Raw genomic sequence first — 65,876 nt, forward strand, 5'->3', positions numbered from 1 at the left:
GTTTCTGCATTGTGTGGGGATTTAGCCCTGACTATATACACTCTGTGCTGCTTGGTGTAACGCGTCAGGTTGCTGAGCGTTGGTTGTCGGACACTGAGGCAAGCTTTTATGTAGGCATGCCAGCAACAGTTGCGCTCATTAACGCAAGGTTGTGCAGCATACAGCCGCCTAGGACATTTACGCGACTGCCTCGCTCGCTTAAAGTTAGAAAATATTGGAAAGCTTCTGAATGGGAGCATTGGTTACTCTATTTATCTGTTCCCTGTCTGACTGGCATCCTCCCAAACAAGTATTTAGAGCATTTCTGCCTGCTTGTGTCTGCGATCTACCTGTTCTTGCAGAGTGAAATTACACATTTAGACATTGATAATGGCACAGAAGCCCTAGTCAAATTTGTTGCTCTCGCCCAGTTCCTTTATGGAAAACCTCAAATGACATCTAATATGCACTCCCTGTTGCATGTCCCAAAATCTGTTGTCTTGATGGGCCCCTTTGGTCACACTCGTGCTTCGGCTTTGAAAACAACATTAGGAAGCTGCTGTTGCTCGTCAAATCATCAAAAGGTGTACCAGTACAAATACTGTCACGTCTCATGCTGCACCAGAGTCTCCCAGCAATGAAGAGCACGGTGAGCCAGAAGGCACAAGAATATTTTGATACCAGTTGAAACACCGGTGATGTGAGTGTTCCTGTGCCCGTTGGGAACGGAAAACATGCAGATGATGTGCTAGAAAGATTTGTTAAGGAGCATGCCGTGGAGACTGCCACTTTAGGGGAGTATTTCAGAGTGCAGATTGGAGGCACGGCGTTTCGTAGTGTAAAGTATGATGTTCCTATAAAAACTGACTCAAGCTAACGGAGTGTACGCAAAAATTGAAAGCATAGTCTCTGTTAAAGAGTATGACGAAAAAACATTTTACATAGTCTCCCACAAGTATGTCGTCCGACCTATTCCTGGTGTTCCCCACTTGAAACAAGCCCAAAGATCACCACAGCAAGCACTTCACATGTTGAGCAGTAGTGTTGCGCAGTGCTGGTGTATGCACGTTGATTATACATTTGTGTTTGCCGGTTTATGTAAAACATTCAAGCGGTCATAATTTATATGTATGGGGTGACATTTTTGTGAACATGTGGTATGGCGGCTGGCCCCTCCACAGTGTTGTATTCTTGCGTTGCATTCCACCTTGCAATGGCGTAACACAAAAACCAAACGCTGATGCCTCCTGAGGGAAACAAATGCAATTGGGCACTTGTGGGTTGTCGCGACGAGAGATAATGAAGGGACAACCACACAGGCTGACGGTTGGCATGAGGATGGTTTAATGGCACTGGAGCGAAGCTTGGGTGCGAGTGGAGCGTGCGCACTTGGCATCCCTCATCTTTCTTGGAATGCCGTGCCACTACAGCTACTCCCCCCTCCCCCCGTTCGAGATGGGTGAAGCGTGAAGGATGAGCAGGTGAAGGAAACGGTGGGTCTCCAAGACTCGGCCCAGGTGACTGTCTTTGCCAGCCGACGCTCTGGCTCAGGGGGGACGTCTTGCGGAAGAAGGGTGGGATTACAAAAGGCAGATCTGGTTGTTTCCACTTAAGCCGGTTTAAGCCTGTCGATTGACACGACTACCTCGCGACCGTTGACGTCGATGGCAAAGGCTTCGCACCCCGGCGCATGACCTTGTGGGGGCCGGTGTAAGGGGGCTGGAGAGAGCGACGGGTAGAGTCGGTGGGCAGGAATACGTGGGACGAGCTGGTCAGGTCCAAGGGCAATTTATCCGAACGTCTTGGAGCAGGCGCCCGGGTTTACGTCGCAGCCGTGCACAAATTCCTGGCTTCTGACGTGCTCCGGTCGGCAGGCAACACCGCTGCCTATAATGAGACGAGGATCATCCCCCATCGCGGCCTCGGGCTGGCCGTTCTCTCCTGGCAGTTTATCGTTAACCTCTCCAGCGTCAACATATGAAGTCGTGGAAAAGCTAGAAATAGGAAGTGAAAGAAGAAGATCCATGAAAGGAGTGCTCGCGTTCGCCTTCGGTCGTGCTTATCCGTCCTACCTAGAGTCCTACCCAAGGGCAATTTATCCGAACGTCTGGGAGCAGGCGCCCGGGTTTACGTCGCAGCCGTGCACAAATTCCTGGCTTCTGACGTGCTCCGGTCGGCAGGCAACACCGCTGCCTATAATGAGACGAGGATCATCCCCCATCGCGGCCTCGGGCTGGCCGTTCTCTCCTGGCAGTTTATCGTTAACCTCTCCAGCGTCAACATATGAAGTCGTGGAAAAGCTAGAAATAGGAAGTGAAAGAAGAAGATCCATGAAAGGAGTGCTCGCGTTCGCCTTCGGTCGTGCTTATCCGTCCTACCTAGAGTCCTACCCAAGGGCAATTTATCCGAACGTCTGGGAGCAGGCGCCCGGGTTTACGTCGCAGCCGTGCACAAGTTCCTGGCTTCTGACGTGCTCCGGTCGGCGGGCAACACCGCTGCCTATAATGAGGATAGGATCATCCTCCATCGCGGCCTCGGGCTGGCCGTTCTCTCCTGGCAGTTTATCGTTAACCTCTCCAGCGTCACCATATGAAGTCGTGGAAAAGCTAGAAATAGCAAGTGAAAGAAGAACATCCATGAAAGGAGTGCTTGAGTTCGCCCTCGGTCGTGCTTATCCGTCCTACCCAAGGGCAATTTAGCCGAACGTCGAGGAGCAGGCGCCCGGATTTACGTCGCAGCCGTGCACAAATTCCTGGCTTCTGACGTGCTCCGGTCGGCGGGCAACACCGCTGCCTATAATGAGACGAGGAACATCCCCCATCGCGGCCTCGGGCTGGCCGTTCTCTCCTGGCAGTTTATCGTTAACCTCTCCAGCGTCAACATATGAAGTCGTGGAAAAGCTAGAAATAGCAAGTGAAAGAAGAAGATCCATGAAAGGAGTGCTCGAGTTCGCCCTCGGTCGTGCTTATCCGTCCTACCTAGAGTCCTACCCAAGGGCAATTTATCCGAACGTCTTGGAGCAGGCGCCCGTGTTTACGTCGCAGCCGTGCACAAATTCCTGGCTTCTGACGTGCTCCGGTCGGCAGGCAACACCGCTGCCTATAATGAGACGAGGATCATCCCCCATCGCGGCCTCGGGCTGGCCGTTCTCTCCTGGCAGTTTATCGTTAAAGGGAGAATCCGCATAAGGTCCCTTCCGAGATTTTCGAATATTCGTCACCTTTAGCCATCAACGACCATGCCTGTAAAATATCTCCTTCGAAAACTGAGTCAAACTTGATAAAAATGATTTTCTTCTATGACGCGCTCGGTGACAGGGTAGTGCGAGCCACGAGCGCTTTTCTGCAAGCAACACCGAGCGTGATGTAAGTCGCGAGATATCCCGCGCCGTCCGCCTTGCTTTGCTGTGTGTTTTGGCAGTTTTGACGAAGGAAATTTTCCGTAGCAATTGTGTTCGTTACGTCGCACACTGATCTTACACCCACCACGATGGCCGGTAAGACATGCTGTATAATCAGTTGTGGCAACAGGTCGGATACAACAAGGGACGTAGCATACGTAGGACTGACAAAGATTGCGCTGAAAAATTCATCGTGCGCTATTCTGTGCGACCTCCGTAGAGTATGATGTTAGACTATTTTCTCCGATGGGATAGCTCGTGAATATCCCTGTCAATTATCATTAATTTGACTAAATTAGACACGCTCCTCACATTGGTGGGGTAACAAAGTTACCTTTACTAGGCAAATTTTCGACTTAAGCTCGCAAAAATTTACATAATTAAACTTACGTTACACGACATTCATATGAGGAGGTGGCAAAAACCCAGTAAGAACAAATGCCATTGACCGCATGACTCCAGTTGGTGTAGTTCTTTTATTATAATTCAATGACACGTTTTCTGGGACACCCTGTATAAGAATGTGCGACAACCTATTAGAAACTCATCATTAGTTACTCCGAGTTCGACAGTCTTCAGTGTATGGGCCCGAGGCCTCGGTTTCAAGCGACGCGCGCACTAGTACAGGGTCCGTCGAATACGGCGAGTCGTTGTGGTTTATGGTGATGGTCAAGTCATTCTCCTCATTAGAATACACGTCTGAATCGGGCTGAAGTCCCGTGGAGTTCTATTCTGATGCGGAGTCGGTTTCCATGATTGCACGTTGAGCGTAACTTGCTTCCTTGCGTCTTCAATGCAATACAACACATGGGAATCACGGCAGACGAATCTCGCGACTGACGTCACGGCGTGGCGCTCCTCAATTCCGATGCCACCGCCTGCTCTCATAGTTTCGGTTTCGCTTTATCGTTTTCGCTGTTTATAAATTATACGCACACGTTTATACGAAACGGAGGCTGTTGTCAGCATCTGGGGGGTGGTCTCTGCTGAAATCAACTTTCACTTAATTTTGGGCACAACCGTTGCGGATCCTCCCTTTAACCTCTCCAGCGTCAACATATGAAGTCGTGGAAAAGCTAGAAATAGGAAGTGAAAGAAGAAGATCCATGAAAGGAGTGCTCGCGTTCGCCCTCGGTCGTGCTTATCCGTCCTACCTAGAGTCCTACCCAAGGGCAATTTATCCGAACGTCTGGGAGCAGGCGCCCGCGTTTACGTCGCAGCCGTGCTCAAATTCCTGGCTTCTGACGTGCTCCGGTCGGCAGGCAACACCGCTGCCTATAATGAGACGAGGATCATCCCCCATCGCGGCCTCGGGCTGGCCGTTCTCTCCTGGCAGTTTATCGTTAACCTCTCCAGCGTCAACATATCAAGTCGTGGAAAAGCTAGAATTAGCAAGTGAAAGAAACAGATCCATGAAGGGAGTGCTCGAGTTCGACCTCGGTCGTTCTTATCGATCTACCCACAGGCAATTTTGCCCACTTTCTGGGATCAGGCGCACGGGTTTACTTCGTAGCCGTGCTCAAATTCCTGGCTTCTGACGTGCTCCTGTCATAGGGCAACGCCGCTGCCTGTAATGTGACGAGGATCATCCCCCATCGCAGCCTCGGGCTGGCCGTTCTCTCCTGGCAGTTTATCGTTAACCTCTCCAGCGTCAACATATAGAGTCGTGGAAAAGCTAGAATTAGCAAGTGAAAGAAATAGATCCATGAAGGGAGTGCTCGAGTTCGTCCTCGGTCGTTCTTATCGCGTCTACCCACAGGCAATTTTGCCCAACTTCTGGGAGCAGGCGCCCGGGTTTACTTCGTAGCCGTGCTCAATTTCCTGGCTTCTGAGGTGCTCCTGTCATAGGGCAACGCCGCTGCCTATAATGAGACGAGGATCATCCCCCATCGCAGCCTCGGGCTGGCCGTTCTCTCCTGGCAGTTTATCGTTAACCTCTCCAGCGTCAACATATCAAGTCGTGGAAAAGCTAGAATTAGCAAGTGAAAGAAACAGATCCATGAAGGGAGTGCTCGAGTTCGACCTCGGTCGTTCTTATCGATCTACCCACGGGCAATTTTGCCCACTTTCTGGGATCAGGCGCACGGGTTTACTTCGTAGCCGTGCTCAAATTCCTGGCTTCTGACGTGCTCCTGTCATAGGGCAACGCCGCTGCCTATAATGAGACGAGGATCATCCCCCATCGCAACCTCGGGCTGGCCGTTCTCTACTGAGAGTCTATCGTTAACCTCTCCAGCGTCAACATATCAAGTCGTGGAAAAGCTAGAATTAGCAAGTGAAAGAAATAGATCCATGAAGGGAGTGCTCGAGTTCGCCCTCGGTCGTTCGTCTCGTGTCTACCCACGGGCAATTTTGCCCAAGTTTTGGGATCAGGGGCCCGGGTTTACTTCGTAGCCGTGCTCAAATTCCTGGCTTCTGACGTGCTCCTGTCATAGTGCAACGCCGCTGCCTATAATGAGACGAGGTTCATCCCCCATCGCAGCCTCGGGCCGGCCGTTCTCTCCTGGCAGTTTATCGTTAACCTCTCCAGCGTCAACATATCAAGTCGCTTAGCAAGTGAAAGAAATAGATCCATGAAGGGAGTACTCGAGTTCGCCATCGGTCGTTCTTATCGCGTCTACCCACGGGCAATTTTGCCCAATTGATGGGATCAGGCGCACGGGTTTACTTCGTAGCCGTGCTCAAATTCCTAGTTCTGACGTGCTCCTGTCATAGAGCAACGCCGCTGCCTATAATGAGACGAGGATCATCCCCCATCGCAGCCTCGGGCTGGCCGTTCACTCCTGGCAGTTTATCGTTAACCTCTCCGGCCTCAACATATCAAGTCGTGGAAAAGCTAGAATTAGCAAGGGCAAGAAGAAGACCCGATCCATGAAAGGAGTGCTCGAGTTCACCCTCGGTCGTTCTTATCGCGTCTACCCACGGGCAATTTTGCCCAAGTTTTGGGATCAGGCGCCCGGGTTTACTTCGTAGCCGTGCTCAAATTACTGGCTTCTGTCGTGCTGCTGTCATAGGGCAACGCCGCTGACTATAATGAGACGAGGATCATCCCCCATCGCAGCCTCGGGCCGGCCGTTCTCTCCTGGCAGTTTATCGTTAACCTCTCCAGCGTCAACATATCAAGTCGCTTAGCAAGTGAAAGAAATAGATCCATGAAGGGAGTACTCGAGTTCGCCATCGGTCGTTCTTATCGCGTCTACCCACGGGCAATTTTGCCCAATTGATGGGATCAGGCGCACGGGTTTACTTCGTAGCCGTGCTCAAATTCCTAGTTCTGACGTGCTCCTGTCATAGAGCAACGCCGCTGCCTATAATGAGACGAGGATCATCCCCCATCGCAGCCTCGGGCTGGCCGTTCACTCCTGGCAGTTTATCGTTAACCTCTCCGGCCTCAACATATCAAGTCGTGGAAAAGCTAGAATTAGCAAGGGCAAGAAGAAGACCCGATCCATGAAAGGAGTGCTCGAGTTCACCCTCGGTCGTTCTTATCGCGTCTACCCACGGGCAATTTTGCCCAAGTTTTGGGATCAGGCGCCCGGGTTTACTTCGTAGCCGTGCTCAAATTACTGGCTTCTGTCGTGCTGCTGTCATAGGGCAACGCCGCTGACTATAATGAGACGAGGATCATCCCCCATCGCAGCCTCGGGCTGGCCGTTCACTCCTGGCAGTTTATCGTTAACCTCTCCAGCGTCAACATATCAAGTCGAGGAAAAGCTAGAACTAGCAAGTGAAAGAAATAGATTCACGAAAGGAGTGCTCGTGTACGCCCTCGGTCGTTCTTATCGCGTCTACCCAAGGGCAATTTTGCCCAATTTCTGGGAGCAGGCGCTAAGTTTTATGTCGTAGCCGTGCTCAAATTCCTGGCTTCTGACGTGCTCCTGTCATAGGGCAACGCCGCTGCCTATAATGAGACGAGGATCATCCCCCATCGCAGCCTCGGGCTGGCCGTTCTCTCCTGGCAGTTTATCGTTAACCTCTCCAGCGTCAACATGTCAAGTCGAGGAAAAGCTAGAACTAGCAAGTGAAAGAAATAGATCCATGAAGGGAGTGCTCGAGTTCACCCTCGGTCGTTCTTATCGCGTCTACCCACGGGCAATTTTGCCCAAGTTTTGGGATCAGGCGCCCGGGTTTACTTCGTAGCCGCGCTCAAATTCCTGGCTTCTGACGTGCTCCTGTCATAGGGCAACGCCGCTGCCTATAATGAGACGAGGATCATCCCCCATCGCAGCCTCGGGCTGGCCGTTCTCTCCTGGCAGTTTATCGTTAACCTCTCCAGCGTCAACATATCAAGTCGTGGAAAAACTAGAATTAGCAAGGGCAAGAAGAAGACCCGATCCATGAAAGGAGTGCTTGAGTTCGCCCTCGGTCGTTCTTATCGCGTCCTACCCAAGGGCAATTTTGCCGAACGTTTGGGAGCAGGCGCCCGGGTTTACGTAGTAGCCGTGCTCAAATTCCTGGTTTCTGATGTGCTCCTGTCGGCGGGCAACGCCGCTGCCTGTAATGAGACGAGGATCATCCCCCATCGTCCGTGCTGGCGGTTCTCTCCTGGCAGCTTATCATCCTCAACAACACACTGTTGTCCTAGGGACATCCGACGATTGTCTCACTGGGACGAGGAGGGTATCCCCAGGATGGCGAAATCAATCCCCAAGGTGTCCCTGAAATGTCAAAGTGGGACTCTGAAGCGTCACCACAGGCACCCTAAGAACGTTCAATGGGCGTCCCAAAGGACACATTTGGGAGGCTGCGAGGATGAACCCAGGGTGATCCTTCTCTGTCCCAAATGGGTCCTGAAGGACAGGTCTGGGAGGTCATAAGGCTGACTATACACCGTCGTCTCAGTTTTACTGTTCCTGCTTTGTACCATGTAGAATCATCTGACTTCAGTATCATAAGGCTTGAATGACCACAACATAAATATGAAGGCGCATGTGGAATCTTTATTGCATGAACACCGCACAGTTTTATTGCATGTACACTGCATGGCTTTGGTTATGCATGACTTATCAAAAGAAATTTTAGCAAAAACTGAAAATGCCTGCAACAAAGGAATTTTATGCTAAGTATAGAGGAATATTGTAAAGATAGCACAAGTGCCCCAGGTAAAAGAAACAGTACGTGCTGTCTGCAACATTTACATATTCTTGATGACAATGAATATATTCTAATATGTAATAACATATATTAATGAATTTATAGCATGTTGCTAGCACGCTTTAACCCTTCCTAATTCTTAGTGCGCGAGAAGTCATGGGCACAGTTTAAGAAAGCTATAAAAATTGTATGGAGCACAAACAAAACTTTGGCATGAAAATTTTAGCAAACATCTTTTGGCGTGCGAGACTCGTTTCGATGACGTAAACTGCTGTAACTGTGGCATAACATGATGCCGTTTCATGCTCTGCCATGCTTTAAAAATAGTGCAACTTTTAATGCAGCCCGTGGTAACACATAATGGAGCGTGAAGAAGCGTGCTCAGTCTCGTCCCATCAAATGCCTTTTCTCTGACCTTCTCCAACCTGCAGTTTCAAGGTTGTGTGCCGAAACATGGTGCCATTAATAAAGACACTATACATATAACTAGAATCATCCAGCAAGCTGTGCTCTGCATTATCATCCATTGCACTTTCTAGTCAGTGTTCGTCTTCTCTTTCTTGTCCGCCCGCTCCCGTGCGTGCCGGAGCCAAGTTTGAATTGCCTTTTCAGTGTCTGCATCTGTGCCACTAGAATTCTGGCGAATAGCACCTGTGTGAATGCATAAAGAGTCCATTAACTGCAAGCACTTGAACAGTGGAGGTTACTTCAAAGAAATTATCTAATGTACATTAGACTGTAAATGAGTGCAACGCGTAGTGCTGAACACCTCAGCGCAGAATATTACAAGATGCTAGAACATTGCAGCAGCTTGACCCCTATGTAAATGTGAAATTACACCATCAAAATGAAAACACCTGTGTAAAAGATAACTAGAGAACTATTCATATAGAACTGCTGATTGCATGTGACCCTTTTTGTAGGGAACAGTTTCGTCCCAAGCATGTAAATCCTGTTAGTCATTATGACATTTCGTTTAAACAATGACCGGGATTCTCTACACAAACAGGGGTGAACACGTGTATTTGGCTCCCGTTACTATGACTATCAGTAACTGAACCAGTGGTCCTGCTGACCGCATAGCGACGAACCCGCGACCCTCATGGTGACTCACGATGCCTTTTCTGACACACCAAAAAGAATGCTGTCGTTATAGTCATAGTCCCACGCAGCTTGCCAGTGCGTCTTACATGCGCACAAGGTTCAAGATGTACTCGCCATCGATAGTCATGCGGTTGGGGAAAAAGGGTACAGGATAAGAATTCTACTACGTAAACATATTTACAGACTTTCTACGAAGGTAGAGTGCAACATTCTTTTAAAATGCTTCATTGATCGTGCTCTGTATCGCAGCTTGACCTTACATTCTGCGGTTAATAGGGATGTGCGAATAGTAGATTTTCTGAATACGAATCAAAGACGAACAATTGGGGCTGAATATGAATCGAATCATCTGCATACAGCGTGTGGATACATACTGCATGCTGATCCTGTATGTGAATACTGGATGAACATAGTGAAGTAAAATCATAGTTTACTGAGTCTATTGTATAAGCTAGCCGGCACATACAAAAACTTCAGTTCGCAGTGAAGTACCTTGTGTGCGTGCCCCCTTGTCCCAAAAAGTAAGGCTAGGAGGTGGTGAACAATCCTCCTCAGACAGGTCCTGAATTACACGGCGCTTCTTTTGCGCCTGCCCTGCAATTGCCGCATTTACTTTCAGGGTAACGAAATTAAGCATTTTGAATATTAAATCGACATCTTTAAGAAAAGGAGACAGGGATGCTGCTGACAATTATTCGTGTACACGTCCAACACTTAATTTGCATCTGAATCTATGCTTCACTAGTGCCAGCCCTGCCACGTCCCAAATCGCTCACAATCAATAAAGTTGCTTACGCCTCGGTTGTGATTGACTGGGAGGAGTCACAGGGGAAGAACTGTCATCTTCTTCATTAGACAGATGTTGAAAATGTACATGAAGACGACGAGGTGGTAATCGACATGGTGATGCACGTTGGACAACTTGGTTTTGTTTTTCTTCTTCACTTGTACCTAGCTTTGCTCATGTACGGACATACGTATGAGTTTAGTAAAAGCTTTCTGGGAGTTCAGCGCTGTTAGCTTTTCTCCTCCTGTTGGACTGGCCTAGGACTGTCAGTTGCTCCATTGCCGGTTAAAAGTTTACCGTTCAACATGTGGTGCCGAAACCCGGGATTTCTCCGCTCTTTTCATTTCTTCATCAACCAAACAACCGGATTGTCGGTTTTCCGGCTTCCGCATTCGCAATTGTAGCAGTCGTCGATCCGTCTTCGTTCTGCCCTCGGAGGTACGCTACAGCACCGTAACCCTTCGGGCTGGCGTCGCAGAAGATATGGAGTTGAGGGTTTCTGCAACCACTGGGGAACATACAGCGATCCACGATGACCTAGCCAGTTCCGGTAGCTCCCTGTACCATTGACTCCACTGGTCCTGCTTGTTTCTCGGCATCTCCGCATCCCAGCCAACCTCCTCAACCCACAAGGCCTGAAAAATCATTCTTGCTCGAACCGTGAAAGGGTGTAGAAAGCCAAGAGGGTCATAAATCCTAGCCGATGCTTGGAGTACGTTTCGCTTGGTGCCTGCAACATGATGCACCGATTTAACAATTGAGTCCAAGCTGCACGCAAGTGTGTCGTTTCTTTTGTCCCAAACAACTCCAAGCACTTTTGTAACTGGATTGTTGTTCGTACCGATCTCCTCTTCATGTCTGAAAACGCCTTCAAGCGCTGAACAGTTGGACGTCCATTTCCGCAGACGCATGTGGGCCGTTTCCATGACCTCGTTGGCGTCGTTGTAAACCTTCACTGCTGACTCCAAGTCTTGTGCTCCAGTCAGCAAGTCGTCCACGTAGAATGAAGACGCCAAGACGTCTGCAGTGTCCTTTAAGTCGCCGGTGACTTTACGAAAATGATGCTCCAGAGTCGCTGCTAGCAGGAACAGACTGGCAATTGTCCCAAAAGGCACCCGCCGCATGCGCCATTCCACTATTTTGGCGCTGTATGTAATGGTTTTTCGAAGTGGCACCCGATCAGACCACAAAAAACGTAACGCATCTCTGTCGCGTTCGTCCACACTGATTTGCAGAAACGCTTTTTCGATGTCTGCAGTGATTCCAACCGGATGCGTTCTGAAACGGAGTAGCGTATCTAACAAGTCAGGTGGAACCTTCGGCGTTTTTTCCAAGTGATCGTTGAGCGATGTACAGTTGCCAGAATGCGATAAAGCATCGAACACGACCCGCATTTTCGTAGTCGTACACTCGGGACGGATGACCTCACGATGAGGCATGTAGTAGATGCGTTCCGGTGTCTTTGCCTCTGAGATAGGCACTGGTTCCGCGTGGTCGTTCAACAAATACGCGCGAATGTTCTTGTCGTATTCTCTTACCAAGGCGTAGTTCACGGCGAGCCGTTTCACCAATCGATTCAGTCTCGTTTTTGCGACAGCACGGTTATCGTGCAGTGGGACGTCGATGTTCTTCCATGGGAGGCGCACCTCATAACTGTCGTTTGCCATCTTTACAGTGCGCTGGAACTCTGCTAGCACGTTACTCGTCAATGCCGTCGGTGGGGCGCCTTCGTTGATGCCTGTATTTTCGATTTCCCACATCTGCCTTATTTCTTCATCGTGCAGGAGCACGCAGTTCACGTTTGTTCTCAGCACGCATATGAGGCTGTCTGCTTGTTGCGCGACGAGAGCTTTCACTTGGCTTGGGCCTTGGAACGTCCATCCCAATATCGTTTCGATGGCAATGAGCTCTTCCTGCTTCCCGTAGCAGCGAATTTTCGCCGGAGATCAGCTTTCAAACTTGATCGAATCCAATAAGCAGACTGATGCCATTTTACTTGCCGCATACCAGGAAAAGCCACAACATCGGCGATTAGTTCACCACAGTACTGAAATGCAAGTACGTGTTCGTTGTCCACCGGCGATTCCTGGATATCTCTGCATATCACTGGTATGACGATGGCTGCTAGCTTGACGTCTTCGTGGGTGTACTGGCTTCGCACAGTCACTTCCACAACACTTCGTTTTGCGGGCCGACACTCCGAGTCTGAGGCGAACGTGTTAATTCCGATCCAAACTTGGGCTACCTCCTTCAAACCGAGCTCCTTTGCTAGATCTTCCCGGATGAACGTTCGCGAAACGTTTGGAAGAGCACAGTGCTCATACTGCTCGCGGAAGACATCAGGACTGAAGTTTCTGTCGTTTCGATGGCGTTTTTGTCTTGAGATTCCTTCGCGTGCGCGGCCGTCCAGTTGGGGTCGCACATTGTGGCAACGTGTGTCCCTCTGCATTTTGAGCACCTTCCCTTGTAACGGCATTCCTTTGAATTGTGGAACGCCTTCGTGCACCGAAAACAGCGCCTGTACTTGACCAACGTCTTCTTTTTGTCTTCCTGCGACATGTCCGCGTTGCAGTTCTCAGTGGCGTGAGACTCCGCCTTGCAAAAGAGGCAGTTCGTCGGGGCAGTTTGGTTGTGCAACGCGAAAGCCGAGGGTGCACTGGCATGACCTTTTGCTCCCGTCTTCCGTTGGCCGGACGGTTTCTGATCCTGACGGTCGCAAAGTCCACTCCTTTCGCTGCTTTCAACTTCCGCCTTCAGGAAAGCCAACACCTTGTTCAGTTCTGCGGAAGCTGCGGAGGCAGCGCCTTCATCTTGTAACGTGGCAACTTCGTGTTCTGCTGGTATTGCGGCGTCTCTCTGTATGCTCCGGAGGTTCAAACGATGGTACTCGAGCACTATGTCGGACGGTATTGCGGCCAGTATGATTTGCGTCATCATCGAAGAGTAAGTCACGGTTGGTATTCCTAAAGAGCGTAAACCGCATATGTTCGTCTGCACGTAGTCGTGGAGTTTTCGCAAACCGCACGTGTCCATTGAGGACTTAACATGTGGAAGCGTTCTAAGCTTCCCTAGGTACTGTTCCTCAAGCCTTCCGCGGTCTCCGAACCGTTGAGTGAGAAAAACGACAGCGCTGTCGTGCGCCGCTTCGTCTGCAGTCCTGATATGGCTGCCTCTGCTGTTCCGAGCAGCAACGATCGAAGGTAACGGAATTTATCCGACTTGGTTAAATTCCTGTTGTCGTGCACGTTGACCTTGAACTGATCCCAGAACGGCTGCCATTCTGTAAAATCTCCGCGGAACTTCCTCAGTTGAAGGCGTTGCAGCCTGACTCCGGTACTACGGTCAGGGATCTGTGGCATCGGAGAACTTCTAGTTGTGACTGCCTGCGTGACGCGCACGAATGGATTAACGTTGTGTGTGCTTCGACTCCCAACAATCCAGCCACATCGGACTATTTCCTCAACCATCCAAGGGAATGTTGGTGATTTTTGAGGGCAAGAACACCTCAGGCACTTGAAGTACGTGAGATTCCACTATAAAATCCTGCTATTTCCCTAAAATAAGCAGTTTCTCGGATCAACTTGACTAGGCCTACTCCTAGCGTGGTCGCGATCTGATTTTGAAACTGCGGTCAAATAACGTCCTAATTTTATTACACGTTGATAGATCTCAACCTCCGATTCCCGAAAATATAAAAATTTAGAAAATCGGCCCAGTGAATCTGGAGAAATAGCCATAAACGTCAATGTAAACAAAACCCATGGAGGACGCCATCTTGTATAGGAAGTGGTAGCACAACGGACAGAGTACGGCCCACTCTGGGACAACTCCACGAGGAAGAAAACCGAAACTGAAACCAAGATTTCAATGGTTATTTCTTCCAAAACAGAGCAAGCTTATATAATGATTATCTGGAGAGCGGCTCCAGATATTGAAATTCGGTAAAAACTCACCAATAGTGGAGAGAAAGAGGAAGATAGACAAAAAGGAACGTAGACGGAAGAAAGTGAAAACGCCGAAATCCTACGGGAAATCGGTGAAAATCCACTTTGAAGCTTCCTACAGACACTCCACATGACAAAAAGCTAAGAGAACATACAGGAAAAGATACAAATCAACCCACGACGAGAAAGGAACGATACGAGGAGAAGATACAATACCAGAAAACGGAAACCTAAACATTAAAGGGCCAGTGAAACCCCAACCCACACACCAAAAGACGCTTCTGGTGAAAATCAACCCCAGGATGGACGACGAAGGAAAGCAGAAAGACAGTGGAAACGGAGCGACTCGGCACCCCCCTGCTCGCCAGTCAACAACAAAATGTTCACTGGAAGATGCTGATACAGGAATACGCTCGGAGGACATCATCTCGGCACTAAAAAACAAAGGAGAGGAAATCAACAAAAAGATGAACAAGAAGTTCGGACACAAGGAGGTCTCGGACACGCTAACAGAATACGAAAGGGTGGTAGAGGCACTCAGGAGACGTCTCCTCTCAGCTCGAAGAACAGGCCCAAACACAAGAATCACACACCCAGGAAGAACACTCCATAGAGCAATGGGGACCCAAGCAGCACACAGACATCGGGCCGACATTGGACCGATGTCCACTTGCCGACACTCTGGATGTCGGCCCGATGTCAGATCTGCAACATGCCCCGGAGTTGGGCCGACGTCGCGCACCGACATGATGCCGACAAAATCTGCCGCTTTGTAGCCGATGTCAAGCCGGATCAATTTGTCTATTCATAACGAGAGACGTAGTCTTTGTTCGTTGTTTTTCGTCCCCTTGTCTCGGGTTAAGCTATGGTTGTATATTCATATTTATGTGATGCTGGATAACTGTGTACTTTTCCTTGCTTCTAGAAAACACAACAAGCCAGTCATAAAGACAAAGATTGCACATTTATTTATCTTTCGTCAACCTCTCTTTTCTGCCTCCTTCCCTGTCTATGGCACACGTGAGGTACCTGCCGATTCTGGAGGTGATCTCCTTGTCGGTGACCTCAACACTGAGGATATTCATCCGCTTGTAGACAGCCGCTTTGAAAAAAATAAAACAGCACAGATTAATTTACAGAAAATGTATATCACATTCACAAACAATCATCACAAAAAGAGTTTTCATCTATTAGAGTTGCAGTTTTCATGCTTCCATATAATCAATGGCACAACCACGAAACTGTAATGAGGTTCTGTTACAATCCTAATGTAACACATGAGCCGCAGCGAAGGATAACTACCACCGAAATACCACTCACCAAACACACACGTGAAGTGATGTTTCTTGTGACATAGCATTGAAAGGTGTTTCAGGTGTACATGTCTTCCTGTTGCTGATATCATAGCAAGATACGACCATAAGGTGCAGCTCCTGCATTTCAATCAGCTCATACAAATCATTGGGATTCTTACTAATACCACACAAATAACGTGTTAAGGATAACCTTATCTTGAGAAAAGCTGCGAAAATTTTACCTGTTCATGAGAAAAATGTTAGTATTAATAATTTATGTGCACATATGAAGAAAATGCACTAGCCCAGTCTATTAGTTGAGCATACAGATCATGGGTTTCATTCTTCTCATGGAATCTTGCAGAAGTTTCCCAGGCGACTGCCAACAGCCGATTGATCTACATGTTCACGTTGAGTATCAGGATGAAACCACAGTAACAGGTTCCGAGAAAATACACTGAAGGAACCTGATGAACTGCAAGATCAGTCTCATGTTCATCACTCAGCACAGCTTTCATTAGTTAGGAAGGATGGGCAATATAAAAGCAAGTCAAAAACATGCAAAATGTGACTTACCAAGCACGCACGCGAATAATTGCGTACCCTTGAAGGCCCGTTTACCATTACGGCCCTCAACCGTTACCTGCTGCTGCAGGGATTTTCGTGTGCGGGTCTCCATGATGAGGCGCACCACATCATTGAGGTTGCTTCCCCCTACAACAGCAAGTCTGCTCACCTAAACAATATGAAAATAGTTTGTTACATTTTAGCACACAGAGGTCACTCACAATACAGAAGGGCAAAATGCCATACTAACAATAGCGTAAGTAGTTGATACTCTGTGTAGACGTCACAGTAATACTGATTCTACTACTAATAATAATAATAATAAGCGCAGATTGACAGAGCATACATGTAAGTGGCTGTGTAGGCAAAGTATTTCTGGCCTGTATTGCATAAATCGATCAGGTTACCTTGACAACTTTCAGCATATTGCTTTTCCTCACAGTTTGGAAATGACAGCTTGGGAAACTCTCCCTCCCCAGTAATATTCTTTGTATATTACTCTGATTGGCTAACAACAAAAACGGTTGTACACTACTGTAGTCCTCTATGTGACATCGTCACGTGTGTGTGTGCAGTAGGCACAGTGACACTTGCTCAAGATATAGTAAGTATGGTTGGGCTATGCCAAATAACATGAAGTTTACTTATTCGTGGCACTTACTACGGCCTTCCTTGTGGCGCTGTCCTGCAGTTCCTCTTCAAGGGCGTCCCACTCCTGGATGGTGGACAGTGGCTCCTTGAGAAGCTCCTCGAGGACACCATTGTGGTCCCCAAGAGCTTGCCCTGTGGCTCCCCCTTGCCCTTCAAGTGCAGCAACCCTCTGCGAGAGGCCCCTCAGGGCTCTCTTTATTTCAATGAGAAGCCTTAAAGGAGTACAGAGGGCCATCCAAAAAAAATCAGATTAAGACATCTGATGAAAGTGTGTGTGTCATTATACCGAGTAGCGCGAAAGGTTTTGATGTGTGCAATTTGTTTCCCAGAAAAAAACTCACATAAACATAGCTCCGCGCCTTCACCCTTAACTCGCCACTCCAGCTATAACGAGGATGAGGAGGTATGATGGCACGTCACCGATGACGGCATAAGGAGACTCGTTCTGGTTTGCCGGTCAGTGGGGGTCAACGCATTGTCCCTTTGCCGCCGTAAACCTGTTTTGCCAGTTTTCCCGGAGAATTGGGGATAGAAGGAACGGCCGAAGCATTACCGAGCAAGGAGAAAGGCTCTATCAGAACCCCGAACAGCCGACTAGCAGACGACATTTCTCTAGGCCAATCAGCGAGCGTTATCCTTATAACGTCAGCGCGAGGTTCCAGGCAGATCACAGGCTGGTACTGCTCTTCACCACCGTTGCGCACAGTCGCTTTTTGCGGCGTATTTTAAATTCAATCTCCGGGAGAATTATGACTCTGTGGTGTAAATTACTTCGCATGGTGCATCTTACTGGCCTACTTAACAGTTTTATAGGAAGAAAACTGGGTGTTAAAAATGACTTCTGTGCTACTTTAAGGATTTCCTCTCGTAAGCTGGAAACATGATATGAAAACGCATGATCTTGACATGCAATATTAAGCCAGTATGTGTTCGAAAAAGAGGTAAATGGAAAATACATCGAAAAGCAATCACTCTACATTATCATGCTGCAAACTATACTACTGCACTGTCTGCTGTTCTATATGACTGTCCTTTGGACAGTTTTACAAGCCTCAGTGACGACTTCATCAATCCTGCTAGAGCTGCAGCGGACGAGGACACTGGGAGGCGACACACATAACAGCTGACTCACGACTAGTATATTAGGAGCACACAATAAACATTAAGAACTTAAAATTTTAAAAAAGCCTACTTGCATTCTGAACACTGATACCAGGGGAATATTGTGTGAACGTCTTTACGGCATTGTACAAACCGTTGTTTACGTTTGACCCTGCAGTCACCATCTTGTGGCTCAGTGTCGACTCTTCTACAGAACTAGATGAGCTTAATGGGGACAGAAAGATGCACCACCATATTGTGTGTGAGGACTGAGTTCATTATTGTGTGCAATATGCTACGCACATAGGAAGGATGGTCATTCTCCCCAAAGCATCCCTCTCTTTCCTGTCTTCAGGCTTTCTCAATTTCATCACAAGCCCTTTCGCAACCGCACGTGTTACATTTGGTGATTTGTTAGAGTAAAACAATGTTAAACTATAGGGAACCTTTTTGAATAAGGGCTTGATGAGTTTGCAGCGCATCCTAGTCATGTGAGAGACATGTCACCATGGCCGTGCAGTCTTGTTCCAATGAACCGATGAACACATTTTACATTCATCCAAACTACCGAGTGTTTTCCTTTTCCTCCACTACAATATACATGGCTTTGGCAGGAGCTAAGCATCAGTTCGGATTATCCCTAAGTTTGAATTAAACGGACTCAAATTAATGGGATTGCATTGCAATGCATCCGCATATCCTACGCTTTCACTCAGCCACAGCACACAGCCAATACTTCTGTTCGGCTGTGTGCCCTAGATGTGTGTCGAGAGAAACATCTCGCTGTGTCCTGGTCTCCTGCAGCACTAGCATTGCAGGACAGATTTTTACACCGATTACCCCACATGTCAAGTATAGAGTTCAGAGTGACTTACAGGTGACACCATCTTCAGTGTCGTGAACTGCTGTTGCAAGTCTGCTGCAACTGGGTAAAGAGTCTGAAGTATACCCATAATACAGACATGAAGATTTTGCGAAGTGCAACTAGGATACTGCGTGATGAAAAAGAAAAAGAAACTAATGTCACGTAGGCTTACACTGTCCCTGGGAATGTGTGTCCTGGTTGGACGAGACACTGCTTGGACGAAGTGGTATCACAGGCTCGCTGTTTGTGTTTCTGGCCTCTCGCTGTGAAGTCACAAGGCCACGGGTTGATGGCCATTGTGTCTCGTGCACTATGTAATAAAAACAATGGAAAGGAGACAATCATGGAGAGGAAAGCTCCTGCAAAGGGTACTGGTTCTCATACCCTATATGCATAAATTGGCCCATAATTTAAAGAAACTTGCAACAGGCATTCTATTCCTGCGACACTTTCTGCACCAGAAAAATTAGGAAAATTTTGCAATATGAGCTGTCAGTCGTACAGGTCATAAAAGGTCGTTCTTGTGATCAGCGTACCAGAGAAACAATAGAGGCACTCCAAATAAGAAAAAAAAGAGCAACAGTGCATTTGTAATGCTCCTATCACTTTGTTTGATAACGAGGTGAAACTCCTAACAATGTGGGACAAGGCGAAGGATGTTGAGTGCGTGGATTATGATTAGTAATATTAAAATTCTTGCACGTATTAGGCGCGTAAGAGTGATATTTAAAGACAGTATTATGTTGCCAATAAATTATTTTGTTGGAAGTGTAGCACCTGTCCTGTCGTCCCTTCTCTCTGTCCCATTTCCAGCGCTAGTTCATCATCTAGATAACATACGTTTTTTAAATATAATTCAATGACACGTTTTCGGGGGCAACCTGTATATGTGCATATACTTGTCACTGTACCTGCACACAGACAACTATTTTTTGTGATGACACTGCGCTAAACATACTTAAGAGGACTGCAAGTCAGGCCGTCTCTGTCACAGGCTGAAAAAAGAGGCACGGTTTTGTAGGTCAAGAAATTCGTATGGTAAACCATGTTTCTAACAGAAAACAATGAACTAATAAATAGAAGAATGGGAGCATTCCCTACGTGGTGATGGGAGCCTCAGCCTTTTCCTCGGCGCAGGGTTCGGGGTCGACTGAAGAGAAGATATTTCATGTAACATCGTGTTGACAACAGGCCTTTGAGGAATTTTGGTGATAACAGAAGTCTTAAGGAAACTGTAGGAATACCTGCACTAGATTCTTCCTCCTCGCTCTGTTCGGTATCCAAGTGGGATGTATATTCCGCGTGACGCGCGTTCTTCTTGGCCTTTTTGTAGCTATCTAGGAATAGAACACAACAGTGCTTGAGAGAACTGATGTCCTGAGACTGGAACATAGAAAGGTCAAGTACATACAAAGCCTCAATTTGCCTAAGAAATTAACGATGAAAGATGAAAGTCACTGAAAAGGTTAGCCACCTGTAGGGCAACAGTGCTTTTCGCAGGAGTAATATCTGCGATGCTTCCAACGAAAACATTCACACATTTTACCGTGCACCTTCAAGAGAACAACATGCTGAGCTTAATAAAGAAGGAACATTAATTTAGCTTACTGAAGGACGCTATGCATTCACATGCGCACAGCTCCCAATCATCTTCGGGGCTGCAGCGGTCCCGGATTAACTGTGCAACCCGAGAGTTTGGCTTCCCTCCCGGCCAGAGGCACAACTTCCCCCCGATGATCCAGCTACTGGGAACGAACTCCACCGTGTCGTTTTTAAATTTCACGACTGTGTACATTCTGCAAAGTACAGAGAAAGTTAAAATGATCAGCCTATAACAACTTTCGCGACAGCTCACCTCGTTTTCCGTGTCTCCTGTTGCTGGGACAGTGCTGGTGCCATTGTGAAATTGCCAAGGGAAATCCAAAGGATCAACGCAGAACGCAGAAGAATAAACATGGCAACGGGGACGCGCAGAAATAAAAAGGGAAAACGTGCCAGAACAGGAAGCGGAAATGCAGCTGCCAACGATTGTGTTGCGGTGTTTAAAGCTTTGCCAAAAAACAGGAAATATCTAACAGAAAATGCAAAATTTCGACATAAAGAAGGATAAGGTACACACATTTTGCGTGAAGCCCCGGGGATCAAAGCTTACTTGCATGAAAGCATAATCATCATCATCTAGTTTGTTTTGTATGCACTACGGCACAAATTTGCGGCTTATTTTCATGTTGTCATTGCCGTTTTCTCCCCAGTTCTGTGTTGAAAAGTACGGGGTGTTATACTTCGGGTGACTCTCCTTTCACCACCGGTTTTATTTATCGAGTATTCTATGTGATATTGCACGCATCATGTCGAGGTGGACTCGATACCGCGCAATACGAAAGGAGCTACAGGAGACTCTTAGTGAAATTGTGAACAGCAGCTCGCCTCATAACGGTGATCAAAGCACGCAGTTACAATCGGAAAACGAGGATCACGACCATTTCGAGACGGGAAATGAAAGGGTCGTTCAACAGTCCTCTACGATTGAAACAGACTCTGATCTCTCGTGGGCAAAACTGAGTGATGATGTGACTGCGGAAGGTGAAAGCCACACAGAAAGCTACCAAGACGACGTAGTTTCAAAACTGGGGAAACTCTCTCTGAAACACAATCTGACACATGCATGCATAAAGGACATCGCAGAGCTTTTGAGGTCCTGTTGGCAGGACGTTCCAGCAGATGCCAAGACCATACTGGGGACGCAAAGAAGAGCCCCATTACAACACGATGGCACATTTGCTCACTTTGGATGGGAGACTGGCATCCTGGAGTGCATCAAATTGGGCTCTCTTCCCAGTGAGATCAGGTTACAAGCAAACATTGATGGCCTCCCTTTATACAAGAGTTCCTCAACCTGCTTCTGGCTCATTTTGTGCAAAGTAGCAAATCAAGAGCCATTTTTAGTGAGCTTGTACTGTGGCAGAGGCAAACCGCCAGATCTCGACCAGTTTCTTGCACCATTTCTTGAAGAATTGCAGCATCTCCTGGCCCAAGGCATCCACTACAAGGGGAAGCACATGAGTGTGAAGCTGGATGCTGTGATATGTGATGCTGTGGCACGGAGTTTTCTGAAACGCATTAAGGGCCACAGTGGCTACTACGGCTGTGAACGTTGTGAGCAAAAAGGTACACATCTGGAGAACAGGATGCTCTTCCTGGAGTTAGATGCTCGTCCTCACACCAATGAAAGCTTCAGGGAGCAACACTGCAAATACCATCACATTGGTGAATCACCATTCCTGTGTTTGAACGTTGACATTGTTGCGCTGTTTCCACTGGACTGCATGCATCTTCTTTGTTTAGGAGTAATGAGGCGTCTTCTTAGCATTTGGATTGGCGGCAAATATGGCAGAGGAACAGCAACTTACTCTGAGCGGAAGACTGTTCTCCTACCGCAAGGATTTTCCAAGTGTGTTCCAGAGAAAACCAAGAGGAGTTGAAGAACTAGACCGCTGGATGGCAACATAATTTGTTTTTTTTTTGTTGTATACAGGGCCCGTTGCACTGAAAAAAGTGTTACAAGACAAGCTTTATGAACACTTCCTTGTCCTTCATGTAGCAGCGAGGATGCTTGCTACACCAGGGTTGTATCAGACGCACAACAATTACGTTGAAAAGCTCCTGCAGTACTTTGTGCAGGAAATGGAGGCCATTTACGGAACAACACATATAATTTACAATCTCCACTCCCGTGTACATTTGACACGAGACTGCTTGCACCATGGCCCACTGGACTCTTTCAGTGCATTCCCTTTTGAGTGTTTCTTGGGGAAACTTAAACGAATGTTGCAAACCACAAGCAGCCCTCTCTCACAGATCAGCCGCAGAATTTCAGAGATGAAGCACTCCGGTGGTCCTCCTTGTGAAAAGACTGACGCAGTACACCATGTTAAGCCTGGTTTCCCGTACTTTCTTGAGAATGGTAGAATTGCACGAGTTCTAGAAATACGGGCATCACAAGTACGGGTAACTGTATTTTTCAGCAGAAGGGATTTCTTCGTCACACCAGTCAAATCCTCACTACTGAGTATTTTCAGAGTCTGCAATGGAAACAGTACCTCTGAACTGACGATGCCCCTTCATGCATTCACCAAGGACATGCAATGTGTGCTTCTTAAGGACAAATCGGATTATGTTTGCCTGCCACTGCTCCATCAGGACAAAGTAATTTAGTTGCCATGAACAATACTGTGTTATCCATGCAAGAAATGGCTGTTGAAAATAAGTAAAGTACATACCCATTCTGTATAGTACCAATTCTGTATTTCCAATGCATGAACAATATATTATGTAAAATTGGTGATGTCTCTTGTTGTTCACTGTATGCGCAGAAGTAACCTCCGATTGAATTTTCATTGAACAACGAGGCAGATAGAATGTCGAAATGCATTTTCAGATTTGAGGGAAATACCCACCAAGGTTCTGGCAGCTTACATTGGTTTCTGTAACATGCAGACTTGTAATTGATGTCGTAGACGAAAGTTGGCACTATCGGCTATATGTCGCTTTTCGAGCGACATCATACGGGCAATGCCAACTTCTGTTGGATGTCGCTGGCAAGTTGGCATGCCTATCAAGGCTACTCCTTACACCTCCGTGAATTCACCAGGGATTTTTGCCAAGCTGCATGTTTTTCATTTTCAGTCAGTGTAATGTGCTATTAATTGGATATTTAATTGCCACTTCTATGAAGTGCACCAGAGATTTGTGAAAACATATTTCGTTGCAACTTTTGCCCGCAAACAGATAAATTACTCTCTTTGGAACCCCGAGTGACGTCGTCATGCTTATCAATGCTGCTCCTTACGCCTCTGCAAATTCACCAGGAATTTTTGCCAAGCTGCGAAGGACTAAGGACACTAATTTGTGAATGTCCTCCTACGTTTACGTGGTGTACCATGCAAAATTAAGGAAGCATGTTTTTCATTTTCAGTCAGTATAATGTGCTATTAATTGCATATTTCATTGCCGCTTCTATGAAGCGCACCAGACATTTGTGAAAACATATTTCGTTGTAACTTTTGCCCGCAAACAGATAACGAACCGACACGACAGAACACGACTGACATTGCCAACTTCAGCAGGATATTCGTTGCAAGTTGGCAATCTCGGCTGCATGTCGCTGGTTTCGATCAACATCAAGCCGACATTGCCAACTTCCAGTAGATATCTCCTGGAGGTTGGCAATGTCGGCTCGATGTTGATCGAAATCAGCGACATGTAGCCGACATTGCCAACTTCGGGATGATATCTCTTGCAAGTTGGCATTGTCGGCTACATGTCACTGGTTTCAATCAACATCGAGCCGACATTGCCAACTTCAGGGGGATATCTGCAGGAAGTTGGCATTGTCGGAGCCATGACGTTTTTCTTGTGTCAACATTCAGCCGACATTGCAAACTTCTGTTGTATATCGGCCACAAGTTGGCAGTGTCAGCGATATATCGGGTCGACATGCCCAACTTGCTACAGACATCGGCACGATGTCGCGTGCCTGGGGAGGGCCTCCCCCACAGGACTGGGGGAGCGCCTCTTCGGACAAGCACTCTAAGGAAGATACACAGACTCAAGAAGATAACAATAAAGAGAACGAATGAATCCCTCAAATGGAGCAGGCCATCTCGGAATTGGAAGATAGATACATGGACGCCGATCCACAAGTTCCCAAAGAACTTAGGCCAACATTACGACAAACCTTCCATACCTACGGGGGAACTATCCGAGAGCTCGAGATGATGGTGATGGAGGAAAGGGGAAGAAGAAAAGAGCTGCGGAAGCAGAACCAGCGCCTCCAAGAGGAGAACCTTCAACTTAGAAGACAACCAGCCCAGACCCTCCCGGAGAGGACGTACGCGGAGGCGGTGCTGACAGATCGGCGCGAGGAGCATCAACATCGGGTACCCAACACAAAAGAAACCCTAATAATAGAAAACTTAAAGAAAGAGGAAAAACACAAACCCCCCGAAGGCTTATCAAATCAAGATATTGCCCCAACCAGTTGGGCCTATCGACCCAGAAATATTTTCCACCCGAAGAGGCGATACAGTTGTGAAATCCTCATCGAAAGAGGGGATTCAACGGCTAGAACAGGCCATCAATGAAAACAGAGAATTGCAAGGAAAGCTGAAGGCAAAGAAAGAACCCAAATATAGACCTCGCCTAAGAATCACGGATGCGGACCCTGAAATGGGAGCCGAAGACCTACTACAGCAACTAAATCTTCAAAACGACCTGGAAATAAAAGAAGAAAACTTCAAAGTAATTACAAGCTTTAAATCCCGCAACGGACGGGGTTGGATCGTGGAGGTCAACGGGCCTGTTTTCCGGCAGCTGGCACGTAGAGTGCAGGTATACGTAGGCTGGTACAGAGCCAGGGTGGACGATGCCCTCACAGTCCGACGCTGCTTGCGGTGCATTACATATGACCACGATGGTAGGAGGCGTGAAAAGCAGATCTCTGCTGCGCCCGTCTACACCCAGGCCCCTGCAATCCAACAGAGAAACCACATTGTCTGGCGTGCCAGCAACATAACCTCAAGTGTAAGATGAGGCTGCGACTGACCCACGAATTTGGCACCCTGGAGTGCCCTGTATTTCAACGCTCCCTCAACTTTTTACAAAGTCGGATAGATTATGCAACTAACTATCCAATTTTATGCACACAAATCAACTTCGGCCGGTCAAAGGCGGCGGCACTGACTCTGATTAATCATATCTCGAAAGAAAATAGCGGCCTTCTTCTAATACAAGAGCCATATCACGGGGACCTATATGCCCTCGGTCTCCCCAGATCGTACCATATCATTGCGGGAAAAAGCCAACCGTGGACTATGATCTTATTTAATCACAAGTCATACAACCTTTTCCCATTACATACTTCTCGAGATATCCTAGTCATAAAAATAACCAGTAACAAAGGAAGCCTGAAAATTATTAATATTTATGCGCCACCCGACCCCAATGATTTTACCATCTTAGATCAGATCACTCCTCACCTAACCCATACTACAGAACACCTATTGATTTGCGGAGACTTCAGTGCAAGAAATGAATTATGGGATCCGCAGGAAAGTGACCATAGAGGAAACGAAATAGTAGATTTTATTCTGGCAAATGATCTCTGAATGCAAAACACTCCAAACACCCCTGCCACTTTTAAGACCACGAACGGGCAATCACGGGTAGATCTAACTATAACTTCCCAGTCACTATATTCACAATGTCAAAACTGGAACGTCTCAGACGAATACACAGCAAGTGACCACAAATATATTACATTCAATCTTTACGGAGACCACAAGAATGTTGATACATGATCACTAAAAAATCGCAGCTTCTAATAAAAAAAAGTATCGCTACAGACAATTACATACATTTAGCAAAATAAGAAGCCCATTCACCCCCAATACTCTTCCTATAAATAGATGCGTTTCGCTTATTGAAGATAAAATAAAAAATTTACTTAAATGGGTAGAAACCCAGCGAACCGGTAGAATGTAGGAAGGGAGTTGCCTCAGGACAGAAGCCGCCGATATTTCGAACAGAGACTGTTCTTCTTCTGGGCACCGTCCTCATCATTGGCATGGCATTTAAAGGGTTAGGTGTGACGTGTTTAAAGGTTCATGCGAATTGTGGGTCAACAGCCCGGAGGGAAGAAAGGTTCCGTACTGGCTTTTACGGCCGGAGTGAATGGCTGCTTTGTTAGAGTGTGGAGGGGATTATGTGAACGTAGTGATCTAGGCTACAGACCGGTTACAGAAAAATGTAAGGTTCACGAACACGTGGACGAAACGGGACAACAGGGAAGAATTGGCAAGCACAGCGAAAGATAAGGAGGTTAGTGGTTACGTGGGGAAAATTCCGGAACCAGCAAAGTTTTTATTTTTTTATTATATGTTTTCTTTTTTTTTAATATTTGTAATGCAAAGTTGAGGCATGCAATAAAGAAAGTAGAAAGCAGTGGCCATGCAGAACATAACAGATGTTAATGGAGGTAGAAGGGAAAAGCATATTTTATTTGTGAAGTGTTTCTAGGGTGCCTTGTGATTTGTTGATAGCGGATGGGTGAAGAGCGTTGAACTTGTATATGAGATAAGACTCCCTATCACGTCTGTCACGTGTGGATCTAAACCCGGTTTCTAGAATATATAGTTTAATGTTGTCAAAATTGGGACCAGGAGCGTTAAAGTGTTCGGCGACTGCTTTGGGGAGTTTGTTGGACGTGTCGGTTCTGTGTCCGGTAAGGCGGTTGTTCATTTGTTGGCCGGTTTCACCAATGTATTGCATAGAGCAGTCGCCGCATTCAATGCAGTATATGACATTGGAGCTTGTGCATGTGAATGCGTGGTTAACGGGGTGGGTGTAATTGCTCGCAGTGCTTTTGATGGAGTTAGCGTGTTGAACGTGCTTGCATGTTTTGCAGCGCGGGAGGTTGCAGGGTCGTGTTCCCGTGTACGGGGTGCTTGTTTTGCTGATTTTGGCATTGACCAAGGAGTCTGCCAGGTTTTTTGCGCGTCGGTATGTCACCTGTATGGGATTTGTGAATATATTGCTAAGTCGGTCACTGCTTTGGAGGAGGGGCTCGTGCTTCTGTAGAATGGCTTTGATGTTTGGAAGTGCGTTGGAATATCTTGTGATGAAGCTTATTTGGCACGCGTCAGGATTTTTTCGGTTTTCCAGAACCTCGTGTCGATCGAGTGTGAGTGCCTTGCGACGGAATTCGGTTAGGAGGGAGTCTGGATAGTCCCTTTGGGCAAGTGTACTGCAGAGTTCGTCAAGCTTCTCAGCGTAATCTGTGTCGTTTGAACAAACTCTGCGTAGTCTTACACTCTGCCCATTAGGAATTCCAACCTTACAGTGACGCGGGTGGTGACTCTTGAAGTGAAGGTATTGTTGTTTGTCAGTTGGATTTTTGTACAGGGTTGTGATGAGGTTGCCGTTGTCTAGTGATATTGTGGTGTCGAGGAAGTTAATTAAGTGAGTTGACTGTTGTGATGTGAACTTTATGTTGCTATGCGCGGTGTTGAGTAGATCTATGAACTTTTGAAATTCATGTTCCCCGTGTTCCCATATTATCAGTATATCATCGATGTATCGAAGGTACACCGTGGGTTTCAATGAGAGGGCGCTGAGAACTTTGTTTTCTAAGAACCCCATGAAGATATTTGCGATGTGGGTGCAACAGGTGTGCCCATACTTGTACCGTGTACTTGTAGGTAGTGTTCGCCATTGAACTCGAAGTACTCGAAGTTCCTGGTCACAATTTTGACAACATTAAACTATATATTCTAGAAACCGGGTTTAGATCCACACGTGACAGACGTGATAGGGAGTCTTATCTCATATACAAGTTCAACGCTCTTCACCCGTCCGGTATCAACAAATCACAAGGCACCCTAGAAACACTTCACAAATAAAATATGCTTTTCCCTTCTACCTCCATTATCATCTGTTATGTTCTGCATGGCCACTGCTTTCTACTTTCTTTATTACATGCCTCAGCTTTGCATTACAAATATTTAAAAAAAACCTTTGCTGGTTCCGGAATTTTCCCCACGTAACCACTAACCTCCTTATCTTTCGCTATGCTTGCCAATTCTTCCCTGTTGTCCCGTTTCGTCCACGTGTTCGTGAACCTTCCATTCTTCTGTAACCGGTCTGTAGCCTAGATCACTACGTTCACATAATCCCCTCCACACTCTAACAAAGCAGCCATTCACTCCGGCCGTAAAAGCCAGTACGGAAGCTTTCTTCCCTCCGGGCAGTTGACCCACAATTCGCATGAACCTTTAAACACGTCACACCTAACCCTTTAAATACCATGCCAATGATGAGGACGGTGCCCAGAAGAAGAACAGTCTCTGTTCGAAATATCGGCGGCTTCTGTCCTGAGGCAACTCCCTTCCTTCCAAAATTTACTTAAGACATATACTACAAGGCGAGTGAAAATGAATAGATATAACGCCCCATGGTGGGACACCCACCTGGATGACCTACGAAAAGAAGCCAGAAGAGCAAGGAGAAACTTACAAAATCACAGAAGTTCATCTCAAGAACCAACATTGAGAACAATCTACTCCAAAGCTGCAGCCAGATACAAAAAGGAGATTATCGCAGCAAAAGAAAATTATTGGAATACAATACGCAAACAAATATCCCGTTCAAATCCCTTTGGTCCACCATACAATCTCATAAAGCCCAAGAAGAAAGGAGAAACAATCATACCGCCAATTCAAAAAGAAAACGGATCTAAAACCACCTCAAGAGAGGAATCAATTTGGGAAACCATAAAAAAGATATTTCCACACCGAAACAAAACACAGAAGAATCAGATCCCATAAGCAAAGAACAATTAACGAACTCAGACATACCCTTAACAGACTATGAAATACAAAAGGCATTTTCCACAATAAAAGCGGACACTGCAACGGGATTAGATAAAATAAACTACCGCATAGCACGAACTCTAATCGAAAACCAAACACCACTTATTAATCTACTATACAATGCAAGTTTACAACAAGGAATATTTCCTACGAAATGGAAAAAAGGACGAATAACATTAATACAAAAAGATGGAAAAGACCCACACGACCCCAATTCATATCGACCAATTTGTATCCTTTTTATCCTAAGTCGCGTTTTTGAAAAAATCATTTTTAATCGACTATATCATCATTGTCACAAGCATCAACTCTTCAGTCACAACCAATGGGGCTTCCGACACGGCACATCTACGACGCTAGCCTTAAACCAGATCACAAAAAAAATCAGACAAGCTAAACTCAATAAATTAAGCTCCCTCATGGTCTCACTGTACGTTGAGGGAGCCTTCAATTCACTAACACACCCAACCATATTAAACGCCTTATTAAACATCAAATGCCCCAAAAATATTTTCCACCTAATCAAAGACTACCTAAAAAACAGACTGGCAATTATACCCTCACAAGCTGAAAAAATAACCCTAAACATGCCAGGGGGATGCCCCCAGGGATCCCCCCTAAGTCCACTTCTGTGGAACATAGCGATCAACCCGATCCTCACTCTACCAACACATACAACCACGGAACTTACAGCATATGCAGATGACGTAATTTTATTAATAGAGGGAACATCTAGAGTCGCACTGGAAAAGCAAGGACAAACGGCATTAGACGGTATAATACAATGGGCAGCAAACCATGACCTCAACTTCAACGCTAATAAATGTAACATGCGCACAATACCATACGGGGACAAATTTAAGTCACACGGCCCCATACTCAAAATAGGTAATAAAACAATTAAGAACGTGAAGGAACAAAAAATCCTAGGCTTAATGTGCGATAACAAGCTCAGCTTCCTTCCACAATTAGAAAACATAAAAGCTCTCCACCTCATCATCCACATCCTCCCAACAAGTTCTAAAACAACTATACCTCTCAGTCATAGAAAAATAATTTTATACGCTACACCAGCTTGGTGGAAAAAAAACAGACAATGTAGCCATGAAACGAAAGCTTACTTCATTACAACGTATACCTTTGATGAAAATCTGCAAAGCTTACCACACCACAGCTAATGTAGATTTACCAGCCTTATGTAATATCTTACCAATACATCTTAAAGCCACTCAGGAAAAAATAATGTTTGAATTATTCGAGGATCACCTCCCAGTTGAATATGGAACCACACATATCAGCCCAGAAGAAATAGAAACACCAGTAGACTATTGGGTGCAACACCCTGCAGAACAAATATCCTTCAAATACACAGAAACAAAGACAATAGACTACACAAACTACACAATATTTACAGACGGCTCAAAATGTGGACCATCGGTGGGAGCTGCGTTCATCGCCCTTTGGAACAAAGAGCTAATAGCCAGTAAAAAATACCAACTACCTCATTATGCAACGATTTTCGATGCGGAATTAGGCCCTCTAACAGAAGCAGTACAATATATTAAGACTTTACCCACGACAACTCCAATAGCCATATACACAGATAGCTTGTCAGTCTTAAAGGCAATAACAAACATACATCACAAAAGCCCTCGGATAACTTATTTAAGACAAATCATCCTAAATATAAACCTACAATACGACATAACCTACCATTTCGTACACTCCCACACGGACCTAGAAGGAAATGACCTGGCACACATGGAAGCAAATAAAGCTAGGTTAGAAGGAATCTCTAAGAATTGCCCCCAATCGAAGAAATATATAAAAAATCATACAACACAACACCTAAAAATCCTATGGCAACAGGAATGGCAAAGCGTCCAGACTAGAAAATCCACCACTATATTATTCCTACCCTCAGTAATAACACTACCAAAAACCTTCCCTGCTAACCATACCTTAAGCCAAATAATCACAGGACATGGGAAATTTCCAACTTATTTTGAAAGATTTGATATTAACTCTAAAAAACAATGTAAATGCGGAAAAGAAAACACTGATAATCTTCACTACCCTCTAACATGACTGCCCCCTAACAAGTAAATACCAAGGGGATGAAACTCGCGAGTTCCTTTGCGGACTAAAGTGAGGCGCTGCGAGCCTTTCGCGTCATCAAACGTCATGAAACGTCAAAATTTTTACGTCGAAGCGCGAGTTTTCTACCGAGAGCATCCCATTGGCTCCTGCGGCCGCTCCCCTGTTATGCGAGCGCTCATTGGTCGGTTTGAAATTATAACCTTTTCGTGGCGCGGGAAAGCCGGCACCGCCGTATCTGGGGTGCCGGCCGGAGGAGCTCGCCGTGAAGTTTCGAAATGTGGTGCAGCAGGGAGCAGGGACGCACGCAAAGCATCTTTGCCGGTACCGCTTTGGATGGTTTTTAGTGCCCGTCGATACCGACTCTGCAAAACTTGAATCCTCTTGGATACTTCTGCAAGTGAATTCAGTGATAGATAAGTGGAGGGCAGGTCTGCTTCGCTTGCTTGGCGCGACAACGATTCAAGAAGGATCAATACTGTGTTTTTCCACTCGATGGCAGGTAAGTCAGTTCCTATTTCATTCTGCCACTTAGCGTAGCATAGCATAGCACCGCACCTGTGGCATATACGCAACATTTCGGCCGGTAGAATTTTTAGTTTTCACATTTTCTGATCCCTGTACTGGTCTTCCTTACTCAGGTATCAACTAGGTACTGCTCAACTCATATCTGCTTCAGAAAAGTATCTGCATGGACGCAATAGAATGGATATGCCACTCTGAGTGGTTGGAACATCATCTTTTGGCTTAGCAGCTGCACACCCTTTGTGACGGGTCAGCCTTGACATGTGACACTACAGAAGCAGCAAAGGGATATGGACATGTTTTCTGTCATGCTGGATTTGTGAATGTGTGTGCCTGTGCAGTGAATTTACTGATCTACTGTGAAATCTTCTACGTGAGACATATCAGCTAACAGTGAATGCGAAGTTACTTCGGCATATTACTCGAACTTCAGAAACAATGTTCATGTGAAGTTTGTGTCTGGCGCAGATACAGAAGACTGCATATGTGTGATTTGGAAATACCAATCCCGAAAAATAAAGCACCTTGTTCAACAGAAAGAGCCAACGCTTCCGCGTTTTATTTATTTCACTGGATGCGAACGAAAATCCAGAACCGCCAAAGCGGGGAGAGAACTGAGGGGAAAGGGAAAAAGAACGCTCGGCAGCGTCGCTTTACGTCACCCGTCACCCAGGGAGACAAAATAAAACAAAGCGAAAATCTACTCTACCGAGGCCCAACGATTGGCCCGTCGTCAGAGGTCACGTGAGTTTTTCCCAACAATAGAAATATACTACAGGTTCATTCCCCTGTAAATACCAACACCAATTCCTAGATCTACTGAGACAACAATACAATATATCAAAAATACATCTACTGACATCAAATGAGGCTGCCCTCCCCATATTACAAGACCTAGCGACATATGTATGTAATCAACTTTTAGCAGACTACTAAAACCCAGGGAAAGGTGGAGCGATAGCCACAAGAAGCCAAAAACTCTCTTGGTGAGGATTCACCTCCTCAGTGGTTATAGTCCTCGACCTTCCCAACGAACATCAATTAAAACATTCATAAGCAATAAAACAAGAACACAAACACAATCCGGCATAAGCTAGACAATCAAGCCAACTCTCTATCAAATGTTGCCAAGCTCCCAACTCTTTAGAAAGTTTTTACAGGACAAAACAACCACAAGACCAACACGGACAACCGGAGGAAATACTCCTGAATCACACTCCTAGATACAGCAGCACAACACTCTCAAGGACAAATCAAGACCTCCAGGGGGAAAGGACTTGGAAGACGAGACACAACTCCAAGAAGAACTCCCGGAAGACAGGAAGAAACAAGAATAAAACAAACATTCCTATGTATAACCTACCTATATTATGTACGCATTCTCGTTTTTTTTTTTAAATAAATGCCGCTATTGCCAAGTCCCTCTCTTTTGCTGTGGTTTAGCTGGACTAGTAACTTCGTCTACTATCTCCTATTATCTTTCAATTTCCCCCACTCTTAATGTGTTCCTTTCCAACTACGGGATCCCCGCGATACCTTCGGGTGGTACGGGGACCCCCCTAGTTCACCTCCTTCCTGCCCCACTCCCTATCACCCACAAAACCTTTCCCTTTCTAATGCTGGCGTAGGCGTCGATGTAGTCGGTGGCAGTCGTTCGAAGGTGAGTCGTAGCCTTGCGATGCACTCTGTGATCCTTTCTTCATACTGCAGAACAGAGTCGTATTCACTTCTGAACGCTTCAAGAGCGATGCTGTCATCCACTTCCCGATCCAAAACGTAAAGCTGCTTGCTGCATGTCGTGAGCTTCTCCAGTAGGGCTGTGATATTCTCTGCTGTGGCACTCTGGTCCTGAAGCGCAGCGGTAGCTTCGTTAATAATCTTCGTTGCTTACGTTCTTCTCGCTGTCCGCTTGGCCTGAAGCTTCTCTGGAACGTTGCTGTTAGGCATGGGGAAGGGTTCGAACGTCGTTGCAGCTGCCGTCTTGGTCCCGGGTTTCGGCACCAAATGTTGAACGGTAAACTTTGAACCGGCAATGGAGCAACTGCCAGACCTAGGCCAGCCCAACAGGAGGAGAAAAGCTAACAGCGCTGAACTCCCAGAAAGCTTTTACTAAACTCATACGTCCGTCCGTACATGAGCAAAGCTAGGTACAAGTGAAGAAGAAAAACCCAAGTTGTCCCACGCGCATCACCATGTCGATTACCACCTCGTCGTCTTCATGTACATTTTCAACACAGCATCCTCTTTGTCCTGCGCCGTTTTCCACGTCCGTACTCCACCTCACCATTGAGATTTGATGTGTTGGTGGCAAGAGGCAGCACCTGCCTTGCTTCGTCATATCTTTCTGTGAAGTAACCGAAACATTTAGCTCACATCAGATATAATTTTCATCAGCTGGTGACCATTAGTAGTGGCACAAAAGCAGAGAAGACTGAGTGTCGTGCATCGAGGGACAAAAAGCAGCATCGAATGGAGCGCGAAGCATGAGAGAAAGAGCATGTCGATCGATGCACTTTGACCGCAGCAACAAAATTTAGTGCCGAGCTGGATTAGCAACGCGGCATTGGCTGACAGTAGCTTCCAGGCTGGTTTCGCCGGAGTCATCATATGCGGTTGGAGCTCCACCTATGCGCAACGTGATCCCTCCCCTTAGCTATCACCACAGAGACTCCTTGCACTCAGATTGCAGACACCGCCTTACTGGCATGAGTGTCCTTAGCTGCCAGTGCTACTTTCATTCTGAATCCCGTCACACACACCACTCACTTAGGGCCTCTTGGCACGCCCTTTGATTTCCTGACACACTAAACATTGCTACAACCTACGATTTAAATTTGGCTAACGCAGTAGCAGTTAAAACCACATACCGTACGCTTCCGTCTCTTCACAATCGACAGACTTCCAGTCTGCTCCTGGTGATTTGTTCTTTCGAACGTATAGTCCAACTTCCTTCTCCTCCTTTTCTGGAGGCCACAAGCAGGAGCCCTCAACGATCCACGATGATGGCACAACGGCCACCTGGTCCTGTTCGCCAGGGAAGTTGATAATGGTGTACCTGGCAGGAGCTGTTAGAAAAGTCATTTCATTGAGGCAATTCGCTGATATGTAGCTGCCCTTGAATGATAAGTGCACTGAAAGGCGTATGGTAGATAGGCGGAGTACATCTCATGGGGAGTGACGCATCTTTTATTTCAAGTGACACCCGTACGGCACTTGGAGGCGGAAGCTTTTCAGGAGGGATGCTTCTCTGCTCAAGTATCCTATTATGAAGCTGCTCAAGTGGCCTTTCAGTCTTTCGCAGGTACTTCTTCAGAGTCTGCATATAATTCTCGAACGGGAATGAGCTCCACCGATCGAGGGGCCCGTGGTTTCGCACGTCAGCAACGAGGTGGGTCAGTCCATGAACGTTGTGGGAAACGGACTCCTCTCCATAGATATCCGCGTGCTTTCTGACGAAGTGGCACAGCAGCTTATCGGCATATTCTGTGTGCTCTTGGGAAAGGCTAAGACCGGAGCTCACCAGTATGGAGATGGCAACATGAAGCTCTAGAAAGTGCTTATACTGGGCCCTAGGAAGAGAAGTCGCAAGGCACAGTGGACCCGTATACAGGAGCAACATTCTGAATTCTGTCGCCTTCCAACGATCTAATTCTGACATAAACCGCGGTTTTCTAGCAAAATCTGAGGGAACAAATGCCGACAGTGAGGCATGCTTTACAGAGATTGTCTCACGGAGCGCTGGACTTAGGCGGTGGCCTCTAGTTCCTCTGAACCACAGGAAGAGCAGTCGCTTTTGCACCCCGAGGCATACCAAGTGCATATAATGTAATGGCACCTGTTTCACAATATCCATCGGGAGCTCCTCGAGTATGGATGTACCGTGGTGCTGTTCTTGCTCTTGGCCACGTAAGCTCTCATCAGACCTCAATGGTGCACCTGTCTCTGCGAAGCAAACTGTATCACTGATGTATTCACCTTCGATAGTGCATTTTGTGCAGCTACAATAACCGGAACGACTCTTGATCGCAAGAATGTATGCTGGGGCATCACAAATCAACCCAGAAATCATTACTTGCACTTTTTTGCCAATTAGATCCAAGCCATCATTTTGAATTTCGGAAAACTCGTCGACAAAAGGCCTCAAGAATGGCCCCAACAGGGAAGGGCGGCAGTCTCTCGTTACAGTTCGTTACTTTGCACAGGATCGGCGAAAATTGGTGTTTACTGCTTTTGGAAAGTGGGAGGCCGTCAAGTGCGCCAACACGTATTCGCTTTCGGTTTTGCCAGAACCATTATTCGTCATGTTGGAGGTTGTGCTTGGCACGGTTTCGGGAGACGCCGCAGTGATGCTGAGCAGCGGACTACACTCTAACCGAGGGCTTTCCGAAAGTTCTTGAATATCGTACTGCGAAACATCCTGCTCATTATCGCCGGCGTCTTGCAGGCGTTCGTGTTCGGGAACATGAATATGCTCTGATGTAGCGGAACAATGCGCTGATGGGACAATGCTTGAAGCACCAAACAAAAGCTTGCAGCTGTTTTCAGTTTTTCTTTGTACCTTCTGGTAAAACGTGCTTTTGGGGGTTTGGGGGTGGAAAATTCGTTTTTCCGAACTTCAGGGCCCTTTTTGGAAAGAAGTTCGCCTCGGACAGGGTTCATACTTGGAGAACCTACTGTTCTCCACGCGGAGCACGTGATAAAATTCACCGCATCTCTCTAAATTTAGCAGTTCTCGAGTTAGAGGATTCCGCGTTCACACTCCTCCCAATACATGGGACCAGCGGCTCCCCCCCCCCCCACCACCACCACCACACACACACACACACAAAAGCCTTCCCGTTGCTGCCACATGGTCATGTTTGCCTTCGTTATGAAGGTCTCAATGTGCTTTTTCCAACAGCGTTTGTCCCGCAGGCGCACGATGTTCCGTACTCCCGATATCGGCTCAAGACAATGACGAGCTGCGAGGCTGGCTAGAGCCACCCTGAAACGCTTCCCACTTTTCGGTGTCGTAAGTCGCTTACCCGATGTCCGATTTAGTCGAAATTTTGTGTGCGCGTGCTCTGTTCCCTGCTCTACAACTTTCCGACTGAGACCAGCCGTCGATTCCCTGTTGAAAAAAAGCCAAATAGGTTGTATGCGATCCTATTTATCCTATACAAATTGATGTAGGATCCTTTATGTCCTATTTTGTATCATGTGGGAAGGTTGTGGGATCCTACATGTCCTATATTCATTCACATATAGGTGAGTCATAGGATCCTACATGTCTCATATTAGGCTATGTAGGAGAGTTGTGGTGTCCTACTTGTCCCATATTCGGCAATATAGGAGAGTTGTACGACACTACATTGCCTATATCCGGCTACGTAGCAGACTTGTAGGATCCTACAAGGCATCAAAAAGGAGCTATGGGAGATTTTACGTGACCTGTTTGGTTTCATGTGTGGAGGACTTGGGGAATTATTTTGAGATATGGAAGTGATATATTAACACAGCAACAAACATTATTTGATTGCATATATTTATATATATATATCCTTCAAAACTGGGGCCTAGAACGAACTAGTCATATTCAATCATGTTTGCAAACGCGCATACATACGGCAGGTTATCAAGTGCGAATTCTGTTAGAACCACTGCAAATAAATATATATTTTTAGGTTAAAAACAACTGAATGGACTGGTTGCATTCATTTATGGAACATGCATAGAGTATGTCCATTACTAGTCGACGAACCATCAAGCATACAATGATGCGTGCATTCCTTTGAGTGCTATTTAAGCACAAACTTCGACAGCAATGCGCAACAGGTCGAGGTGGCGGTTGAACCCCATCGAGTGACATTGCGGTGTCGATGGGGTTCTCGGTCTAATATCTAGGACTAAACCGGTTCTATCAGGACGCGGTTTGTTGTGACGGATTCCCCAATCCTTCGCCTTCACGTACACGCTCACGGCTCGCAGGAATCCTAAGAGTAGTCGAGATACTTGAAAATTCCAGGCCTCCGTCTGCACTTCCGATACATTCGGAGCTCCGTAACATCCGCCCCGCTGGTCATGTCGACACCAGAATTTCCGTCCTAGTAGGACTTGAGTCGCTCTACGATCGGTCAAATGGAACCATGGGTCGGTCTTTAGCGGTTCGGGGGTTGTGGGCAGAGACGCGTTCGTAACTCTGTTTTTCTAAGTTTTGACGCCCTTTTTCGGACGGAAGCCCGCGATGGACAGTTTTCATCTTTCTAGAGTGTACTCGCCTCAAATCGGTGAACGTGGAAAAATTTACTACAGCTGTCAAAGTCTTCTGGTTCTCGAGCTACCGGTTTCCGTGTTTACACTCCTCCCAATACATGGGACTGCCGGCTGTTTTTTCCCTAAAACCGTTTCCATCGCACCTACAGAGTCGTGTTTGACATAGTTTTGAAGCTCTTGACGTGCTCTTTCCAACCGCTTTAATCCCGTAAGCGCGCGACTCTCCGTTCCCCAGATATGGGCTTTGGAGCTGGAGGGTCATGGCACTGGCGCCAGCAAGTCTGGCTGACGCCGCTCGGAGACGCTTCCGTGAGTGCCGTTCCTTTAGTGCCGTAATCTCGCTTACCTAATGTCCAATTTACTGGAAATTTTGGATGCGTGCTCTTCGTTCTTTGCTCTACAACTTTTCAATTCGCACCTTCCGTCTATTTGCTACAGGTTACGTTATTCCCGAAATTTCTTAGGCTGACTCTCCTAGTTCTGCAACCTTCGGCCCTGTTTTTAGGTTTGAACCCTGTGGGAGATCTGAATCACCTATTAACGGATTCGTGCACTCCGAACACCGAACGGCTAGAAACTTGCGGGATCTTTTTATCTCTCTCCATTCTCGAGTGATGACAACATGGCAAAAGCGGCTCGTTATACATGGGGCTGGGGGCATTTTTTTCGATGTCGGTTGTTTGTTGGCGTAGAAATGTGATTGAAGACTTATTTTGACGGGAAAAACGTCCTCTTTCCAATGGCACTGGTCACCCGTACGCGCGACTTTCTGCTTTCTGGCTGTAGCGCGAGAAGAGCATGGTGGAGAGCCGTTACAGCCAGGTGGCGCCGTTGGAGCTTGGAATTCCTCCAGCTCATTTCGAAGGAAAATCTTAGAAGCGTTCGGACGCATGTCCAGAGAGCTCTCGTTCGGGAAGCGTCTTTCGTCGTAGTTTTGGTGGTTTTGGTGCCCCGCAGTGCTGTGACTGTATTTCATGCCTTACTAGTGGTATCTGGACCTGTTTCTGTGTGTGTACCTTGGAAGACCGAAAGCTGTTGGATTTCGTGAATTGAAGGTTAGTTGTGTGCATGTAATGCCATGTTTCGTGCACCTTTTGCGTTGTATTCTTCCTAGCATGTGGGTTCCTATAACTTTATCCGCTCAGTGCGATTATTACCCTATTGTTACCTATTTCCTTATCCTGCATCTGTAATCTTGTGCTCTTACCCTGTTGGTTAACCTGTATCATCACTTAACATCAGGTTGATATCATGTGTGATGCTTCAGCGGCCCTGCTACAGGGTACCTGTGCTCTAAAGATCTTCCTTTTTTGGTTATTAATTCATAATAACTCAGCTTGGGTCATGCATATTTTCCCCGAGTATGGAAGGAATATGTACAGAATGTAAATAATTGCGGATATTATAACTCAACGTGCATTCTTTTCACCCTGTTCAGGTAATGCCTTACTGACACCCTTGCTGTAGCCCCAGTTGTCATAGTTAATTAATCTTACTGCTAACAAACAAAACCATTCTCTTTGGACCTCAAGTAACAGCATATGTGGGAAGTCTGGTTAACCTGTGCACGGGTTTGGCATATTTTATGTGACACATAATGTATTATCCCTTGTTAAATCTAACTTCCTAACTCACTTTATTGTTTCAGATGCCTACAAGAAATATATCTTAGAGCTATCATCTAGCATGATCTGTAAAGGTGTTGAAGACGCTGTACATCAGGCAAGAGTGTGCTTGTTCAACAGTCATGTCAGAGGGATGATGAACGATATCAATAAAAAATAAAAAAATAGAAGCTGCATGATTTGTTATTTCCTAATATACACAGCACAATAGGGTGCACAAATTATACAGGATCACCACGAGAGACTTGGACCTATTTGCATGTAGGACCCAACGTAGGTCCCACAATCAAATAGGATCCTGTTTATATGTAGGATCGCATTTGCATGTAGGTCCCACAACCAAATAGGATCCTGTTTATATCTAGGATCGCATTTGCATGTAGGACCCACAATTAAACAGGATCCTATTTGTATGTAGGTTCCTTCATCATGTAGGACCTGGTGTCATAATACCATATGGAGTCAAGTAGGAATTTCCAATAGGGTTTCCACTGGTTAAGACGTCATTGTCGAAATTCCTGACACCGACCCCCGTTCACCGACTTCTGTCCCTGTCTTCCGGTTCGAAGCCCACGGCGGATCCGACTTCCTTTTAATAGGCACACGCACTCGACATGGGCGGGCAACGCGTAGAAACTTGCCGCATCTTTCTATCCCTCTCGGTTTTCGAGTTAAAACGAGGGATCGGAACCGTTATTTTTTTCGGTCCGGTTCGGGTTCGGGTTCAGGCATATTGGTTCGGTTCGGGTTTAGCTCCGCTGAACCGAAATTATCAGCTTGAACCGGTTCAGGTATATCGGTTCGGTTCGGGTTCGGCTCAGGGAGAACCCCCCACCCCCACCCCCGCACATACACAGAAAAAAAAAAAGTCTGTCAGCGGTCGGGGCATTTACAGGGATTGGAACAGTTACTTTTTTCGGCCTCGGTTTAACCGGTCCACGGGCAGTAATTTTGCTACATGCAAGCAAGCTTACGCTCACCGTACACGATTGTAAGAGAAAGGTGTGAGATAACCGTTTCAGGTGAGCCAAAAAAAAGGTCGGTCAGTAGTACAATTAATTCACCTCTGAACCGATTCCCGAACCGGTAAGCGTATCAATTTTTTTCGGTTCAGTTCCGGTTCGGCTCAGGACAAGCAAAAAAACTGTTCGGGTTCGGTTCGGTTCGGGTTCGTCAGAAAATAACGTTTTTTTCCGATTTTCGGTTCGGGTTCAGTTCCAGTTCCGATCCCTGGTTAAAACACCGTGGCAACGGCGGCTCTCTGATACATGGGCCCGGGACGCGTATTTAGATCTGCTAAAGAGCAGAGCGCAGGGAGGAAAAGGGCGCTGCTGATTGGTGGAGAGTGAGGAGGTAGACGCCGAACGGAGCGGCTCTGTTTCTCTGCCGGGCCTGTGTTGCAGTGCGGTGCGGGCGACCACCGGTCGCCTTGTATGCTTTGCTTGCTTGCTTTGGAAGCCCCATCAACACGAAATTAATTACGCTGGGACCTGTGGAGTGTGTATAGGAGCAGTATGCGGACGCCCATATAGTTTTACGTGCCGAATCGGTAGCGAATGGAATACGCAGTAGTGAGGAAATGACATATGTCGTCGTGTACATCGCAGCGTGCCTTTGTTTACTTTTCTCGCCGTCCGTGAGGATCAGCCATCAAAGAACCTCGATAACTCTCAGAATATCACCAGCATCTGGTATTGATACAGGTGCACAGCAGACTTCATGACCAAAAGCTAATTTCGAGATATCTCGAAATTTCATGGCAAAGCATGCACCTCGTAACGTGAGTTAACGCAAGGGAAACCTGCTGCGATAGTACGCCTGGCTGCGTACTTTTGTCGCCGTCCGTGAAGATCAGCCATCAGAGAACCTCGATAACTCTCAGAATATCACCAGCATCTGGTATTGATACAGGTACACAGCAAACTTCATGACCAAAAGCTAGCTTCGAGATATCACGAAATTTTATGGCAAAGCATGCACCTGTTATAACGTCAGTTAACGCAAGGGAAACCTGCTGCGATAATACGCCGATACGCGATTTGTGGCCTGCGCGAGGGACTGAGTATCTTCTTCCTTGTCCTTGGGGGGTTTGAATATTCTCCGTTCGTAGTCGCACATAGCTAAGAAGGAAAGAGAGAAGTACAGGCATGTCGAGGTGCTTTCCGCCTTCTTTCGCGCGCTGGCAATAGCTTTGCTGACATAAAAAAGTGTTCGCTGTTTTAACTGAAATATTGTTACTTGCCTCAACTGAAGCAGCGTGAAGAACGGAATCGGCGTCTGTTGGGAATGGATTGACCACGAAACGTACCCTCTTTGCAGGTTGGCTGCCTCTTGATCGGGAGACAACATATATATATATATATATATATGTATTTTAAAGATACGCATTGATAACAAAGGGTGTATTTCTCATCAGATTATGTTGTAACCAAGTGCGTGGGTGGCTGGCTGAAGTGGGTGTAAGCTTTACCACCTTCTCTAGGCTGTGCACCAAGCGATGACGGTGACCTGTGTTATGTCTCCAGCGTAATCAATTTCGTGGCTGGCATTACCCCTTGATGCCCTGGTTTCTAGGTATATGCAGTGACAATAACAGATTTGTGAGCAAGGATCAATAGGTCTGCCTCCTGGTGTTTTGCCTATTGATATCAATGATTCAACTACACACTACGAATTGGCAGCAATCTAAATTAGATGCTGCTGCACCCACAATTTATGTTGCAGAGCGACAAGTAGTGAACACGTTGCAGATTGCTTGCTATAGTAAGAAGAAATCACTGCAATGTTGAAGACAGGCACTGGCTTGCTCTGGGGCCGTGTATCGTTAAGTATTCCCTTGTCACAAACCAATGGGCTCCGAGCACCACAGTAATTCTGAACAGACCTTTAATGCGTGCAGGCCCTTACTTCGCTATTACTGGAAAGAAGATGGCATTGGCAGTAAGTAATGGTTTATCCTGTAAATTTGGCTGCAAAGTTGAGCACGAAAATTAAACTACGCCATCATCACCAGCAAATATTCCACCCGATTTCCCAGGCTGGATTACTGGGCTGGTTCCTGGCCTCGGACGAGCCTGGATCTGGCCCAGATTCATAGCGGACCATTCTGGAAATAGGATAGCTGAATTTAACTCCTTTCTACAAAGGGGGTGTGGGAGGCAATGAAATGAAGCACAGACTCAACTTCTGTCATTCCTGCTTTAGTGATTAGGGTTTGTTGCTTCGGTCATGACGTGGTAGGCTAGACAAGTCATCTGTACATAATATGGGATAACTAGGCTTTAACAAGGCCAGCAACAGTTATTTGGAGCGAGTCGAACACAGGTGTGTCTTTGTCACCACCAGTGAAAGAGGAGCCTGTTCCAATATGTGGCGCCCCCATATATCTGTGCATCCGGAACAGCAGTGAACTTGGACAAGTCATGTTACAGTTCTGCAAACAAAGCTATCACAGCATTAAAGTGCCACTACACAGTCACGAAACCGATACTTAGTTTACGTATACTTAGGTATGTCGTCAAATGAGAGAACGCAGGTCAGAGATTCCACACACAAATTATCACCACGTTCAGCAAAATCAGTGAAATTTTCCTCAGTTTTTTTTTTAAGTTGTCGCAATCACGTCATCACAAAAGGCCCAGTTCTCGAAGACGTCATGTAGGAAGGGGCTTCGTATGCATCAAGTCTTCAGTGTCCTAGCAACGACACAAGCGTCCCTTTCACTGTCACTTGACGCCACGCTTGGTGGGTTGGAAAGAGATTTTGAAGACTTTTTTCATCTGGATAGTGCCTTGACGTCTCCATATAATCTCTATTTCCAACCTAAAACTGTAGGTACAGCATTTGACCACAGGCGGGTCAACGTCATCCGTAAACCGAGCGTGACCGTCAGACCTATACTGTACTTGTACGATTCCCTCGTGAACCGCCCAGGGCTGACAAAGGGGCCCGCATCTTGAACAGTTTTTCCGTGTTCCAGAAGCACCTTCACCCACTGATCACACAGATTAGCTTCTCGCAGAATCCTCTGTGACATGTTTATCGAGCTTGACTTTCGACAGTATGTGCACTTGTAAGCTCCCAAAGCTTTACAGGGCTCCCAATGACCACAACAGAAAGCGATGAGCACAGATGACATCGTTGCCAACACAAGCAAGCAGCACCGAATTCCTTAGACTCGAAAGTATGCCTGAAAGCCAGCTTTCTCCAGCAGCAATATTGCCAGGCAAAATCCCTTCAGCTTCCTGGCTCTCACCATGACGTCACACCTCCCAAAATTAAAAAGAAGAAATTACTTTTTCCGACTTCTGCATCAGGTAGAGACAAAATATTTAGTTGAGCATGTTGCAGCATGTTTAAGCTAATGGCCTTGGCCATGTGACTTTGCTGGTGGCACGTTTGCTTGTATGGCGAGTCCTATTTTGTGTAGTCTTTTCTGCCTTTTGGACGGGATCTCGCTCGGGGGACGGCCTGCTGGTATGCGTCTTGATCCTCTTGTTACGCCAGTACGACGCCTGGAAATTGCCGTAGGCTGCACACGAATGCGGCCACCCCTTCTTGTGCTACCTGCCACGACAGCACGTATCTTGAACAACAGCTCTGCTGCACCACCTTGTGTCGTAATACGCTGAAGCTGCTTGCCCGTCGTTTGAAACTTCTCTGACAACATTGGATCTATTGCAGCCAGGTCTATTAGGCGGTCCAGTTCTCTCCTGAAAGTCGCCCGGCCATCATTTTGCACCTGCAAAGATAGGAAGGAAAGCATACATGTCTGGAACCAGTGGCATGTTTACCCCCCTCCCCTTTCCATTCTCGATCTAGTTTATAAGTATAATACACACCTCCGCAATCTGGCTGTGTCCTGAGGTACATGGCTGTATGTCATCAGATAGGGTGTTGTCTCCTGTTCCGGGATCCAATGTGTGACCCTCGAAGAGGCCTGTGCTGTGAAGGTCTGTTTGGCTGTCGGTGTCATCCTCTGTGCCGCGGAACTCCGAGAAGAACGGTGCTGGTGGACATTCCTCTCCCAGGGCCAGTTCTCCAAGTCTGTGGCGGTCTGCAGCAGTTAGCACCGGAGCGTTCGGGAAGCTTCCGCCATACACCTTGTGCACGAGCGCCTGGTGCTTACAGAATGCGCCCTGGATGCCGCTGTAGCAAGTGCATGTACCCAGCTCGGCACACACCTCATATGTCCTCCCACTGCCAGCTTTGCCTGGAACACTGTAAATATTGTGCCCAAGTTGCACAACTGATGCTGCAGCCTCATCTGGAAGCCTTTGGAGCAGCTTGTCGTACAACAAGGTGTGGGATGCAACCCGGTTGTGGGCGTGTTTCAGTATCCGCACCTGAAAATACTTTTCCCACACTACTGCAACAAACTCTGCCAGTGCAACTGCATTGAACGCTTTCGTCCGGCAGAGGACTATATCCTTCAGTATGCGGATCGATGCCTCCGCAAAGTTGTTTGTTTGATGCCCTCGTGTCAAGACTCCTTCCCTGAACAGAGACACCCACTCCTCCTTCCTGCTGAGGAAGGCCACCACTCTGGAGGTGTACCTATCGTGGGAGAGCTGTCTCAGATTGGCAATTGCCACCTCCAGCTTGTCTGTACAATCTGCATAGAGGATCTGTAAAAAAGATTGAATTACACTTATCATTAGTGGCTTCTGAACCTCGAATGTTAAGTTCCAGACAGTTTTTTGCCGAATGCTTCGGCAGTGACCATAATTATTGCTGCGCAGTGCCACCCACGGTCGTAGTTGTTTCACATGAGATTAGCACAATTACATAACTGACACTTTTTCCGACCTGTAGTGCAAGGCCCCTTGCTTGTGGTGGTTCCCAGCACCCAAAGCTAGAGCATGCAAGCTTTAAGCTCACAATGTCACTCGTTTTGCAGGTGTGAGAAATTTGACGGTAACCTATGTGAGCAGGGCGCATCGGCATGGAAGAGTCCATCACCATCGAAGTGTGCCTAGCACACTAATTTCTATGGTGAATTGAAGCATTAGGACGTCATTGTCACCATCTACATCACACCAACAGTTTGGTGCACTGCTCATAAGCTGGATGTGAAAATTAGGCAGTGTCATGCTAAGTTCACGTTTTCAACGGCGATCTCTGGCAGGCTGCTGCTTAATAAGGTGAGCCCTCTTACTATGTTAAATGTTGCTTTCTTGCTGGAAGACAGCACCAGGAGATCAGCATCAGCACCACCTCACGTGCAGCATGGAATGCATACCATGCTATTAATATGCTATCGTATAGTACACCTGGGGGAAGAATAGCAATTTTGCATAGGGGAAGCTGTGTGCTTTGTTCTGTTTCATAGGGATACTGACAATGATAGTTGTACTACTAATATTGAATAATAGGTACGTGCAAACTGTAACTTTTGTTTTCCAGTAGAATGCGAATCAAATAGGTTTTGAATCGAATACGAATTGTCAATACATACTTGTAAGATAATTTTTCTCATTTGGGTCACAATCATGAGACTCTGGAAATGCTTATGTACCATACCTATGTGACAAATAAAAGCAGAATATGAAATGCATAACTAGAGGTGTGTAACGAGTGTTCAAATTGGCACGTGTGCCATCTGTACTTGGATTTTTGCAGGCACACCCGCACTACCCGCAGTTACCCACAACTATTCTGAGGAGGTAATGGCAGCTCCATAATGGACATATTTCGTGAAATGCAATGTCAAGGCATTACCAACAGTGGGCTCATGACTAGACCTCAGATCTTTAGGTATATACCCATTTTTTCCATTGACAGTATATTGGCGCCTTTTCGATACTAGAGCACGATTTACGTGACAAGGAATGCCATAGTGATGATCTTCTTGTGCCTATAAAGGCACATTTCGACATTAGCGTCTATTTTGGCGTCTATGTCTTGAATATCGATGTTCTGTTGTAAAATGCCCAAACTGCACATATTGCTCACAGGAGGTCCTGTGAACGACAGAGCTGTGTAAAAACTGCAACATGTCTCATGTCTTACAGAAAAGTCTGAGAGTTTCATTTCTGAGATTTGAAACTGTGGCTTCAGTAACTGCTGTACCAGCTGGAACTGAGTCAGCCATGCCAAACTAGAGTCAGCTTTTGTTTGGACATTGCAACATTTAAGTTCACGCTGGTACTCTCTCTGATGTTACCATTGCGAACTTAAATGCTGGTCAATGAATGCGGAGTGCTCCTTTTTGTTACTTGCAAGCTCGCGCTTGACAAGTGCTGGAGCTTACGCCGGCACGTCTGAAAACTGTGCTTGTAACGTGCTGTTCCTACAGCAACGCGTGATCAACGTGTCTCTTTATGGTCTAGCTGTTCAGTGAACGTTTCCTACCTGAGCCGTACAGTCTCAGTTTGCACGTTGCCTTTAGGTGAATAATGTTCAAGTCGAATGAAGTTGAATACAATTCAGAAAGTCTGCACTGGAAAAGTGTCACACGTGGTGCAACTCTTTATTCGTCGTCTTTCTCTTTGCCATCTCGCGAGCCTATACAGAGCGCTCGTCGTCGTTAACACCATTACATCTCCCCTTTCTCAAGTCAGTCTAAAAGAACCCAGTCAACATTACACAAAAGATATTTTGTCCCAAAGCTCAAAACCCAAACTCTTCCTTGACTCTTCTTGAAATGTCCTTGCATGATACGGAGCCACAGATTACTCTTCTAGGGGGTATCTCCGAGGGCTTCGACGTTGTCTGGTGCTTCGACGAACTGGTGCTGACTCCGTGGCTGGACCCGACCGTGGTTCGTTCTCGGGAGTGGAAGCAGGTTGCTGCTGCTGACATTGCGATGATCTAAGATGCTCCCGAGTAGGACGAAGCTCAGCACCGTCGCTCGTCCTTATGATGTAGGACCTTGGTGCCCCGGCGGACCCCACAACTGTTGCTGGTGCCCAAGTCTTGACTTTGCTGTTGTAGGCTGTCACTGGACTATCCGGCAGCAGTTGAGGCAGCTGTCTAGTTCCTCTGTTGTAGTAGACCTGCTGACGTTGGCGGAGATGCTGAAGCCGTGATACCACATCCTTTGGCTGTACCAGGCTTGGTTGCAGACATGCTGAATGTACCGGAAGAAGTGTCCGGGTGCTCCTTCCCATCAAGCGTTGTACTGGTGATTTTAACACCTTGTCCCGCGGAGTATTTCTCCACTCGAGCAGAGCAGTCTTGAATTCAGTGCTCTCATAGGCGTACTTGCTTAGTAGTTTCTTCGCTTCCCTCACTGCTCGTTCAGCCATGCCGTTAGACCTCGGGTAATGAGGGCTAGAAGTGATGTGCGTGACTCCGAGGAACCTCATGCCTTCTCGGAACTCATGGCTGCCGAAAGGTGGGCCATTATCGCTCAGAAACCTTACTGGAATTCCATGCGTGGTGAACACGTCTGTGCATATGGCTACCACCTCTTTCGCTGTAGATCGCTTTAGTGGTTTGACTTCGTTGTAGAAAGAGTAGTAGTCCACAAGGATCAAGAACTCTCTTCCACCCTGGCTGAAAAGGTCAGCGCCGATAACTTGCCATGGCAACTTAGGGAGTTCATGGCTTATCATAGGAAGTCTCTCGTTTCGTGGTCGATGCTTCTCACATAGAGCGCAGTTTCTTGCTAGTTGTTCAATCTCAGACGTGATCCCGGGCCAGAACATGACGTCCCGCGCTCTCTCCTTCATCTTTTCTTCTCCACAGTGTGAAGCATGCAACAGCTTTAGTGTGATTTGCCGCATTCCCTTTGGGATGATTAGTCTGTTGGAACGAAACAGCAGACCATCCTGCGCGTGAATTTCTTCCTTGTATGTCCAGTACTGACGCACCTCGTTGTCAACTTCGTTTTTATTGTTAGGCCATGCTGTTTCGACGTATTTTCGGATCTTCTGCAGCTGGCTATCACGTTGTGTCGCTCGCGATATTTCCGCTATTTTTTCGTCGGAAACATCGAGGTATTGAAGTACGTTTACATAGAAGTGCTCCTCTTCTCTCAGGCATTCCTGCTTCGGAAAGCGTGATAAAGCATCTGCAATGAACATTTCCTTTCCAGGTTTGTATACAACGTTAATCGGGTATTTTTGAAGTGCGAGCCTCATTCTTTGTAGACGAAGTGGACATCCGTGGAGAGGCTTCTTGAAAATGGCTTCCAACGGCTTGTGGTCGGACTCGACCTTTACGCTGGGTTGTCCGAAGATGTACTCGTGGAACTTCTCGCAGCCGTGTACAATGGCGACCATCTCCTTTTCAATTTGTGCATATATTTGTTGAGTCTCCGTAAGGGAACGGGAGGAATACGCAACGGGATGCCCTTCTTGTGTTAAGACAGCTCCAACTCCATCCTGGCTAGCGTCGACTGATAGCGTCACAGGCTTGTGTCCTTGAAAGTACGCTAAAACCGGTGCCTTCGTCAACGCTTCGCGTAGCTCTTTGAAGCTGTCTTTGTGTCTGGTTGACCATTCCCAAATTGTATCTGTTTTGAGCAGGTCACGTAGCGGTGCCGACACTTGTGATGCATTGGGGATGAATCTTGACACGAAGTTGATCATGCCCAGGAAGGTACGAAGTTCCTTGACATTTGTTGGCTCAGTAACGGCGAGAATATCCTCGACTCGCCTTGGATCCACAGCAAGTCCTTCTGACGTGATCATTTGTCCCAAGTACCGTACTTGCTGTTGAAGGAAACAACATTTCCTGATGTTTAGTTTGAGGTTTACATCCCTGCATCGCTCCAGCAGCCTCATGAGGCGTTGATCATGCTCAGCCTTGGTCCCTCCCCAGACAAGGATGTCGTCCATTACGACATCGACACCGTCGAGATCCTGTAGGACCCTGTGCATAGCTCGCTGGAAGACTTCAGGAGCTGTTGAAATCCCAAACGGCATCCTTAGGAAACGGTATCGCCCAAACGGTGTGCTCATAGTACAGATGTATGAGGAGTCCTTGTCGAGCTGAATTTGCCAAAAGCCAGACGATGCGTCAAGTGTCGAAAAGTACTTTGCCTTTCCCAGACGCGGCGCGATATCTTCGAGTGTCGCCATGGGGTAGTGTTCCCGAAGGAGCGCCTTGTTGAGATCTGCGGGATCAAGACAGATCCTGACCTTATCTTTCTTGACCACGACCACCATGTTGCTCGCCCACTCGGTAGGTTCCGTCACTTTGGCGATTACTCCGTCGGCTTCCATGTGGTCGAGTTCGCGCTTGACTTTGTCTTTCAGTGCAACGGCAATCCGCCTTGCTGGTTTTACAACTCCTTTTGCATGGGGTGTTAACTTCATGTGGTACTGTACCCCTTTTAGCTTTCCAAGGCCTTAAAAGACGTCCCGATAAGGTTGTGCTGGTCCGTACAAGTGATGTTCGTCGCTTGTTTTTGTAGCAACTGCCGAATGCACAGTGCGCTGGATCAGACCTAGTTCTTCCGACGCTTTCCCACTCAGGGTAAGCGGTACCTCTTGTGGTACGACGAAGAACAGCACCTTTGTGCTTTGGCCGTTACATGATGCTTGCAGAGGAATCCTGCCTGCGGCCTTTTGCTTGAAGCCAAAGAAGGTGTTCAACGTAACGTTGCATTTTGTAGTCTTCTTGTTAGTGACTTTTCTCAACTGTCCGGCTGAGATTACGGAACAATTGGCACCAGTGTCTACTCTGCAGTTTAGTTTCACGTTCTCGATCGTATCCTCAGCAGACCAGAGATCGCTCGATGCGACGTTATTTACGGACAGCATTTGCAAGAAGTAAGTGTCTTCTTCACGTTCCACTTCAAGGACTTGTTTTGCCTTCGGCTTCCTTCTATATTTCTTTCGTTGTCGTTTGCTTCTGCACACACTGGCGAAGTGGTTAAGTTTACCGCAACTCTTGCATTCTTTACCTTGCGCCGGACATGCATCTTTATCGTGCGTATATCCACACTTCGAACAAGTTCTCGTTCGCTTCGTGACCGCGTGAACGTCCTTCACTTCATCTTTTTCCTTCTGGATATCCTCAAACTGCTGCTTGCTGAGCTCTCTCATCCGACATGTTTCTATAACCTTCTCACATGACGGATTTTCCGAGATCAGCCTTTGCTGAAGTTTCTTGTCGCGAACTCCAAGGATTATGCGGCTACGCAGCATGCGTTTTTCCAAGGTCCCGAACTCGCAGCTAGCAGCGAGTATCCGAAGCTCTGTCAGCCACTCGTCAAATCGCTCCCCTTCTTTCTGGTTTCGCGATCCGAACAGAAATTCGTGGTACGTTAAATTGAGCGTCGGTTTGCAGTGCTCTTCCAGTTTCTGGATAAGCTTGTCGACATCATCACGGTCCGCTTCGGTTTCAAACTGTAGCGTATTGCATATCTTCCTTCCTTCTTCACCCAGTGTAACCAAGAAGGTCGCGGCCTGAACTTCCTTTGGCTGCGCCTTTAGATTTGTCGCTGTAGAGAAGAGTCTAAACTCGCCTTTCCACAACTTCCAAGCTTTCCAAAGATCGCCGGTAACATCGAGTGGCTTGGGTGGAGGCAGGATACTTGTCATCGTTGCTGCTACCAACGTTGAAGTCATCGGCGTAGTAGTCGTTTCCATTGCGAACTTCTGCCAGCTAGGGCTAATCCTTTCGCTTCGAACGCTGGCCACGTTATCGACGTAACACCGCTGCCACCATGTCACACGTGGTGCAACTCTTTATTCGTCGTCTTTCTCTTTGCCATCTCGCGAGCCTATACAGAGCGCTCGTCGTCGTTAACACCATTACAAAAAGCAAATAACTAGAACTTTTCTGCAGCCGTCCGGCCAAATGCTGACTAAACTCTGTTGAGCCAAAAATCGAGCTTTAATGCCTAAATCGGTGTGCTTGCATCTCAAAAATTGTCAATGAGCTAACAAATTAATACATGTAGAGGTATTCCTGTTTATATTAAGCCTGAGAAAGGACCGGTATTAACGATGTGCAGGTAATGCAGAGAATATTCAGTTACACAGAAAACAAACATGTACCTGACATGTATCTGACACCTGACACAGAACAAACACTCTCCACAAAAGATAGTTTTCCCTTTTTTTTCTGAACCAATGCATGCCAGTTGTAAAGTGGGCTTTCTGCAGTACACACATGGGTTAGGTGGAGCCTACTTTCCAGGTAGAACAGCTGGCGGATCATTTGAATAATTTTCGAAGTTCGAATCGAACATATCATTATTTCAACGAATATTCAAATATTCGTATGTGTCTACAGTGGTATATACGGAGACGATCATAATGCAATTTTCTTTCTCATCAACCACTTCATTGAACTTTGCTGAAAGTGTGGTTTTCCAGAGAAGAAGGCAGTGCGTAGAGTACTTTTGCTATAGTGCCACACTGCTGTTAATTTCCTGTCTAGCTCTATTGCACAAGCATATCCAGTCTCGTTCAGTCTTGACAGAACGAAGCACTGCAGACTGGCAGCAGCAAGGAAAACTGCCAACATACCACATCCTGGATGAGGCACCGAGCATAATCCCACATGCCTTCCAGGGCCCGCCCACTTTGACTGATTGGTTGATTGATTGATTGACTTTGTTTACCGCAGTGATGCACAATGGTACTTCCCAGGTAAGGTACTGATGCCATGTTTACAACAAAGGGAATCACGTCTCACAAACCTGCTTGAAAGACGACATCAGCTTCTGCCTGTCTTCCCGTGGCACCCCGTTCTTTGTGGATGTGAGCCACCTCCACTCCGCTTGCAAGACGTGGAAGTGACAGAGAAGCTGTGTTGCTTGGGGCCATACCATGCGTAAAGCATCCTTCTCTGCTGACGAATTGTCAGTCATGAAGGCGTTCGGTGCCTAGCGGAAAGGCATGTTATGTCTTTTACTTCATGTTCACTTTTTGTTATCTGACTGAGGACTTATACCTAAGATCTTATCTGACAAATCAAAGTGAAGGACCATTGGCAATGAAATATGGAAAATTGAAAGATTGAGAGAAGCACCATATTCCAAGCACATCCATCAACAGTGACACCAAGTGCATTTGTAACTGCAACTACTCAGAATTCAGCAACAGGCACAGAAAACTTGATGAAACTGAGACGTAAAATTTGATAGGAGTGTCTGCTCTCCCCATCAGTTAGAGAGAAGCAAAGTGAAGGGGATGGATGTTACTGTCCGTGAAACTGATGTCTAAGAACCTTAGTTAGATTCATGTTTTATCCTGTGTGTGACAGTGCATTACCTCTTGACCACCAAAGCAGTGTGGGTATGCCCCCTTGAGTAGGCCGAATGCAATGTGGTAGCCTTCTGTGGTCTGGGAGTTGTGCAGGAGGACAGCAATGGGTATGGCCCCAGCATTGGTTGCAGCCAGTAGCAACGTGGCAGTAGTGTGCATCCCATCGCACGATGAGGTAGAGTCGATGAAGATGATCTCTCTTGATGTCATCAGTTGCTGTGTTCGTCTCATGATTGGAGTCACTATCAGAGCTGCCCACATGCTGCTGTCTGCAGACCTTGAGAGTGTCACGTCAGTGCCTATCAGGACGTGAATAAGATTAGATGGACAATCAGTAACTACGACTATAGAAACTTCTCATTTCAGTGCCAATATATTGGGACTGCGTTAGCCAGTATGACACAAAATGATGAAATATTTTCAACCTTGATATACAACCTCTAACCCGTCTCCCTCTGGGAGATTGCACCTTCTTTTGAACTATATGGTATGCTGCTGTGTATTGGCTGCCTAAAATTTCCCTGGAGATATGCAACTACAACGTTTTTATTACAACATGTTTCCCCAAGTTTGTTTGACCTCGGAGGAAAGCCTATACTTTTGCTGGCAGCACTATTTCAGTGAAAATTGCAAGAAAGAGGTTGATAAGAATAGACTGGATGAACAGAAAAACGCTTTGCAACTGAAGGTTTGCAGATACACACGAGAAGCGAAAAGCTGATGACAAAACACAGTCCAGCCTCAGCTTTGTACTGCACACTTCAAGGGTCTGCTAGTTAAAAGGTGATGCCGCGTGCTCTTCACCTTGTTCTTTGTAGAGTGGAATTTTCTCCTCCAGCTTGGATAGGGGGTCCACTACAGGACCAAAGTTTTCTGCGCGCCAAATGTTGTGCCAGTGGTACACAGTAGCAGGGATTGGGTTCAGTGCACCATTTGCCAACGCTGTGACACCACCTTCGATTAAGAGGTTGCTCTCATGAAGTTTGATGGCTTCAGCTGGTGTCATGCCATCATCAAAATACTTCAGAAATTTGGCCTTCGTTTCAGGCTCAAAACGAAGCAATCTCAGAGCATCAGCGCATTGTGTACTGTGGTTGTGGCCTGCTTCGATCTTTATAATTCCAGGCAGAGGGGGGTCTCCACGAAGATATGGGTCTCTCCTCTTGGTGTGCCTGTTCAGCTTCTTTACTTTTATGTCGACCCTTGCCTGACAGCCTGTTGAGAGACGCTGTGTGGTTTTATTTCGACTGTGGTGACGGCACCTCCAGACGGTATGAAACACCATCCTGCAGAGAAATTATTGTAGGCAGTTTGAATGAAAGCAAAAACACGCACAGGAAAAAAAAAAACACTAAAAACTAAAAATGCCCATGTAGGGGTTGTGTGAGGAAGGGTGTCCAAATATGTGGCGTCGGTATGCGAAAGTTTTCAAACATCTCGAAGTGAAAAAAGGGGCACAGTTGACTCAGAAATTGGTATGTACGTTTTGGCGCAGCATTCCACGAAATTTCTCCGTGTTCGAAGTCGGCAGAAGCGTATGCAGCAGAGCTTATTCAGAAGAATTTGCTCCGCGCCTCGCCCATAGTTTAGGATTGCGGTACTACAGCATCATATAGAGATATGTTGACACGGGAGTCTTTTCCGCTACGAGATTATCGCTGACAGGACAGTTCAGCATAACTTAATTCATTCAGAAAAAAAGAGGGTAGAGCTGCAAAACCCAGGAACAGATGAGGCATTGATAAAGGAAAGGAGAACACGAAAGACACTAAACGTCCATTTGATAGGGCGTTTGAACAATTGAGTTTCAGTTGCGGAAAAGCAGCTGTAAAGAACTGACTCACCTTTCGCAGTCCTGCACACTCCAGTCAACAATCCACGAAGTGTTTGTTTTGGCTCTGTATTGTCGCAACCATTCGGTGGCGTCGGCAGCAGTCATGAGATCAGCGCGAAGAACTTCGAGGTCTGAGGTTGATGCCTGTGTGTCTTTCACACAGGTGAAAGGCCTTTCGCCAGACATCTTCCGAAAATGTACCAAACCGCAACACGATGTCTAACCGAAAGCACTGAAGCTACGTACTGCGTTCTAAAACTCTAACAATTCAAAGCGCCAGAACTCTCTTGGTGAAACAGACGCCGGTGCGGGCGGCGCGCGCTTCCTCCTCGCAAAGCGCGCGCTTTGCGAGGAGGAAAGGTGAAGTAGGGGATCCAAACAGCAAAGACACCCAGCGTAAGCGCGCAAGTACCAGGCGATCACAATGCCACGGGAGTATCGGATTGTGTCGAGACGTCAACATTGGACCTAGGAGGGAGTGCAGACGACTCCACGGAGAGCGAACGTGCATCGACACAGTATTGAAACCTATGTTCACCTCTGTACTTGTAAACGTTAATTTGAGTTTCAATGCTGTTGGACCGAAATCTGCGTCCATCCACGCTGACATCATGGCATAGCAAACCTCAGAACTGGATCGAAGCTCTCCGCGCTGACCTCATGATTGCGACAATGCAGAGCCAAAATAAAATACTTCGTTGAGTGTTGAGTGGATCTGCAGTACCGTGAAAGGTGAGACTGTTCTTTTTCGCTGCACACATCACTGTTCCCAAATGTGAAGCACTTGCCAAAAAGCTCAGCGCCGCGTTTCTGTTCTCCTTTCCTTGTATAATCACTGCCTCACATATTGTTGCAGTTTACATACAGTTCTCCCCTGTTTTGTTTGGAGGTGCTGCCACCACGGCTGAGTCCAAATTTCTGAAGTATTTTGGTGATGGCATGACCCCAACGGAAGCCTTCAAACTTCGAAGGCGGTGTCACAGCGTTGGCAAATGGTGCACTGAACCCAATCCCTGCTACTGTGTACCACTGGCACAACATTTGGCGCGCAGAAAACTTTGGTCCTGTAGTGGACCCCCTATCCAAGCTGGAGGAGAAAATTCCACTCTACAAAGAACAAGGTGAAGAGCACGCGGCATCACCTTTTAACTAGCAGACCCTTGAAGTGTGCAGTACAAAGCTGAGGCTGGACTGTGTTTTGTCATCAGCTTTTCGCTTCTCGTGTGTATCTGCAAACCTTCAGTTGCAAAGCGTTTTTCTGTTCATCCAGTCTATTCTTATCAACCTCTTTCTTGCAATTTTCACTGAAATAGTGCTGCCAGCAAAAGTATAGGCTTTCCTCCGAGGTCAAACAAACTTGGGGAAACATGTTGTAATAAAAACGTTGTAGTTGCATATCTCCAGGGAAATTTTAGGCAGCCAATACACAGCAGCATACCATATAGTTCAAAAGAAGGTGCAATCTCCCAGAGGGAGACGGGTTAGAGGTTGTATATCAAGGTTGAAAATATTTCATCATTTTGTGTCATACTGGCTAACGCAGTCCCAATATATTGGCACTGAAATGAGAAGTTTCTATAGTCGTAGTTACTGATTGTCCATCTAATCTTATTCACGTCCTGATAGGCACTGACGTGACACTCTCAAGGTCTGCAGACAGCAGCATGTGGGCAGCTCTGATAGTGACTCCAATCATGAGACGAACACAGCAACTGATGACATCAAGAGAGATCATCTTCATCGACTCTACCTCATCGTGCGATGGGATGCACACTACTGCCACGTTGCTACTGGCTGCAACCAATGCTGGGGCCATACCCATTGCTGTCCTCCTGCACAACTCCCAGACCACAGAAGGCTACCACATTGCATTCGGCCTACTCAAGGGGGCATACCCACACTGCTTTGGTGGTCAAGAGGTAATGCACTGTCACACACAGGATAAAACATGAATCTAACTAAGGTTCTTAGACATCAGTTTCACGGACAGTAACATCCATCCCCTTCACTTTGCTTCTCTCTAACTGATGGGGAGAGCAGACACTCCTATCAAATTTTACGTCTCAGTTTCATCAAGTTTTCTGTGCCTGTTGCTGAATTCTGAGTAGTTGCAGTTACAAATGCACTTGGTGTCACTGTTGATGGATGTGCTTGGAATATGGTGCTTCTCTCAATCTTTCAATTTTCCATATTTCATTGCCAATGGTCCTTCACTTTGATTTGTCAGATAAGATCTTAGGTATAAGTCCTCAGTCAGATAACAAAAAGTGAACATGAAGTAAAAGACATAACATGCCTTTCCGCTAGGCACCGAACGCCTTCATGACTGACAATTCGTCAGCAGAGAAGGATGCTTTACGCATGGTATGGCCCCAAGCAACACAGCTTCTCTGTCACTTCCACGTCTTGCAAGCGGAGTGGAGGTGGCTCACATCCACAAAGAACGGGGTGCCACGGGAAGACAGGCAGAAGCTGATGTCGTCTTTCAAGCAGGTTTGTGAGACGTGATTCCCTTTGTTGTAAACATGGCATCAGTACCTTACCTGGGAAGTACCATTGTGCATCACTGCGGTAAACAAAGTCAATCAATCAATCAACCAATCAGTCAAAGTGGGCGGGCCCTGGAAGGCATGTGGGATTATGCTCGGTGCCTCATCCAGGATGTGGTATGTTGGCAGTTTTCCTTGCTGCTGCCAGTCTGCAGTGCTTCGTTCTGTCAAGACTGAACGAGACTGGATATGCTTGTGCAATAGAGCTAGACAGGAAATTAACAGCAGTGTGGCACTATAGCAAAAGTACTCTACGCACTGCCTTCTTCTCTGGAAAACCACACTTTCAGCAAAGTTCAATGAAGTGGTTGATGAGAAAGAAAATTGCATTATGATCGTCTCCGTATATACCACTGTAGACACATACGAATATTTGAATCAGGGTGTCGAACCGCAAAAAATACGGGTACGGTTCGGGTTCGGGTTCGCGTTGTTTTGATTTCGTTCCGGTTCGGTTCCGGTTCGGCCACGCCAAGAATCAAACCGGTTCGCAAACCGGTTCGCAGCCCCGAACCGGTTCGCGAACCGGTTCAACGCTTCCGTTTTATATGTTCCATAAAACTGCTTTTATCAGGACATGCGTGGCTAATAGCTTACTGCTGTTGTCTGCATTGACGTCTCTAGCGGTGAGGTAGCCCTTTAGCGAGAGAAATGAGGAATGGATGAACACTTATTGCAAATAGAGTCCACGCTGTTGAAGCGGTGTAGTCCTGCTACTTTCCGTTCCCAAAATCTTTTTTTCACACGCACAGTGCCAGCAAGATACACTTAAAGGAAGCCTAATAAGATGGACAGCGTAACATAGACGACAGTACTAGCCGGCACACTGCCTTCGCAACGTGAATCGATCTGAAACCGTACTGAAGCATGTCGAAAAAAGGCCTGCCAGCCTTACTCTGTCCGAGCTCACAGCAGTGTACTAGTTAATCCACAACACAAAGGCAATATGTCACGACACAACTGCACTACCAATAAGCAGAACCACATTTACTTTTCAAGCCACGACCAATCAAACAGGCACCGTTCTGCGTACGCTCCTTCTCCACTTCTCATGTTTCTGACTTGTTTAATTTGTACTGCTCACGTGTAAAGGGAAATCTTGGGCGCTTATTTGATCGCATATTCGTCCTGTAGAGCTACATAACTGGCCTACTCCATTCCTGTTTCATTCGTCCGCGTGGCACCTCGTCTCTGAAGAGTAGATGCCGCACCGCGTGCGTGCGGCGCTAGCCGCGGCGCTCACAAGGACAACTGCGCTTCAACATGTTAAAAAGACGCTGGAAGTATACTTACTATACGTCGTCGTCTCACTGCTAGGTGAAAATTTCTGAAATCCATGATATAGGCGCGTGATGATGATACCAACGTGTCTTCGTTCGGGGATAGAGAGGAACTCTTATGCTGACTTCTTTTATGTCCGAACCGTTTTGTTGCGAACCGGTTACCGCTATTATTTTTTACGGTTCTGCTCCGGTTCGGGTTCAACAGTGTCATGAAAATTTCGGTTCGGGTTCGGTTCCGGCAAAAATAACGGTTCGGGTACGGTTTTCGGTTCGGGTTCGGGTTCGGTTCGACACCCTGATTTGAATATTCGTTGAAATAATGATATGTTCGATTCGAACTTCGAAAATTATTCAAATGATCCGCCAGCTGTTCTACTTGGAAAGTAGGCTCCACCTAACCCATGTGTGTGCTGCAGAAAGCCCACTTTACAACTGGCATGCATTCGTTCAGAAAAAAACGGAAAACTATCTTTTGTGGGGAGTGTTTGTTTTGTGTCAGATACATGTCAGGTACATGTTTGTTTTCTGTGTAACTGAATATTCTCTGCATGAAAAAAAGCTGTCATTTCCAAAGCCCGTTTGGCACTCCCCCACTTGTACAATATTTCTACAGTTATGCAGAGGTGCACGCGGGTACGAGAAAACAGGGGGGTACCTACACATTTTTCCGGTTTGTGGGTGGAAGGTTGACATCGCTGCGGGTCGTGGGTGAAATGCGAGTGCACCAGCAAACGTCTGCGGCTATACCCGCATTACCTGCACATCGTTAATACCGGTCCTTTCTCAGGCCTAATATAAACAGGAATACCTCTAAATGTATTAATTTGTTAGCTCATTGACAATTTTTTAGATACAAGCACACCGATTTAGGCATTAAAGTTCGATTTTAGGCTCAACAGAGTTTAGTCAGCATTTGGCCCGACGACTGCAGAAAAGTTCTAGTTATTTGCTTTTCCAGTGCAGACTTTCTGAATTGTATTCAACTTTATTCGACTTGAACATTATTCACCTAAAGGCAACGTGCAAACTGAGACTGTACGGCTCAAGGTAGGAAACGTTCACTGAACAGCTAGACCATAAAGAGACACGTTGACCACGCGTTGCTGTAGGAACGGCACGTTACAAGCACAGTTTTCAGACGTGCCGGCGTAAACTCCAGCACTCGTCAAGCGCGAGCTTGTAAGTAACAAAAAGGAGCACTCCGCATTCATTGACCAGCATTTAAGTTCGCAACGGTAACATCAGAGAGAGTACCAGTGTGAACTTAAATGCTGGAATGTCCAAACAAAAGCTGACTCTAGTTTGGCATGGCTGACTCAGTTCCAGCTGGTACAGCAGTTACTGAAGCCACAGTTCCAAATCTCAAAAATGAAACTCTCAGACTTTTCTGTAAGACATGTTGCAGTTTTTACACAGCTCTGTCGTTCACAGGACCTCCTGTGAGCAATATGTGCGGTTTGGGCATTTGACAACAGAACATCGATATTCAAGACATAGACGCCAAAATAGACGCTAATGTCGAAATGTGCCAAGAAGATCATCACTATGACATTCCCTGTCACGTAAATTGTGCTCTAGTATCGAAAAGGCGCCAATATACTGTCAATGGAAAAAATGGGTATATACCTAAAGATCTGAGGTCTAGTCATGAGCCCACTGTTGGTAATGCCTTAACATTGCATTTCACGAAATATGTCCGTTATGGAGCTGCCATTACCTCCTCAGAATAGTTGTGGGTAACTGCGGGTAGTGGGGGTGTGCCTGCAATTTCCAAGTACAGATGGCACATGTGCCAATTTGAACACTCGTTACACGCCTCTAGGTATGCATTTCATATTCTGCTTTTATTTGTCACATAGGTATGGTACATAAGCATTTCCAAATTTCAGACATGAAATACTAGCTTGAAACATTCCTTGACCAGAGTCTCATGATTGTGACCCACATGAGAAAAATTATCTTACAAGTATGTATTGACAATTCGTATTCGATTCAAAACCTATTTGATTCGCACTGGACATTATTAGTTCGTATTCTACTGGAAAACAAAAGTTACAGTTTGCACGTGCCTATTATTCAATATTAGTAGTACAACTATCGTTGTCAATATCCCTATTAAACAGTACAAAGCACACAGCTTCCCCTATGCAAAATTGCTATTCTTCCCCCAGGTGTACTGTACGATAGCATATTAATAGCATGGTATGCATTCCATGCTGCACGTGAGGTGGTGCTGATGCTGATCTCCTGGTGCTGTCTTCCAGCAAGAAAGCAACATTTAACATAGTAAGAGGGCTCACCTTATTAAGCAGCAGCCTGCCAGAGATCACCGTTGAAAACGTGAACTTAGCATGACACTGCCTAATTTTCACATCCAGCTTATGAGCAGTGCACCAAACTGTTGGTGTGATGTAGATGGTGACAATGACGTCCTAATGCTTCAATTCACCATAGAAATTAGTGTGCTAGGCACACTTCGATGGTGATGGACTCTTCCATGCCGATGCGCCCTGCTCACATAGGTTACCGTCAAATTTCTCACACCTGCAAAACGAGTGACACTGTGAGCTTAAAGCTTGCATGCTCTAGCTTTGGGTGCTGGGAACCACCACAAGCAAGGGGCCTTGCGCTACAGGTCGGAAAAAGTGGCAGTCATGGTAATTGTGCTAATCTCATGTCCATGTGAAACAACTACGACCGTGGGAGGCACTGCGCAGCAATAATTATGGTCACCGCCGAAGCATTCGGCAAAAAAACTGTCTAGAAGTTAACCGCTAATGATAAGTGTAATTCAATCTTTTTTACAGATCCTCTATGCAGATTGTACAGACAAGCTGGAGGTGGCAATTGCCAATCTGAGACAGCTCTCCCACGATAGGTACACCTCCAGAGTGGTAGCCTTCCTCAGCAGGAAGGAGTCTTGACACGAGGGCATCAAACAAACAACTTTGCGGAGGCATCGATCCGCATACTGAAGGATATAGTCCTCTGCCGGACGAAAGCGTTCAATGCAGTTGCACTGGCAGAGTTTGTTGCAGTAGTGTGGGAAAAGTATTTTCAGGTGCGGATACTGAAACACGCCCACAACCGGGTTGCATCCCACAGCTTGTTGTACGACAAGCTGCTCCAAAGGCTTCCAGATGAGGCTGCAGCATCAGTTGTGCAACTTGGGCACAATATTTACAGTGTTCCAGGCAAAGCTGGCAGTGGGAGGACATATGAGGTGTGTGCTGAGCTGGGTACATGCACTTGCTACAGCGGCATCCAGGGTGCATTCTGTAAGCACCAGGCGCTCGTGTACAAGGTGTATGGCGGAAGCTTCCCGAACGCTCCGGTGTTAACTGCTGCAGACCGCCACAGACTTGGAGAACTGGCCCTGGGAGAGGAATGTCCACCAGCATCGTTCTTCTCGGAGTTCCGTGGCACAGAGGATGACACCGACAGCCAAACAGACCTTCACAGCACAGGCCTCTTCGAGGGTCACACATTGGAGCCCGGAACAGGAGACAACACCCTATCTGATGACATACAGCCATGTACCTCAGGACACAGCCAGATTGCGGAGGTGTATATTATACTTATAAACTAGATTGAGAATGGAAAGGGGAGGGGGGTAAACATGCCACTGGTTCCAGACATGTATGCTTTCCTTCCTATCTTTGCAGGTGCAAAATGATGGCCGGGCGACTTTCAGGAGAGAACTGGACCGCCTAATAGACCTGGCTGCAATAGATCCAATGTTGTCAGAGAAGTTTCAAAGGACGGGCAAGCAGCTTCAGCGTATTACGACACAAGGTGGTGCAGCAGAGCTGTTGTTCAAGATACGTGCTGTCGTGGCAGGTAGCACAAGAAGGGGTGGCCGCATTCGTGTGCAGCCTACGGCAATTTCCAGGCGCCGTACTGGCGTAACAAGAGGATCAAGACGCATACCAGCAGGCCGTCCCACGAGCGAGCTCCCGTCCAAAAGGCAGAAAAGACTACACAAAATAGGACTCGCCATACAAGCAAACGTGCCACCAGCAAAGTCACATGGCAAAGGCCATTAGCTTAAACATGCTGCAACGTACTAAATATTTTGTCTCTACCTGATGCAGAAGTCGGAAAAAGTAATTTCTTCTTTTTAATTTTGGGAGGTGTGACGTCATGGTGAGAGCCAGGAAGCTGAAGGGATTTTGCCTGGCAATATTGCTACTGGAGAAAGCTGGCTTCCAGGCATACTTTCGAGTCTAAGGAATTCGGGGCTGCTTGCTTGTGTTGGCAACGATGTCATCTGTGCTCATCGCTTTCTGTTGTGGTCATTGGGAGCCCTGTAAAGCTTTGGGAGCTTACAAGTGCACATACTGTCGAAAGTCAAGCTCGATAAACATGTCACAGAGGATTCTGCGAGAAGCTAATCTGTGTGATCAGTGGGTGAAGGTGCTTCTGGAACACGGAAAAACTGTTCAAGATGCGGGCCCCTTTGTCAGCCCTGGGCGGTTCACGAGGGAATCGTACAAGTACAGTATAGGTCTGACGGTCACGCTCGGTTTACGGATGACGTTGACCCGCCTGTGGTCAAATGCTGTACCTACAGTTTTAGGTTGGAAATAGAGATTATATGGAGACGTCAAGGCACTATCCAGATGAAAAAAGTCTTCAAAATCTCTTTCCAACCCACCAAGCGTGGCGTCAAGTGACAGTGAAAGGGACGCTTGTGTCGTTGCTAGGACACTGAAGACTTGATGCATACGAAGTCCCTTCCTACATGACGTCTTCGAGATCTGGGCCTTTTGTGATGACGCGATTGCGACAACTTAAAAAAAAAAACTCAGGAAAATTTCACTGAGTTTACTGAATGTGGTGATAATTTGTGTGTGGAATCTCTGACCTGCGTTCTCTCATTTGACGACATAAACTAAGTATCGGTTTCGTGACTGTGTAGTGGCACTTTAATGCTGTGATAGCTTTGTTTGCAGAACTGTTACATGACTTGTCCAAGTTCACTGCTGTTCCGGATGCACAGACATATGGGGGCGCCACATATTGGAACAGGCTCCTCTTTCACTGGTGGTGACAAAGACACACCTGTGTTCGACTCGCTCCAAATAACTGTTGCTGGCCTTGTTAAAGCCTAGTTATCCCATATTATGTACAGATGACTTGTCTAGCCTACCACGTCATGACCGAAGCAACAAACCCTAATCACTAAAGCAGGAATGACAGAAGTTGAGTCTGTGCTTCATTTCATTGCCTTCCACACCCCCTCTGTAGAAATGAGTTAAATTCAGCTATCCTATTTCCAGAATGGTCCGCTATGAATCTGGGCCAGATCCAGGCTCGTCCGAGGCCAGGAACCAGCCCAGTAATCCAGCCTGGGAAATCGGGTGGAATATTTGCTGGGGATGATGGCGTAGTTTAATTTTCGTGCTCAACTTTGCAGCCAAATTTATAAGATAAACCATTACTTATTGCCAATGCCATCTTCTTTCCAGTAATAGCGAAGTAAGGGCCTGCACGCATTAAAGGTCTGTTCAGAATTAGTGTGGTGCTCGGGGCCCATTGGTTTGTGACAAGGGAATACTTAACGATACACGGCCCCAGAGCAAGCCAGTGCCGGTCTTCAACATTGCAGTGATTTCTTCTTACTATAGCAAGCAGTCTGCAACGTGTTCGCTACTTGTCACTCTGCAACATAAATTGTGGGTGCAGCAGCATCTAATTGAGATTGCTGCCAACTAGTGTGTAGTTGAATCATTGACATCAATAGGCAAAACACCAGGAGGCAGACCTATTGATCCTTGCTCACAAATCTGTAATTGTCACTGCATATACCTAGAAACCAGGGCATCAAGTGGTAATGCCAGCCACGAAATTGATTACGCTGGAGACAACACAGGTCACCGTCATCCCTTGGTGCACAGCCTAGAGAAGGTGGTAAAGCATACACCCACTTCAGCCAGCCACCCACGCACTTGGTTACAATATAATGTGATGAGAAATACACTCTTTTGTTATCAATGTGTATCTTTAAAAAAAAATATATATATATATATATATGTTGTCCCCTGATCAAGAGGCAGCCAACCTGCAAAGAGGGTACGTTTCGTGGTCAATCCATTCCCAACAGACGCCGATTCCGTTCTTCACACTGCTTCAGTTGAGGCAAGTAACAATATTTCAGTTAAAACAGCGAAAACTTTTTTTATGCCAGCAACCGACCTCCGAACGGAGAATATTCAAACCCCTCAAGGACAAGGAAGAAGATACTCAGTCCCTCGCGCAGGCCACAAATCGCGTATCGCGGCCAGGTGTACTATCGCAGCAGGTTTCCCTTGCGTTAACTCACGTTACGAGGTGCATGCTTTGCCATGAAATTTCGAGATATCTCGAAATTAGCTTTTGGTCATGAAGTCTGCTGTGCACCTGTATCAATACCAGATGCTGGTGATATTCTGAGAGTTATCGAGGTTCTTTGATGGCTGATCCTCACGGACGGCGAGAAAACTAAACAAAGGCACGCTGCGATGTACACGACGGCATATGTCATTTCCTCACTACTGCGTATTCCATTCGCTACCGATTCGGCACGTAAAACTATATGGGCGTCCGCATACTGCTCCTATACACACTCCACAGGTCCCAGCGTAATTAATTTCGTGTTGATGGGGCTTCCAAAGCAAGCAAGCAAAGCATACAAGGCGACCGGTGGTCGCCCGCACCGTACAGCAACACAGGCGCGGCAGAGAAACAGAGCCGCTCCGTTCGGCGTCTACCTCCTCACTCTCCACCAATCAGCAGCGCCCTTTTCCTCCCTGCGCTCTGCTCTTTAGCAGATCTAAATACGCGCCCGGGACATTTTTTTCGATGTCGGGTTCTTGCTGGCGTAGGAAGGTGATTGAGATGTGTTTTTGAAGAGGAAAACGTCCTCTTTCCGATAGCTTTGGTTCCGTCTTCGCGCGACTTTCCGTTCCATTGCCATATTCCGAGGAGCGCCTGGGCCATGGCCCGGGCAGGTGGCCTTCCTGCCGTTTCTGCGCAGCGGGCAGCGTCCATTTCGCTTGCAAACTTGGTTGCGTTCGGACGCATTTTTCTGACTCCCGTTGTCGCACGTTTCGTGGTTGCTGTGGTGCCCTGGACTGCTGTGAATGTGTTTTTATGCCCTACTAGTGTTGCCTGGGGGTGCTTTTATGTGTGCACCCTGGAAGATAGGTCGAGAAGCTTTGCGATTTCTTAAAGGTTAGTTCTGTGTTTATACGATTCGTGCAACTTTTGTTTGGTATCATTCCTAGCGTGTGGGTTCTATTACTTTATGCTAGCAGTGTGATTATTACCCTTTTGATTCCTATTAC

General features: G+C 46.7%; 3 protein-coding genes across 3 annotated transcripts; 1 reads left to right on the top strand and 2 right to left on the bottom strand.

Moving 5' to 3' along the window:
* Window positions 1-10,807: 10,807 nt before the first annotated feature.
* Window positions 10,808-20,686, bottom strand: LOC135389396 (uncharacterized). The gene is made up of 10 exons (XM_064619452.1): window positions 20,643-20,686; window positions 20,396-20,583; window positions 20,032-20,124; window positions 19,889-19,937; window positions 16,832-17,033; window positions 16,247-16,339; window positions 13,441-13,747; window positions 12,823-13,327; window positions 12,372-12,718; window positions 10,808-12,231 (listed from the first exon to the last, which is right to left on the bottom strand). The coding sequence occupies exons 1-10, from the start codon at window positions 20,684-20,686 to the stop codon at window positions 10,808-10,810; spliced, it is 3,252 nt and encodes a 1,083-aa protein (XP_064475522.1).
* Window positions 20,687-41,708: 21,022 nt separating this feature from the next.
* Window positions 41,709-52,645, bottom strand: LOC135389406 (uncharacterized). The gene is made up of 4 exons (XM_064619461.1): window positions 52,315-52,645; window positions 44,555-45,340; window positions 44,280-44,454; window positions 41,709-41,833 (listed from the first exon to the last, which is right to left on the bottom strand). The coding sequence occupies exons 1-4, from the start codon at window positions 52,483-52,485 to the stop codon at window positions 41,709-41,711; spliced, it is 1,257 nt and encodes a 418-aa protein (XP_064475531.1). The 5' UTR covers window positions 52,486-52,645.
* A 3,765-nt stretch (window positions 52,646-56,410) lies between these two features.
* LOC135389412 (uncharacterized) lies at window positions 56,411-63,074 on the top strand. Its single transcript, XM_064619466.1, has 5 exons — window positions 56,411-56,635; window positions 57,024-57,209; window positions 61,427-61,771; window positions 61,853-62,113; window positions 62,214-63,074. The coding sequence occupies exons 1-5, from the start codon at window positions 56,411-56,413 to the stop codon at window positions 62,592-62,594; spliced, it is 1,398 nt and encodes a 465-aa protein (XP_064475536.1). The 3' UTR covers window positions 62,595-63,074.
* The last annotated feature ends 2,802 nt before the right edge of the window (window positions 63,075-65,876 follow it).

Source organism: Ornithodoros turicata, chromosome 1, assembly GCF_037126465.1.
Source record: "Ornithodoros turicata isolate Travis chromosome 1, ASM3712646v1, whole genome shotgun sequence".
Lineage (NCBI taxonomy): Eukaryota > Metazoa > Arthropoda > Arachnida > Ixodida > Argasidae > Ornithodoros > Ornithodoros turicata.

Bases quoted from the DNA above. Each gene is read 5' to 3' on its own strand.
- LOC135389396 (XM_064619452.1), bottom strand. From the start codon at position 20,686: ATGGCACCAGCACTGTCCCAGCAACAGGAGACACGGAAAACGAG. The intron at 20,125-20,395 runs GTAAGCTAAATT...TTCTATTCCTAG, and splicing joins TGAATGCATAGCGTCCTTCA to ATAGCTACAAAAAGGCCAAG. The intron at 13,328-13,440 runs GTACCTAGGGAA...TACGCTCTTTAG, and splicing joins CGCGGAAGGCTTGAGGAACA to GAATACCAACCGTGACTTAC.
- LOC135389412 (XM_064619466.1), top strand. From the start codon at position 56,411: ATGAGACGAACACAGCAACTGATGACATCAAGAGAGATCATCTTCATC. The intron at 56,636-57,023 runs GTAATGCACTGT...CCTTTCCGCTAG, and splicing joins ACTGCTTTGGTGGTCAAGAG to GCACCGAACGCCTTCATGAC. The intron at 61,772-61,852 runs GTGTGTGCTGAG...CTCGTGTACAAG, and splicing joins GCAGTGGGAGGACATATGAG to GTGTATGGCGGAAGCTTCCC.
- LOC135389406 (XM_064619461.1), bottom strand. From the start codon at position 52,485: ATGACTGACAATTCGTCAGCAGAGAAGGATGCTTTACGCATGGTATGG. The intron at 45,341-52,314 runs GTTTGTGAGACG...TCTTTTTTACAG, and splicing joins TGATGTCGTCTTTCAAGCAG to ATCCTCTATGCAGATTGTAC. The intron at 41,834-44,279 runs GTAGCACAAGAA...TTTCCTTCTTAG, and splicing joins GATACGTGCTGTCGTGGCAG to CTATGTGCGACTACGAACGG.